General features: G+C 39.2%; 6 protein-coding genes across 8 annotated transcripts in view; 3 read left to right on the top strand and 3 right to left on the bottom strand.

Annotated features, from left to right (window-relative positions):
• Window positions 1-9688, top strand: part of LOC146459193 (VWFA and cache domain-containing protein 1-like) — a 20665-nt gene extending 10977 nt beyond the window's left edge. For both annotated transcript variants that reach the window (XM_085089948.1, XM_085089947.1), the window contains exons 6-14: window positions 482-755; window positions 1287-1483; window positions 1892-1972; window positions 2217-2529; window positions 3532-3720; window positions 4645-4985; window positions 5212-5362; window positions 6896-7122; window positions 8164-9688. In XM_085089948.1, coding sequence (XP_084946074.1) covers window positions 482-755; window positions 1287-1483; window positions 1892-1972; window positions 2217-2529; window positions 3532-3720; window positions 4645-4985; window positions 5212-5362; window positions 6896-7122; window positions 8164-8378 — 1988 coding nt within the window. In that variant the 3' untranslated portion in view covers window positions 8379-9688. The remainder of the gene's footprint in view (window positions 1-481; window positions 756-1286; window positions 1484-1891; window positions 1973-2216; window positions 2530-3531; window positions 3721-4644; window positions 4986-5211; window positions 5363-6895; window positions 7123-8163) is intronic.
• Window positions 9689-11483: 1795 nt separating this feature from the next.
• On the bottom strand, window positions 11484-25914 carry LOC146459192 (VWFA and cache domain-containing protein 1-like). Its single transcript, XM_085089949.1, has 11 exons — window positions 25815-25914; window positions 24850-25123; window positions 24101-24297; window positions 23237-23317; window positions 22813-23131; window positions 21881-22084; window positions 20551-20894; window positions 17629-17776; window positions 16892-17145; window positions 15628-15785; window positions 11484-14574 (listed from the first exon to the last, which is right to left on the bottom strand). Exons 1-11 carry the CDS (start codon window positions 25900-25902, stop codon window positions 13693-13695), a joined length of 2949 nt encoding a protein of 982 aa, XP_084946075.1. The 5' UTR covers window positions 25903-25914; the 3' UTR covers window positions 11484-13692.
• Window positions 25915-32014: 6100 nt separating this feature from the next.
• LOC146459191 (VWFA and cache domain-containing protein 1-like) lies at window positions 32015-49564 on the top strand. Its single transcript, XM_085089946.1, has 14 exons — window positions 32015-32379; window positions 34685-35272; window positions 35738-35885; window positions 37649-37926; window positions 38973-39108; window positions 39596-39869; window positions 40400-40596; window positions 41053-41133; window positions 41378-41690; window positions 42700-42888; window positions 43789-44129; window positions 44356-44506; window positions 46114-46340; window positions 47197-49564. The coding sequence occupies exons 1-14, from the start codon at window positions 32218-32220 to the stop codon at window positions 47424-47426; spliced, it is 3315 nt and encodes a 1104-aa protein (XP_084946072.1). The 5' UTR covers window positions 32015-32217; the 3' UTR covers window positions 47427-49564.
• Window positions 49565-49836: 272 nt separating this feature from the next.
• Window positions 49837-50670, top strand: LOC146459190 (uncharacterized). Its single transcript, XM_085089735.1, has one exon. The coding sequence runs from the start codon at window positions 49939-49941 to the stop codon at window positions 50668-50670; it is 732 nt and encodes a 243-aa protein (XP_084945861.1). The 5' UTR covers window positions 49837-49938.
• A 7494-nt stretch (window positions 50671-58164) lies between these two features.
• Window positions 58165-60382, bottom strand: LOC146459189 (uncharacterized). Of its 2 annotated transcripts, none has more exons than XM_085089763.1 (2): window positions 59728-60382; window positions 58165-58915 (listed from the first exon to the last, which is right to left on the bottom strand). In XM_085089763.1, exons 1-2 carry the CDS (start codon window positions 60213-60215, stop codon window positions 58429-58431), a joined length of 975 nt encoding a protein of 324 aa, XP_084945889.1. In that variant the 5' UTR covers window positions 60216-60382; the 3' UTR covers window positions 58165-58428. The 2 variants fall into 2 exon arrangements, with proteins under 2 accessions (XP_084945889.1, XP_084945890.1); XM_085089764.1 differs by lacking the exon at window positions 58165-58915 and adding an exon at window positions 58922-59129 and having other exon boundaries at window positions 59728-60366.
• A 1827-nt stretch (window positions 60383-62209) lies between these two features.
• Window positions 62210-70798, bottom strand: part of LOC146459188 (VWFA and cache domain-containing protein 1-like) — a gene marked incomplete at its 3' end in the record, with an annotated part of 13830 nt that continues 5241 nt past the window's right edge. The window contains exons 6-15 of the mRNA XM_085089762.1: window positions 70316-70589; window positions 69584-69780; window positions 68719-68799; window positions 68298-68616; window positions 67370-67573; window positions 66761-67104; window positions 65864-66011; window positions 65145-65398; window positions 63885-64042; window positions 62210-62830 (exon numbers count right to left, since the gene is read on the bottom strand). Of these exons, the coding sequence (XP_084945888.1) occupies window positions 62210-62830; window positions 63885-64042; window positions 65145-65398; window positions 65864-66011; window positions 66761-67104; window positions 67370-67573; window positions 68298-68616; window positions 68719-68799; window positions 69584-69780; window positions 70316-70589 (2600 nt within the window). The remainder of the gene's footprint in view (window positions 62831-63884; window positions 64043-65144; window positions 65399-65863; window positions 66012-66760; window positions 67105-67369; window positions 67574-68297; window positions 68617-68718; window positions 68800-69583; window positions 69781-70315; window positions 70590-70798) is intronic.

Genomic DNA, 70798 nt, shown 5'->3' with positions numbered 1-70798 from the left:
ATACAACTAGAAAAAAAATACATCTGGGACTTCTAGAAGTAGTGCAACTATCTTGGTTAACTTTAAGTAATTACGTTCTCTTATAGGCTGAAAACTGTGACTGTTTTTAACAATTATGACCTCAAGAATCTGGTATTTAACGGTTAGACGCCAAGATCAAAGTTTCTTTAGGCTGATATTTGCTCCTCGTCAACTATCCAAGTCGATAAACACCAACACAGCAAGCCTTCTAATTATGAATTGTGACTGATCAAGAGAGAATAAACTAATCGATTCCTCTCTTGGAGTGGACTATTCAACAAAGGAATTACCTAAAAATGGTTTATTTCTGGTTAGCCGATTCGTTGGTGAGTTTAAACATTTTCCATCCGTGCACTCCCAGGGAAGTCTTCAATCTCCTTGGTGCCACGTTTATAAACATAGCAATACTAATTGTTGTTGTTGTTGTTGTTGTTAAAAATACAGCGTTCTATTTTACCAGGGTTGTTGACATCCATAACACTGCCATGTTATCACGGAGGAAACTTTATCGGTGTTGTTGGCACAGATATCAGCATGGCCGATCTCCTCTCTGAGGTTACCTACTTTCAAAAAGGTCAATCGAGTTATGCCTGGATGGCCGATAGCTCCGGACGGACCATGATGCACCCTCTTCTCCCAGCCCCTTCTAACGCTTTTGTGGACCCAATTTTTATGGACATGACAGCTTTGGAACCAGAGACAGGTTTTGATGTGGTATTTCAATCCATCAAAGCGTAAGTATCCAGGAAACGTTTGTTTTTGTAGGAGACAAATTAAAATAAATGATTTTACTTCATACGTAAAATGCGGTAAGTTTGTCAGGAGTATTAGGAAAGATTGGACGAGAGTCGAACCAGTGGCCTTGCGCACGTTTTTCACCATGCAGTCAGATACTCTTACAACTATGCTACAGTGGTGGAACTGATGGAAAGCTATTTTAGGTATTTACTAATTTTTAGTGCACCATTGCTCTAGCACAGTTCACCACGGGTTTCCTTGTTGCCAGAGTCTGGCTGCCAGAGCCTTAGCTTCTTGCGCGGTTTTTCCGTTCCAGTTAAAGTCAGTAAAAAAAAAAGACCTGTGCGCTCAAGAACATAACTTAACAGGTTCTAGACAACTGCAGAACAATTTCCTTGTCTTGTGTGCATGACAAACGCATTAGAAACAAGGAAACTCATTGCATATTTCCATTTAGTTACGTCACATTCATACCTAGATAGAAAAGCTTTTTTCACGCAAGTTTTGTTTGAATTTGATATTATTAGTGGTGGATCAGGACAAACAAACTTTAAATCAAAGCGGTATCTTGCCCGAGGTGGCCAAATCAAGGAGGGAGTTACAGTGCTGGAGCTGCAATCAAATTATACTTGGCGACCGGTTGATAAGACCAACTTTATCGTGGGAATTGTAGTGGCTGAAGGAGATAAGGAGGAAATGCTGTCCAGTTTGACCATTCCATCAGGTATATATCGCAGAACTGACATTTAGCATTGGTAGAATGTGGGATGCAGTGCCCGGTAATCTACGGAAAGATACCTTCTTCATCCTTCAAGGTGGTGATGATGGTCTAAGCAAATCCAGTTTGGGATTTTATCGTGTTAAAATATTTAAAAAAAATTGTAATAGATTTTGTGTGGAATCCTGCATACAAGATAACATAATTGGTGTGCATGCCAACCTTTAATTTTTTATTTTCTTCTTCTTCTTCTTCTTCTTCTTCTTCTTCTTCTTCATCTTCTTCTTCTTCTTCTTCTTCTTCTTCTTCTTCTTCTTCTTCTTCTTCTTCTTCTTCGGCTTTTTCTTGTGTGAGCAATCACTTTGTAGTTATCACGTTTGTTATCATTTCAATTTAATTTACTCTATTGCACAGACTTCAAGTTCTTGTATCATCGTCTGGACTTGGTGAGGCCCGATAAACCCTGTATTCACTTCTCAAGATATGCATCCAAAGGTAAATTATTATGAGTGAAAAAGGGCATATAATCAATGAACTTAAAATGAGCTGGGAAAGCTTCGGCCATATTCAGTAAATGATAGGAATTCGTCAACAAAATCGGGCGATGGATGCGACGTGCCGCGTTTCGTCCAATGAGGGCAGGCGGAGATTAATCGTTGGATACGAGGAAGCAAGCTCCAATTGGCTCCTTACTAAAAGATTCATCTACCTATACTAATACATTAATTCAATATTGTAGATGCAACTGTAGTGAAGTTTGGTGCAGAAGCCTTTATAGACCCATACAAGTATCTTGGGCTGGACGAGACGGTATCCCGTGTAAACGCGTACAAATCCTTCATGACAAATCCGAGCGCGTCCAACCCTGGATTCAAACCCGGCATAAGGGACACCGTGATAGCTAGCAGCATAGTGGAGAACATCTGGTTTCGAGAAAAAGTGGATTACACAAAGTACCTTTCGTGGAGACATTTTGCCTCTTCCAATGGCGTCTTCAGAATAACTCCAGGAGTCTTAATTAACAAATCATACGACCCGACAAAAAGACCATGGTAATGAACATACTTATGTACCTTGCTCTGAAGGGTGTTTTAAAGGTTTTTAAAAATTTCTTGAATCTCTTTCGTATGAAGTTCGAACAAAATTTATTTCCATGACTGAAACATTTAATAATAACCAGCCCCACAGTGCGATCAAGTCTCTCATGACAAGCAACTTAATTCTTTGGCCCAGGTAGAGAAATGTTTTTTTGCCATCGGATTTTTGAATGGGGGAAGACGTTGTACAGCCATTGGCGTAAGCTGTTGAAGCTCCGCTGACAATTTTCCCGAAGCAATCAAAATAAAATTAGATACACTATTTATTTCTCTGTTCGTGAGCGGGCAGCATCCTGAAAATCCTACAATCTGATTGGTTCCGGGAGAGGGTTGAATTTCCTATCCAGCTCTTGAACATGGTTTCAGTAACCAAGAATGCTTACTAGTGAGTGAAGTGCAGAGAGAAGTTGCAATTTGTGTTAAGCGTTCTTTGGAGTCCTGTATTTGAAATTTCTCGCAAAAAACAATTGATTTTGACGAAAGCTACCATAGTGAAAGTGAATTTATTACTAAGGTAAAAGAGACAAAGAAAACGTGAAGGAAGAAATCTTAGTAAGCCTCATCACAACTGACGTACAAAATTTCATTAATAGAATAGAATTTAGCAAAAATAAATAGGTTATTTACCGGACTTGGTCGATCCGTGTAGGAAAATAACCTATATATACAGAGGTGAATCTGCAGTGTTATCGACTTTTGGGCCTTTAATCCTTTAAAGTGCCTTACGTTGATTATATGGAGTTTAAGTGCTTCTAGGGACGACTATAGGTAGTTTTGTTAGATGTTAGTTTTTCTGCTTAAACTTTTGGGAGTCTGTAGTCTGATCGACCTTCAAAGTGCGTTACATGAATTATATAATGTTTGAGTGCTTCTAGGGATGATTTTATTTTACTTTACTTTTTATTTTCTGGTGCTTGAACTTTTATTCAACGTATAACTTGGACTTAATTATTTTAGGTATCACACCGCGGTAAGGAACACGGGATTGGTGGCTCTGTCCACTCCTTATATAGACGCTTTTGGCACAGGTGTTTTAATCACCGCTTCCCAGACGATATACCGCGGTGAACCAACCAATAAACACACTCCTAAAGATCAAGTTATGGGAGTGCTAGGCGGAGACTTTCCTTTGTCCTATTTTCAAAAGTAAGTTTTTTCAGATACGCAATATCCTCTTCCTCTTCTTCTTCTTCTTCTTCTTCTTCTTCTTCTTCTTCTTCTTCTTCTTCTTCTTCTTCTTCTTCTTCTTTATCATCATCATCTTCTTTTTCTTCTTCTCATTGTTGTGGTGGTCGTCATCACCATCATCATCATCATCATCATCATCATCATCATCGTCATCATCATAATTATGAAGATGTTATAGTTGGTGATTTCCCAAGTGCAGAGCAACAAATTGCCAAAGGAAAAAAATGTGCGTCGTCTTACATTCCTCACTAAATCTCAAGTACTTCCCAGGGGATCCTGCATGGGAGAACCCAAAAAAGTCGATTTGCGAATGAGTGCTACAGGTATATCAACTCCTAAAACTTTTTTGCCTTCTTGTGTCACCACCACCACCACCACCACCACAATAATCATCATCATCATTATCATTATTATTATTATTATTATTATTATTATTATTATTATTATCATATTCATTATTATTATTATTATTATTATTATTATTATTATTATTATTATTATTATTATTATCATTATTAAAACGTTTGTCTGCTATATACAGTTAAGAAGCATCACCAGGCGCTAACACAGCGTAACCCGTGGGCTATAAAGTGAATAAAAACTAATAAAAACTAATTATAAAAGAAGAGATCAAGTCAAACTTAAAAGATGTCTTTCTCAAGTAAAAAGGCCCAGTTGGCGACTGAGTCTTCGCGAGTGCTCACGTTGCAACTTTAAACGTGCGAGGAATATTGTTATTGTTATTGCTATTGTCATTGTCATAGTCATTGTTATTGCTATTGTTATTGTTATTGTTATTGCTTTTGTGATAATTATCACTATTATTATTTTGAGAAAGGTAATTAACCTTCATGTTTTTAAAGAGTATTGCCATCCTTTCAGACTCCTAACCGATACATATCCAAAGTGCGAGGACAGCAATTATGAGTGCTTCGTGTTGAATGGAGCGGGGTTCTTCATCATGCACAAGGATTTCCTGGCACCAGATATTACAGCAAAGAACCTAGAATATGTGCACATCACCGCAAAAGAGAGAGATATAGCCGAGGACCTGTTAAAGAAAGGCCATTTGAAGAAAAAGCAGTGCAGAAACTTGGAGAAAATTAACATGGAGAACTTTTACGAACTGAAAATTCCATTCCAAGGCGTTGACACGTTGGCCAATGGACAGAGGTGTAGGCGGTACCAGATTTCTCGCATAGCGGAAAGTAATGCGTTTTTAGGTGAGAATGATCTAGGACTAACAGTCTGTTTATTAGAAGTAAAATATATTAGATAAAAAAGATATACTGTAACTGCCTTTGCGCATGAATGAAAGAATGAATAAGCGAGAGATCATCGTAGTTATGTACGCGACTTAAGAAGTTGCGAATAGAGAATGTGCGTGAAAGTTTTCCAAACAGATGGAGAAGTTGTTCTTCACGCACTTTTTATTCATTTATTTTTCAGGAATCAAAAAAAGGGACAGCTCTTGTCAATCAAAGCCTTGCGTCTTGTGCAACAGCGCATGCGTAAGGAGCGTGCCTGATTTGACCTGCCAGTGTCCTTGTATCTCAAGGCTTGATTTCCATTATTGCAGAAATGAATTTCCATCAAGCAGGTAAGATCTATATTGACATTTAAATGCTTCTTCAATAACTCATTAATGATTTATAAGCCTATTAATTGACCCATCAAATGCTATCATCACTTGCAGTGACTTTATATCGATAAACCTGCACCTTATTAGTATGCGTCATTTCTCAGCTGATAAAACACTTCTTATTAGTGTGTGCTAATTTCCAACGTTCACAAAAACATAATTGTTATGAACTCTCGCTTTCCAGGAATGTTTTTGAAGCCTCACAAAAAACTCTCAGCAAGTGTTTTATCGGGTCTAAAATCATTCGGCTGCACCTTGTGGTTTTAAACCAGATAAAACACTGCTGCTCGTTTTTTTAACATTTCATCACATATCAAAATGTTTAGAAAGGGAAGCCTTTCATCAGATCCGATTCGCTCTGACGAAGGGCCAACGCTCGAAATGTTAGCTCTTTATGGAGACCAAATTACCTTATCAACTCAGTTGATCAAGCCAAACATTCGTTTGACTTCTCCATCGACGTAGCACCACAGTTTCTTTCAAAACTAACCCTCTTATTCAGTGTTAAAATGATATTGTTCAACTAGAATAGGCCATTTTAAAGTTGCTTACTCAGTGACCTGGGCCTATTAATGGTAGCGAGGCTGCCGGTGACCTTGTATTGATACAGACCTCACTGTTCTTATCATGTAAATTGTGCTGTTGTGATGCAAACTAGCCTGCAATTGCATAAGAAAAGTAAAGAGATTTGTATCAAAACAAGGTCACCGGCAGCCTCGCTTCCAGCCATAAGCCAGGTAACACAGTAACAACTGTAAAATGGTCTATTTGAACACCTGCAATCGAAGGCCTCTTCTTGTTATTCTCCATGTTTCGTATTGCATTAGTTTGGAAAATTTCTGTTTAATTCATTAATTTTAAACCTCAAATATCAAAGAGCAAATTCTTCCATCTTGTTGCCTTCCTTTTTTATAAAAGTGCTGTGGAGAAGTTACTAAAATATAAAGAAAATTCACCTTGGGTGATCATATCCTTAATTTTCATTACCTCAGGGGCAGAAAAAGCATTGATATTACAAGGAAAAATTTGATGCTGATCACTGTTAGGGCTCAAAGGGTTAAACATGAAGACATTATATCCTCGGCAACCATTATCGTTATTCTTAAAACCTGGATGTTAGATCAAGTAGTGATATTGAAAGGAGAAATTACACGTTGATCACCCTAGGGCTTGAACATGAACTTAGAGTAGAATCGGTGTCACAGACTTCTTTCTATCATATTTGCCAGAACTGGCTAGCCAAATTGGCCAGTCTGTAAATCGAATGCGTCATTTTGATGGAATGGTGCTGTAAAATCTTGAAAGATAATCTCTTCGAAAATGGTACAAGCTATTTTGAAGAAATTCGAAGGTCTAAGATGAGACTTGGTACAGTCCGTTTACGAACTGACCGCTCTGGCAAGCCAGTCCTGACAGATAGGAAACGCCCCAGAATGGACCATAATGCGGTAGACACGAGAAAGCAATTATTATTTTCTTTTTTCTTGTCAGCGTCTCTATTTGTCCTGTGCCAGCACCTGTCGTCACTTCCGAACAAGCAAATGATCCACCAGTGAAAAGCTTACAGAAGTGCTTTGATCCTCAGTGCGACAAAAAGTTGACTTCAGATTCGTGTGATGGAGTCGTTGGCTGCTATTGGTGTGTGAGGGATAAATACGACGCTCCTCTTGATAAGAAATATTGCGCAGATATCAATTCCTGTTACGGAGGCAAAGAAGGTATGTAGGGACCTCAATAAACTACTTAAGTTACTGTCATCATTTCAGGGGGTGTTTCATTTGTGGCTAGTTTAATCAGAAGCGTTTCCAAATGCTCATTTCTTTCATACACGTTCAGTTCTTTATCATCTTCGAACATAGGAGAAATCAACCTGCTGCCAGATAAAATAACCAGCAAAAACAAAATAACAAAATAACCAGCTCTCAGATGACTTGATAGCTCAACTTGTAGAACAGTGCAGCGGTAACACAGCTAGAGGTCATGGGTTCGAATCCGTTGACTGAGTCTTCAGTTTCGATCTTTTTTCTTTGCCCTACTTTAGAAAGGGGCCTCCTAATAAAGAAGTATTTAAAAAAAAAAATGGGAATTCTCTGCAGATGTTCAAGGAGTTGAGAAACATTCTATTGCAATTTTATTAGTTTGACGATGACCGTCAAAAGTTCATAGGTTTACTGGACCTTTATAGCAGTAACATGCTGTATCAGTAGATTCCTGAGGGTTGTCTGCCTTTATTCGGTTTCATGGTGATAGTTAAAAGAATTTTTTGACATGAAATTTCCCGGCATCATTGTGGCTCTGGATGTAGTAAAAAAACTAAGCCTGGTTCATACTGACACTCTGGCGACATAATCAACGTCGCTTATGTGAAGCAGGCTTCGTTAAAATGTTTAAAGCAACAAAGCATCATCCACGGTGCCACTCAGAAAGATTATAATAATAATAATAATGATGGTTTATTTAAATTACACATAAAAGCATATAAAATGAAATACAATGTGTTTACAATTAATAAGATAATACATTACAATTGTTCGTAGGGACTGGGATTACAAGAAGTCAATATAAAAAGCTATTTACAATTCCATTTACTATAAGATGCTAAGGAAATAATTGATTGCATTATTAATAACGTTGGCTTGTCGGAAGGCGAATTGTTGGTGTGAAAAGTTACTTATTATTTCATCCATAGACTTAAAATGTGAGAACCACTTTTTCAACAGACTAAGCTTTGACGAGGAACCTTGTACTTAAATCTTCAGGTACAACAGCTCCCGGAAGCAAAGCTATTCCGAGCAACACCGATGGTGACGATGATAATGACGGCAATGTAACTGACTCACGGTTGAGTGATATCATCGGATATAGTATTTTTGGGGCGGTGGCTGCTCTCTCTCTCATTTTCACAATTATAAGTTGTTTATGCTGCCCCGGAAATAGGAATAATAATCAATGTACCGTAGGTTTTCTGTTTTAAGGTGCACGGTTTTTACGGGAAAAATCTGTTCTCTCATGGAAAATTGGTACTACAAGGCGCTGTTTACAAAAAATTAGATAGAACTAAAAAAGTAGAAATGATTACAAGAAATTCACATAAAACTAGACGCTACTACAAGATAAATAAATGTACACAATTACAAAAATCAGATAACAAATTAAAAACATCACGATTCATAAGATCGCATAAAAGGAAATGTTTTAAGTATGAATTTTAAAATCATCAATCGAGTTTGCAGATTTAATATAAGGGATGGAGACCGTAAGCGTGGGGTCCACGCGTCCCCATGTGTTGTACCAAATAATCTATTTTTTGACAAAATTGCGCCACCCTTCACGTCATAAGCCCGCGCGGATACACGCAAATTTGCGTGGGGCTACTAACTTATATGGAAAATGGAAGAGAAAGTCTCGTTTGGTTTGGACAAAATTAAATAATTTTTAAATACCTTGAATGTGAAAATAACATTATTTTTTATACCCTGTACATTTTTAAGTTCCTCCGTCTAACCTTATTAAACTAAGGCTGTAAACTGAAGAATTGGGGACAACTTGAGGAAATTCACCTGGCTGAGTAGAAAACATTAAACCGTTTCAGAACAAATATAAAATATTCTCCGCGATGCATGTTCCGTGAAGACCAGAACTCACGCCAATGTGGAGATATGATAATCGTATTTATTGGGATTATAATTCGATTTCTGTTACTCCACATTTAACGCATACATGTAAACTGTCAGTTTAACGTTAATTCATTCAGGTTAGCCCAATATTTCAAAGGTTTAACATTGCTTCGTAACAGGCTAGCTCAATATAAAACATTACTTTCTCAACGGGTTAGCTTGCTAAGTTTTTATAAACGTTTGGCTTTTAACGTTTTAAAAGGCAGTGTCATACACATTTTAAGGCCGGTTTACACATGCGATTTTTGATGCAATTTTTGTCGCAATTTCCACTGCGATTTTTGTCGCTGCCAAGTTGCAACTTCAAATCGCGCGTGTAAACCAGCTGCGATTTCAGTGCGACTCGGGCGCGATTTCAGCGCGACATCGCTGCAATTTTTATGAAACATGGTAATTTTGAGCAGTGGTTGTGCGTTGGAGCATGCGCATTCGTCTGGTAAAAAAAGATTGCGTGTTGTCGTCTTTCCGCCATAAATCGCACTGAAATCGCATTGAAATCGCAGCTGGTTTACACGCACGATTTGAAGTTGCAACTTGGCGGCGACAAAAATCGCAGTGGAAATCGCGACAAAAATTGCATCAAAAATTGCATGTGTAAACCGGCCTTTAGATTACATTAGCCTGCTGCTTAATCTTTTAACTGATTCAACTCGCGCGATCATTACGCGTTTGCTTTTCAAATATAGTACGCGCAACACAGCGCGCGCAAACAGCGCGCGCGTTTACAATGTAAATGTTCATCTGAACAATGTTGATATATATAAACTTAAACGAGAAGTCAGTGGGCTACTGGTTTCAACCATTTATTTCAAATTCGTGGTAAATCCTCGAGGAGACGAGTGTTAAAAGGCCATCATCTCAAACTTTTTCTACGGGCTCACCGGCATAAAAATTCGGCGCTTCCACCAAATTTGTAAACTGTCATTTTACGAGTGTATAATTTTACGTAATACGCCGGCCAAACCAAATCCGAATGTTTCAACTCGGTTTCGGTCACAGTCAAATGCATCCTCCACTGTTTTGTATTCCGGCATCAGTAAATAGGCTTTGTTTATAGCCATGAAACCGGTAGTCTCCCTCGCAGCCGTTTTTAGTGTCGTGAACGGCTGCGAGGGAGACTATAAGAAACCGGCTGCGATTTTACGAATGTGAGAAGGTATATTTTTTTAATTGTATTTTTTTCCTGGTTAGAAAGTTCATCCATGTAGCCACAACTGTTTAGACTTTCTCCAACAGCAAATAGCTGAACTTTAGACATTTTTCGGCCACTGTTTGAACCATATCATACTTGCCAAAGAAACACGGAAAGCAGCTGAGAAAAAATTCTAGAAAGTTAAGTATTGTCTTTTTAAATAAAGTTTTGTTTGTTTTGTTGTTTGTTGTTGTACTTTCGTGTCTGAGTACATATTCGTAAAGTGCACGCAGCGCCACCGTTTTGGCGCGTTTTTGACTTTACTGCCTGAGAGTCATGTGATTGATGCATAGCCTTATCTAAATCTGCGTTATTATGTAAAGTTAAGTTTTTCTGCTTTCCAGCATGTTTGTAATTTACTGTAATTTTTTTCCATTATTAATATGTTCTCGTGCTCGTCTTGTCTCGCCTCGACTAGCTTTGTGGCTATTTGCGGGACAAGCCTATTATGTAATCTGAATTTATAAATAAATTGTTGTTGTTGTTGTTGTTGTTGTTGTTGATCAATATGCCGCTTATTCCAACTTTTCCCGCCTACGTTTAATTGTTACCTTTTCGTTGTGAGTCTAATAGCTTAAATGTAGGCACCGAGGAGATATTCCCTGGCATAATTTTAAAATTTGGACGCCATTTTGAACGCGTAGAAAAATATTTCAATTTTAACCACGCGCGATCCTGGCCATTTACACGCGTTCGTGCACGCGCGTATGGCGCATTTGTTTTTTTGTTTTTTTTTTTTAAATAGATTTTTGGTATAACACATGGGGACAAGCCCAAAAGTCAAAATGGCATCTCGTTACGGTCTCTATCTCTGATTATGGCTCTTGGCTGCGCTAAAGAAAGATAACCGAAAATGAATCCTCCTGAAGAACAACCCGTTCCTGCTCCTCCACCAAGCTTCACGGTGTATAACCTGCCCCCTCAGGGCTATACCGCCCCGTATGGACCTGAGCATGGTATTGCTATGATATGCACCCGACAAGTATCGACATGGCACCACCAAGTTATGACCAGTCAGCCTAGCGCGGTGAGGGTCAGCCTAGCGCGCCACCATATAATCCTTATTACAAGGGAAGTTTTTTGACGCACGTCAAGTGGAATGCAAATCACGTCACTCCTGGGATCGAGTTTTCCCGAGACTACTCCGAGAGGTCTTTGTCATAGTTCATTTCACTAACAATGAAAGCCAGTGATTAAAAATATATTAGGATTAGATATAACCACCATCCACATCTTTATTTATTAATCACTGCTGAATTAAGCTAAGTTGACAATCAATAATGGCAGTGTCGTCAATTTATTTGATTGCAAAGCTTCGACATTTCTCAATTGAATTGAGAACGCGGATAATAGGCCTTATCACGGTTTTCGACGCCGTTTTGACGAGTAGGCAAATAGGCTCGAAATAACAGTGTTTGTATGGAAATCTGATGTCAAATAATTTTTATAAAACATCGTTTCTGACAAATTCATGAATTGGAAACTTTTGGTACTAGGAAAAAAGATTTTAAGAAAAAAATTGGAGGAATGTAGCTGTGCCAGAAAGCGTCCAGTCCTGTTTTGAACTTTCCATACATTTCCTTGTATTTTTTTCCCGCGAGCTATTTTTAGAGCAGTTCGCGGCTGATTCGCTTTACAGACAAATGTATGGAAAATTCAAAACAGGACTGGACGCTTTCTGGCACAGCTACATCCCTCTAAATTTTTTTCTTAAAATCTCTTTTTCAGTACCAAAAGTTTCCAATTCATGAATTTTTCAGAAGCGATGTTTTATGAAAATTATTTGACATCGGATTTCCATACAAACACTATTGCCTCACGCCTGTTTGCCTACTCGTCAAAATGGCGTCGAAAACCGTGATAAGGCCTATTACTATGTGCTAGTTCCCTGAAGGGCAGTGTCACCTATTTTTTGCGTCATTATATTGCAACGATGGAAACGTGAAAATAATGATTCAGTTTTTACAACACTATTAGTGCAAAGAAAATAATATTACAGTCAATTCACGCAACGCGTGACCATGCAGTATTTCTGAGAACTGAACTGAACGTAAGAATTGACCGGCATTTGAGTGGAATGTTAAACATTTCTCTGGAAATCTTCCCGAAAAAGACCCATTAACTGAAAAAAGAGATTCAAAATACATGGGAAACAATTGTCATTCTTGAAATACTTACTGTGATTTAAAGAAAAATTCATAGCTTTTATATACCGTCAATATTTAAAACTAGGGAAATTTCTTCGGGAACACTAAAAACTCGTTGGCGATGTTCAAAACTGACATGTAAATCTCAAAACTCCTTACAAATTTCAAGAATACCAGTCACGCGTGACGTGGATTGACTTAAAGGGTGCATTTCTTTGAGAAAATCTAAATCCGTATTTTTGATCCAAGATCACTCTAATCATGGTATATGAAAGGAACCGACGAATTCACTCTGGGTAAGGATTCGTCGCTTCTTTCGATATGCCATGATCCGAGTGATCTTGGAAAACTTTTAGCATAACAACCAAGCCTGTATTTGGCTAAATAGACTGATATTTTTCAGTAAATGTCCAAGCTTTCATAACTTAGCTGCACTTCTAATCCAAACGAAAGGTGATTTTATGTTCCACTCAGATTAAATAAAAGGACGCTTTAAAATATTACGTGGCAAAAATTCATGGAAAGATCAGTGAAAAGACAGGGTCGGGTCCAAAAATCGCGGTCTGTGTAAAACACAGGTTCCTGCATGGTGTCTTAGGGCCATTGGAATACACCGCCACACTTGAAGTTGGCTCGATGCTTAATTTAACGGCATTGTTCATTCCTTTTAATGTAAATTCAATCGTTTTGAATGTCAAAATACCTTTTTTCTTTTTTGTTTCAGGTAAAGGCAAAACTGAAAAAACTCGAAACGCTATTTACACAGAAAAAAAAAAAAACAGACCGAATACGCCTTCTCCTTTTCTTGGATCTCGCGTAAGCCACAATGTAGTTAAATTGATGCATTTTATCGTCTGCATAATTATACAATAAGATGCCTATCGAGTACGTTTCTTGAGAATGTCAACAATACATTCTGAAGAATGCCAAAAAATACTTATACCGTATATTTTAAACTTTGATTTGTCGAAGAATGGCAGCCCACAATTTTATTTCTGACAAATACGTCTCAGCACGCGCAGTCATTGCTTGTCACTACCAATCTATAACCAGTGTTAACTGGTACACCGTCCATTGGGGTATGTCATCTGCCAACATATTTTTTTAAGATTTCAACACTAGTAATAGCGTCTTTCTACCGTAAGAATACAAACTGGTAGGAATCCGTGAGCGCGCAAATTACAACCTTGTTAGTTGTCTCTGGAACTCCAAGGATGCTTCACAACAATCTCGCGTGTGGCCATTTTACACGTATGCCGAGCTATAATAAACTTAAGGAATACATTTTACGTAAACATCAGAGGCTTCAGATGTAAAACAATCATCAGAAGTCCTGAGTGTTGAAGGATCACTGCATGGCATGGTATACCCATCAGCGTCTTTTCTTGGTTCAAGCAGTGGTGGTGGTACATTGCAGTAAGTTGCTCCGCCTACTCTTTGAGAAACGATTGAAGACGAGGAAGTATCATAATCGGGTTTCCTGTTTGTTTCAAATCTTTCTTGCTCTCGGGGAATTAAAGCTGGTGGTGATGTGGGACTATTTACAAGATATGTCCTTTTCCCTTCCTTTCCAGGGAGTTCTGGTGGTTCTTCTTCAATGGATGGTGTAGTCGAAGGAGTACTGAGTGGTGCTGCGTCATGATGAACTGGGGGCTGTGATGCGTGAAAGCCGGACATTTGCCTAAACTGTGACTGTGACTGCCCACTCTCAGATACTTTTCTTGGCTTGGGTAACGGTGGTTGTCCAACTTCATGGGACAAGTATCGTCTAACAGGGGAATGAGGCACCTTACCGGGTGTTTGGGGCGGGGGTGTATGGTGTTCTTCTCTTCCATTGAAAGAAGTCGGTAGACTAGGTTGTCGTGTAATGACATGTGTACGGCCATTAGATGACCTGCCTTCCTGTAAAGAATTACTTTGCGGCTTTTTGGGGCGAACACGGATCTCTTCATATGGCGATGGCCACTGACGTTCTAGCTCATCAGGATCTTCATAATATTCCTCAGGAATGTACTCCACTGATCGTTCTGGAAGAGGGGCCGGCGGGCGATTGTTTACATCCGTGTTGTTTGGATCGATTATTTGTTCCATGGAAACACTGTTGCCAGTCTTCGCGACGGAAGGAATTCTGTTGCTACGACAGCGTCTTGTTACCTTTGAAAACAGATTGAAACAAAGGTAAAGTTGGAAAGTCAGTTTCAGTAGTGAAAAAGGTCTAAAGAATACTGATAAAAACATTACTACTGTGAGACACGCGTTTCAAGTGATCTCGAATACTGAGATCATAATTTGCCCGCAGGAATTTAGCAAAATACGACTTGCTCGTAATTATTATAGATTTAATGAATGTCAGATATATTTCCACAAATACTGGCGCTCGTAATATAACCACTTCTCAAATACTCCTATCATGACGGAGATATTTGCCATAATCTAGTGGAAAATACTGAGTGATATAAATGTTCTTTTAGTGGTTTTAGTTACTTTTACTTCAATTTTGGCGATTTCCTGAAGTTTTGTGGAAGTCCAGGTTTCCAAAAAGGGCGGATCCAAGATGGCCACTGTTTGGAAATTATGACATAATTACCACTTTAGATGACGTCATCACTCTTGTTGCAGACCTCAAAAGGAAGGATAACTTGCGTACAATTTATACTCGAAGTGCCATTGTTGCCAATATTTTTTTTGGAGGGAGGGGGGGGGGGGTGGAAGATAAAAACAATTCAATTAAAAAGTGTGGAGACTGGTCATCGATGTTTGTCTCTATCTTCTCTTTTAATGCGTGACACTCCAAAAACCGATTCACCTATTCATTGATGTAATTTTAGTGTCACCGTAAAATGATTTAGTAAACTCAAAGGGCCAGTTATTTAAACAGAGTCTAACTTAGGGCGCGGCTTAAGACAATCTGTAGGCCTCCAAATCTGTATAAAAGTTGTTTATTTTAAGTAGATAAATAGTTTTCTGGTCTGAGATGCAAGCTTTCTTGTTATCCGTCGGCAGTAGACAATGTTTAGACATGATTGTTGGCAAAATTGAAAATGGCTTAGAACGTGGTTTTGTCAAACACCGTCTAAACTGCCTTTTAGTAACTGACCCAAAGACTTTAAGCACCCATGATCAAAGTAAAAACATTCTCTTTAACGGACTTTTCTTATTTTTTGACAGGCTCCAGTCAGATTCACAAAAAAATGAAAGTTTGCTCACCATAATAAAGGTGGCCACCATAGCAGCCACAAACACCATGCATCCGACTGTAAAACCTGCAGCAGCTCCAGCCGACAGTTGGCTGAACCAGCTTCTGTCTTTGAGAGGAGACTTTATATTTGGTTCGTTGGTAACACCGCAGTTTAACTGTTCTTTAGCTGTGAAGAAATGTAAACAACAAAGACACTGCACTGAGCCCTGTTCATCCAACAAACCAAAAAAAAAAACAAATATTTTTACTCCACAGATCAAAAACAGCATAGCTGATGTCATTGTGTCATGCTAAAAGAATTCTATCTAAAAGCTAAAAATGACATCTTGAAAATTTAACTATATGAGACTAACTTCAATTAACTTAAAAAAACGCTGCCTACTAATAACGAGGTATTTTTTATTTTAATTTTCTTTTCGAATCTCAGTAGCCCTTGCCAAGATTTGTTTTTTCCGCGTACTCATAAGCCGCGTAAAATATCTCTGTTTTAGCTGCAGGTACCACCGTTTAAGAAATCCGACTTTCTCGGACCATCTCGAGATGCACAGAACGCATGCGCAGTAGCAAAAGAGGTGCCGTCATTTCCTTATCCTTATTACTCTGAATGTTTCATGGAATGGGACCGCGATATTCTTGATCGATTCGTTAAGAATTCAGTTGTTGGCCGAGGCTCAAGGCAGCGCACATCTTTTGTGTAAGATTATAGTTAGAAGCGATTCTGTGAACACGCCCTCAAGGGTGTGCCTACTCTGACAACCGTGTTATTCTCTGGCACTTTCCCCAATCGATAGGTCATCACGGTTTGGAGATAGTCCAGGTATCTATAACTAGTTTTAGAGGTTGCTACCGTCAGATCTTAAAATCATTCACTAATCTTTTTTAAGTCTTTAGTATGCCTGTCCGCTTCCCTGAGAATTTTGTCTATTATTTTATGGTGCACTCGTCATGCTGCATTAAGCAACAGGTTAACCCTCTAATCTTTACTTACACTCTCTCAGCTAAGGCGGTTCTTTTCGGTTTAAGTGCCTTTTACGACAGGCCATGTTCTTCTTCCCTAAAATGTTTTTTTATAGTATTTTATATGACCAGAAAACGTTTACGAGGTTTGAGGTGTACGTATGGGTGGTTATAGGTACCAGAAGGAATTTATGTCCTCCTGAACATCTTATACGGAGAGCGATAAAGGGGGTACAATTGCAATCCTTAAAACCCTCGGCTTCCTGCTGGCACTTTTTCTAATTTGCTTCATTAAACCAAAATAAAACTAGGTACCTTCTTTTCCTCTAAAGCAGACTTGTGAGCTTGCGCAGTAAGGTTTCTTTAATGGCACGTCATCCTTATTATACTGACACCAGTAGCAACTGACAATTCCTTCACATGTCTGTGAGCTGTTTCTCTCGCTGCAGTGAGGATCAAAGCACTTTTCTAAGCCTAACATCCGGTTGTCGCAGATTTTCCCAGAGACTGGCGGGCTAGGACCGCTTGGAATTTCTATTTGAGGTGCTGGAGGTGGACAGATTGGAAGGCTGTACACAACAAAAGCAAACAAGGTAGCGTTAACTATCATATCAGTACAACTAAAGTCGACACCAACTCTCTACAAGGCGAATATTCTTAATATCAGATAGTATGTTTGTACGAAAGACGTCCAATTATGACAAACGAAAAGATTCAGTTGCGGATCTAGACCGTCGGATAGGAAGGCGGCCCGCTCTCAAACGCTGGACTTGTTCCTATTCGTCAAACCAAATATCTCGGCGCTTCGGCCCTACAGACCTCGGTTTTGGTCTAAAACAATTAGAAGGAGGAGGGAGGGGGTGGGTGCGTCCCCCGGTCACTCCCTTAGACTCCTAGTGCAAATTGAACAATTGAGCTAAGGCTTGTTACCTTCACAGTGTTTTTAAATGTTCGTTTGTTTGTTGGTCAACACATAAGATACATCTGGACAGAGAAATGTCCTAAGTAAAATGTCGTGCTACAATTTTATGAAATAATTATTATGAACAAACCTGCTGTTCGGGAATTGACTGCGACAGTAATTGAATCTCAGGGGAGAGGTGCAGGGACACTCACACTTGGGTGACAGATAGGAACACTGGCCATCGGAAGAACAGGAACACGACTCTACTGCACAAAATGAGTCTCGCACAGCGACTCCTGCAAAAATTGTTACAACAAATTTTCAGTTTCCAGAACGTTATGTTATCCTAAACTAGGCTTAAAAGGATACAAATGAATGTTGTACAGCTAGCTTTAAGTACACAAATGAAGGATAAGATAATTAAATCTGTAGCCAAATGTATGCTACTTAAAGTGCTTAAGTGAACTCATGAAATTCCTACTAAGCGTCATCCGTTCGTAAGGAAATGGGAACTCGCAGGAGACAAAGAAAAACTATTACATCTCGGCGGGAACCAAATCCACGACATCTGGATTTGATCGTCCGTTGCTCTACTAGCTGAGCTACCAGACCAGACGGACGAAAATCGTAAATAATAATGATGGTAACTGCAGCAATGTGATTGTGAACGATACAAATGAATGTTGTGCAGCTAGTACTAGGGACACAAATGACAGACCAATTTATGTCCTCATAAATTTAAGTTAATGGGACAACCATGAGAGATTACGTGCTGGTTGTTTGACATGCTTTAAGGTAGGGGGTAGGGTTTCACAGTCCAAAGTTTATCGGGATCACATGCATTAGTAACGCAAACTGTACGCTGAGCCAATCAGAATCGGCTGGTATTTCACTGTCAATCAATCCTCAGACATCGAGCACGAGTTGTGTGTTTATTCATTCCTTCGCTGCGAGCTAGCAAACTGTAGTTGTCTTGTTCTACGACGTGTTTTTTCTACGACGTGTCTTTTAATAACTTTCGCAGCCGTTCAATTTGTTTCTTCGCTCGCTTCTGAGACGGTTTCCCTATCCTGTGAGGCGATCCTGTGAGGCGATTTTAAGTTTCAGGACCGCAAATCATGCCGCTACGAGCACGCCGGTCGACTTCCCGCCCAGACGCTCAACCGAATATCGACCCGACCGTGCTTGGAGCCCTATCCATCGCCGACCTTCGCTCTCTTTGTGTTCAACATGGAATTCCGTCGACAGGAGTCCGAAGGACTCTCGAACGCCGGCTCCGGGAGCTGAACAAACCACCACCAACTCAGGTGCAAAACATCAATGAACACGAACCAGCAACTTCAAACAACGACGAAACGGCGGCACACAGGCAAGAGCGCACTGAGTTTCCAGACGGCCAGATACAGACGATCCAACAATTAATTGCGGACACATTGAAACAATCTGCCAGGGAGATAGCGACCGAAGCGGCTAGGGCCGCTGTGAGTGCTTCGTCGAGCCTCCTTGCCCAAAGGCCCGCTTCGCTTGTGCGTGGCACAGCGCCCGAAACGACAGTTCCCACGAACACTGCTGCGGTTAACTTCGCATCGCCCATCCCAGGGCAGTATATCAAAGACATCCAATGTGAGAACTCCGTCGTTAAGGTGTCGAAGAAATGGAAGCAGACGGCCTCCACCCCTATTACCGATATTGAACAGTGGACCACTGCCTTTACGTCCTATATGAGTGTACTAATCGACAAGTTCCCAACACGATCGCAGGAACTCATGCAATATGTGAGTTTAATTAGATACGCAGCCCGTGTGCACAAAGGGTTAGGATGGGCCATTTACGACTTTAAGTTTCGCCAGAAAGCTAGCGTAAATAAGTCTATTAATTGGTCAGTGGTTGACACTCAGCTTTGGTTAACCATTTTTACTGTGTCACCAGCGATACTCAAAGAAGAGTATCCGCTCTTTTCCAAAGGACCCCAGCGAAATGTGTCTACAACAGGGGACGCGAACAGAGGCACATGCAACTTTTACAGTGCCCACCTTCCCTTCTTTCTGGGGTTTCCCGTCAGCAGTTAGGTGATACCTTTAATTAGTTAATTCATTACTTATTTTAGGGGTCGGGGTTGTTTCGTCTATGGGGAATACACTTTGTGTATTTGTGGGGATGAAGTGCTCCCTTACAGGCACTCTTGGCCCCATAGACTCACAGAATTGATGGGTTACCATGGTAACCATGAGTCTAAGCTCCCTAAGGACTAGGAACCTCTCTCAGGGTATTGTGACCTGCAGCCCTGAGGGGGAGTAGGGACCTTTTCAGGGTATTGTGACCTGCAGCCCTGAAAGGGAGTAAGGACCTCTTTCGGGGTATTGTGACTGCAGCCCCGAAGAGGATTAGGAAAACTCCCTTAGGACTAGGAACCTCTCTCAGGGTATTGTGACCTGCAGCCCTGAGGGGGAGTAGGGACCTTTTCAGGGTATTGTGACCTGCAGCCCTGAAAGGGAGTAAGGACCTCTTTCGGGGTATTGTGACTGCAGCCCCGAAGAGGATTAGGAACCTCTCCCAGGGGTTTGTGACCTGCATCCCCGGAGAGGAGGGGGCTTTGACCCCCCTTACCAAGCCAGATTAGTGATTCAGTTATTGATGGCATCTAGTTCCACTGGCCTGCTATTGGAGTACTTCATTCCCAACCCCTTACCCCACATATCATTGTTGTGTTCTTATTTCTCATGGGTTGGGAGCATTAAGGATCACACAATTAACTCTGCAGTGTACGTTAGAGTGCAGTTCAATGAGCACTTTATCATACACCGCAGATTTAATTCTTGATCTGGTCCATCATTAAGACTTAAAGGGAGTTAACAAAGAAGTAAGACGTGGAAATTCCTTTACATTTTTCAATCCAAGGAGAGAACGATTTGCAAGTGCAAACACGTGATCACCGCTGAACGCGTACAGCTAAGGTACCAACTGAAGCAAGAACTTAATTTCCCTTATTCGATATTGTTATAGTTATATGAAGACAAAACTATCGACCCTCCATGAAAAGTTGAAAATTAACTTATAATAATTGACCAACCTATGTACGCATTAGTTCCAGTGATTTTACTCAGTTGATATTTGCTGCAGATGTCGCCGCTCTGTAGTACGTCAACATGACCACCGGGCAAATCAACTTCATAAAAACTCTGCTTTTGTATCTCTTTAAGGTTACGGCACTCTTTTCTTCTCAAATATCCTTTGCTTATCAGATGCTCAGCAATGTTCTTTTCTTTCTTAGTAATGTGCACATATTCCACATCAGCTGCTTTGGCTGAAGGCAGCAAAAAGTCTTCGTGCATTATAAGAAATCCTGCATTGTCCATAACAAAGCACGAGTAGGTTTGTCTGTCTTTGCACCTTGGATACACTTTGGTGAGCAACCTGTTGAGAAAAGCAAACTTTTTTGATCATTCTTTCCCTACAAGGACTGTAGGGTAGGAGCTAACTACGTTGATTCGGTCGTCTCGTTGTTAATGCAATGCTCAGTCAATTGTCTTTGTACAGACATAAAAAAGGAAAAAAAATGAAATAAAAAGTTAAACAAAAAGTCCCGGGGTAAAAGAAGCCTGGCCTGGTCAATTCTCAACTTAAGTTCTTAATGAGCCACAAGAGTGTAATCAGCTGGCGATCAACTTAGATTTTCTCTACCACAATGTTGACTGTAAAGTTTGTTTAATTCTGGGGCTAAGCCTCTCCTGAAAGATCTAGGACATTTTAGTCATATTGCTGTATTGATAATGTTAATGCAATTTTGAAGCACATTAATTTGGCAGACATTGACTTGACAAATGCGAAAAGATTGGCGAGTGGTCGATTGGTTGCTGTGCTGATGCAGTGGTTGCATCCACCATAGAATACCCACAAAAGATCACCAAGTAAAACCAAAACACTGCATGCAGTCTGAAGGACGATCATTTATTGTAATTAGAGAAACTCTCTTCATGCCCTAGCCTTTCTATATGATCATTGTAGGCCAGTGGGTAAAATTTAATATGAAAATTACATGCTCTAAATTTATTTAGAAAGACGACTCTAGATAAAAGATACTAGCCAAAACGCCTGGCCGGCTTCGACCCTTTTCAGACTGAAAAGTTTAAGGCTAAATATTTCTGGTTTATGAGCATTAAGTTTAAACCCTTTAACAGTGCAAAACTGGATCGATAACGATCTTTAAGTCAGGAACGAGATAACATCAGAGGTGTGGAAATCAGTTTTTAACAAGGAAAAGGAACGCCGTGAGACAAAAGCAGCTTAAGGTCCAGTCCTTGGTTTCTTTCTCTGTCTATTTGCTTCTTCATTCGAGCATTGTGAGAAGAATATGCAAGTTAACCACTCATTAAACAATAGCTAAAAAAATTAATTTTTACCTATAAAAATACGTCAGAGGAAAATCAGCTCCCATGACTCCCAATACGTCATCATTTGTGTGGTGCTGGTGACTTGGTTCCCCGAGGTAAATCGATTTGGCAGCAGTTATCACCACCCCTGATCCATAGCCGTTAGGACCTTCGGCATCCAAATATGGAGTGGTAAGGACGACTAAGCCGCTATTAGCTATAGCAGTATAATACCTAAAAGAAGGCATTTTCACGTTAATATAATTATATGTCTTTGACACAACAGAGGAATAGTTATGGTCTAAAAGGCAGTCGAGGATCGCATGTTGTTGAATGTCTTCATTTTAACAAAAACACGGAATACTTGAAAGATATGTTTAGTTTGCGCTCCAGTCCTTATTCTTTAGGGGGCACTATCATTTCATCTCTTCCCAAAAATCAACAACTACCGAAGGCTTTCACTCTCTTAGCTTTGTAGCAGCTACATGCTGGAACACACTTAACAACAGTGAAAGAACCACCTTAGATCAAAATTACTTCCGTAAACAAATTCTGACCTAAACTGGCTAAAGTATTACTACATAAACATCTAATTAGTAAGATTTGTAACTTTTTGTCGTAAAAAAAATCCGACTGTTCATTTATTATTAACGGTCTGCTCGAAGAAATTAGCAATAAGTGTTACTGCATAAATAAAATAAACGGGTAAATAAACGGCTTGTTATTATTACCGATGATGATGATGATGATGATGATCACTATCACTATTATCAGAAACAATCAGGAGCACATGATCACAAGTCATCACCACCTATTATCATCATCATCGTCATCATCATTATCAACCACAACATTAACCTCATAATCACCATATCAATAACTCATAGCAAAAGCTTGTAAGTCTTTGCAACAGTAACCAAAAAGCAGAAAAGAGTACAACTTAGCAACTATGAGCTACTTACCAAGGCCTTTGTCTTGGATCATAACCCTTCTCTGATTCACTGCCTGGTGCTATTCTGAAAACCCCATTTGCCGTTCCAATGTATCTCCAAACCAAATATTGCGTGAGCTCAGTTTTTTCACGCAACCACAGATCTTCTACTTTCCATGTGGCGATCACTGTGTCACGGATTCCCAGTTTCAATCCAGGATTTCTAACTTCCCCTTTCTGGTCATTCATGTAAGCATTAAACAGATCCACATCGGCCTTTGTCTCGTCCATGCCTATGTATTTGTAGGGATCCTTGAAGGCTCCTGGCGCAAACGAAACTACCGTGGAATCTAAGAAAAAAAAAATCACTTCAGTTAATGATTCACTAATGATAGGCCAAGCGTGCTTTGAAAAAGTACAGATGGACGTGTCCTTGTTCTTTCACATGGTCTCACCTTTTGTAGCTAAAAGACCAAACTGAGAACATGGTTTCTTGGGAGGATCCAAGTCGATTCGATGGTATTTGAACTTGTAGCCTGGTGAAATAAAAGTTATGCAATTTGCAAGATAACAATTAACTGAATCCCAAGTCATGCCAATCCCAAGTTATCATCAACTTGTTTTAAACAGATTGTTTAATCCCCTTTAATCTTGGCTTCAGGTGCCGATTGCTTCTCAAAAATTCCTCTGGGGGAAGTACTCCTCGGAATTATGGTGAGGGTGGAGTGTACGGCTTGGTTCTCCTAACTCTCACTCCATTTCAGCCCAAAAATGTAATTTTTTGGTGCCTTTTTCAGACCTGGCCTCTAACATTTTTACCCATTTTCAGACCTGGTTTCTAGAATCATACCCGTTTCTGGAAAATCAATACCCATTTTCAGACTTCAGACCATAATGGTTAAAATCTATACACTATTTCAGACCAAAACGGCTCATAAAGTCATACCCTTTGGTGCCACCATACCTAGATAGCTTTGACATTGGGGAGTTCTCCCAGGTCAAAATTCAACCCTATATCCTTATCGATGTCGTGAGAGGTGAAAACGGTTAATGCCACCAGCAGGACTGCTGGCAGTTGCCATTGGTAAAACACACATGCAGTGAATACGTCGGATTGCAAACAAATTAGTGAAGCTAGTTATGCTGACTTGTCATAGGAAAGGCTCCTTAGATCTGGATCGAAAATGTAACCCGGAACACCTTGAAGAGGCTAGCACAAAACCCAGTCAGGTGGAAGAGAGACGTTATTCATGACGTGTGCTCCCTAGAAGAACTAAGGGTTGAACTGTTACTCCCACTCAGTTGCTAATAAGACTTACCTTGGGGGATTTGCATAGTGTTAAGCACATCTTTTGCGTGTGAAACTGGCACAACAACACCAAGGGAGAAATCTGTGCCCTCTAAATGAGTCCAAAAGTACGTTGAATTCACAGTTCGAACTCTCACCCCTTCCTTTTCTTTTCCGCCTCTTGGCAAAAATCGCTTTGAAACAAATGTCTTGGATCCAGTTTGTCCACTATGCAGGAAATAAAGAGAAAACAATTTAAGGTATAAAAAACTACTTATTAAGCAATTACTTGTACAATATAGACAATTGCTGATTGTTGTGGAATTTGAACGCCTTATTTTGTACGTCATTTTCTTTGGTGGAGACATGAACCTGTTATAGGCTCCTCGGAAAGACAAGAGTCTATAACTGTAGAGTGAAGAGCAGTTCCATTTCTTAACGTTCTACGCGATGTTTAGCAGGCAAAACTGATAGCTCATTGATACAAAAAACTAAAACCCAAATGATATACCACTTTTCCCAAATATCGAAAGGTATAAATACAGAGTCATGACAGGGCAGTAAATTGAAACAGGGGTTCAACCTCTAGATTTAACCAAAGGTTACGTCCACATTACACAGCAGATGAACACAAAACAGTTCGCGGAAACGATTTCCTTTGAATGGGCACACTGTTCATTTTGCATGAAACAAACGTGGGAGGCAGCTTCATAGACTGAGAGATAAGGTGCATTCGCAGTAAAAAAGTCTGGTAAAATTAAAAAAGACAAACATTCATACATTGTCATGGAATCAAACACATCGTTAAAGTCGGGCCCAGACTCGAGGGCTCGTATGTCCAAATAAACAGGGTCCCCATATGCGCTTGTTGGAGCTGGTAGGAGAGGATGAACTATGGTCCTTCCTGATCTACTGGTCATAAAAGCGTAGGCACTATGTCCTTGATTAAACAAAGAAATGTCGGATGTCAGATCCTCCATGTTGATATCTGTCCCTGTAACACCAATGAACTCTCCTTTATAAAAACAAGGAAGGGTGATCGACACCAGCAATCCTGCAAATGCGAAGGAAAAAAAAACCGCACCAATCATTACTACACTCACCCGGATGATCCTTATTTTAGGTACTTACGTACATGACTCCTGGGTTCAAACCACTGATTTACAACTAACTTTATGTCGATTAAACAAATGTTTGCATATATGGCTTAGTCATGGCAAGGCCCTGTATAGTATACCTTACTTTTTCGTCTAGCACAGTGCATTCTAACGTAAAACATGTACACTTGTCACAGCGTTGTGATTCTCTGTACAGGGGTATAGATGGGTATACAATCATTGAGTGGCCAGTGGACCACCACGTGGAGGGAGTCGTGACAATGCTCCGGCTAGAAATGTTTTTACAGAAACCGGTGTTTGGTACAATAAAACTCATCTGGTTGTGAATCGCTAAACTGTTAAAAAATATCGAGAAACCACTGTGCAGAGGTGAAGTAAGCTTGCAACAAAAATGAAGGCATTAGATGATAACACTTTAATTTGGTATTTCTGCCGGCTAGCTAGGGAAGAAACACCTGCTATAATGTCCGATCAATTAACTTTTAAACTTTTATTCCAATGATATATGGAAATACTTTCCGCTAGATACACTGTTAGGGTACACAGAATGACATTGATTGGTCCTTATCCTATTACAAAGAGGTTAGATCACTGTTCACACTGTGCATTGTGGTTATAGTTCTGTACCTGTCCCGAACGCGCCAACATACGGGACAGAGATTACTGGTCGATCGAGTTGTTTCACGGATGCAAACAGGTTGTAGCACGTGGCCATTTTACTTCTGAGGCTTTTTATCTCGTGAAAAAAAGTGAATATTCCTTTCTGAGGAGAGAAAATTAGAACAATGACATATTTGATCGAGATACAAATCTCCTTTTCGTTTCCAGAGTCCGGGTTGCCTTTACAAGCGGAATGGGGAACGCACGCTACACGACTGAGAGTAAAGAAGTTGACTCGGGGATGAACGCGGGTTAGTACTGCAAGATGTAGTTAACTACAGGACAAATCTGGTGATACACCTGGGGCAACCTAACCTGGAAATACTATGATATAGGCCTACCGGATTAGACTTGGAATAAATAGGTCTCTCAAATGAGGTAGGCAGGATCATTTCTCGAACGATATCAGAGCAGAAGTCTGCATTAGTCATGACCCTCTTATCTCTTCTTCGGCATAGTGTGAATCAAGTATTGACATCTTAGGCCCAAAAGGTGCCCCAATGAGCCACACACTTGAAATCACACTTGAGATCATTGACCCTGCATTGAATGACGCACCACCTGCTTATCCAGGGAGGCCTAATCGGTCGAGCAGCAACCCACCGCCACCTGTCCCAAATACAAGAAGGCCGTCCGCCCAATCAACTCCTCGGGTGAGAAGTCTAACAGATGTCAATCCAATGCAAACACTTCCCCAAAAAAGGAGGCCTTCCGACACTCCAGATCCCCCATTCCACCCATCGTCACAATCGGATGGTTTAGGAAGAGATATTTCCCCCAACCCACCTCGACTCCTTCCTAAAGCAAGAAGACCATCAGAAGGAAATCCTTCTCCACCTGATGGTATTTCTAGTCAACAAACGGCCATCTACAGCAACTTTGCGACATCGCCCATTTCTGAAGCAGGAGAGGGACCCAATGGTGACAATGGAGAGAACGATGACACGGATGAGGATGGTTATATCCAGTGTATCCGATCATATCCCCCACCGAATGATGAACACAAATAATCGTCCAAGTTCAGAACAAACTCCTGCTCTCTTTAGAGAGAACGTGCTAGCAAGTGTCCATGGATAAGTGTTCAGTCGTCAGGAATGCCAACCCATAGAACTCCTCATCATTGTAGTTGCTTTATTATTTTGTCAAAAAGCGAGACTTGTAACTGGCACCCACAAAATTTCAGTACTTATTTATTTATCTTTTAGGCAAGTTTCAGGAAAGTTATGTAAGATTTAACTGATTGATGCTGGAGATATCAATGATTTAAGCAGAGGGGGGCCTTGCCATCCACTGAAAACAGAAGTGTTGTAGAACAAAAGTTATGATAAAAAGCTTCAGCTCCAGTGTTTTACCTAAACGTTTAACCTTTCCTTGTAGTTTAAAGCTAGATCAGTTGAGTCAATTTCGCGTTTCAAAAACTGCGTGTTCGGAACAGAAAATGCGGCCGAAGAAAACTAGTTTTTGCTGATTTCTAGACTTTGTACTTGTCAGAACATAAAGATAAGCGAGGGACAGTACACGGTGTGTATTTAGTCCGTTAGTTTAAACTGTCTTGTACATGTATCATATCGATCTCTTTGGTTTTTGAGACCGCTGGCACCATTTTAGGAGACAGTTAATTAATTCATTTATTCTTCAATACGTTGTTTAAGCTGAGAAATACACGTTTTTAACATATCACGAAGTTCTTTAGAACCTCTTTCGTTTGACCTGTGTACAGTGTGCGGGCTAGGGTCCATTGTCAGTTGTTGTTTTTTCATTGGCCCGTTATTGTTTTTCAGCCAATACCGTGGGTCGCTCTTAAAGAGCTGCATGGTGCCCCTAATTTTAAGGAGATCGTCAAATATTTCTTCTTTAACAAATATATTCCATTTTGCCCTGCTTCGGCTCTACCCTGATGATGCACAGGTGACGTTAAAAAGTGATGAGAACAAAGAAGTACGCTACGAGCCGCAGGTGAGTAGCGTGACGGATGTTCTTACCGCGTTTTGACGTCCCTTGTACGATATCGGAATACAGACCCACGGCCAAATGAAATCTATTTGCCCAGTCAAAAACTTTCAAGCAAACCTTTAGACTACTACACAAACGCAATTGAGACCAACCATTAGAATTTAATCTGAGAGAATTTACAAACAATATTTTCAAAACTAACTTTTTCTCAGAAGGATTTTCTGACCCCAAAATATTACAACATGTCAATCGCTTCACTGCGATTTGTGTTCAATTACTCGCAGGATTTGAATCAGCGAAATATTTGGAGAAATATTTCCACCTTTTAACGTCACACTAAAGGCAAAGTTCTACATAGTACAATTACGAAATCTGTAACGGAATACTACGTAAGTTTTTTTTTTATTTCTCCTTTTTCTATATAGCCCTTGAAAATTTTTTCTCCCCTTTAATTAACTCTCCATATTTATAAGCTTGCGTAGTTACAATTTAACCTTTTAATTTCTTCCCGTCACCATTATCATAATTTCCATCGAGTATACATGTGCATACGTATTTATATCTTCTATGTTTCCTCCCCTCTTGAAATTATATTCATTTCTTCTCTCCCAAATTTTCTTCCACAAGGACCCAGCGCAGAGGATGTCGGGACCTGGTATCTGGTTAGAAACATCTTCACTCAGCGGTTGTGCTTTGTCCCTGAAGACTCACAACTACAAGGAGCAATGGTGCCGATGCATCCTTTTTAATTTCCCGGCCGGAATTTCTTTACTGCTGCAATCTATTATTTCTTGCACTTTTCTTTTCTTTTTTTTATAATCTACCTCTGTCTACCAAAAATTAATTGTTATAATATCAGTTTCATAATTAAGACATATAGAGGGTTTCCTCCTTCCCAAAACTAGCTAACCTTAATCCCTGTACACATTTCCCCCCTCCCCAAAACTAATTAGCCCTAATCGATATACAGGGCTACCCCCTTCCCAAAACTAGCTGACCCTAATCCTTAAACACGTTTTGCCCCTCCCCCAAACTAGTCAATCCCAAACAATAGCTAACCCTTATCCCTATACACATACTTTACCCCTTCCCAAGTCTATTCCGTTAATATGGCTTTCTCCCCTCTACCTACTGAATTTTATCAGTGGAGACTTGGGAACCCAATATATTTGGGATTCCATACCATGGCTCCTGGGATACCCTTGGATGCCACATAGGTTGCTAGAGATACTACTGGAACAAACTTTAATACACGATGTGACTGATTGGAAACAAAGAAAGAGTAACCAATATAACAAGTGAACAGACTAAACAGGTTAGAACAAGATCAGAACCTGTTTGCCCTGTTGCAAAGGCAAGTTAATATTGTAGTACGAGCGTACTGCTGATTCCTTAAGATGCGGGAGGATTTACTTAATCCAAGATAATAGATAACTTCTAAAGGATAATGATAAGTGTGTCGCAATAAACATCTTAAATTCCTGCCAAGAAAAAATGTAAGCGGAATTTATTAGTTTAAGATTTATTAGGCCTAGGGCAAACGTCGAATCTAAGTCGCGTCGAATTTATTAAAATTAGGTTCGACAAAGAGTCGTCTTAATTTGAGCGTGATAGCAAACGTCAAACCTACGTAGACCTTAATTCACAAGTTGCACTTCATGAAACACGGGAATAAGCACGTGTCCCCGTGCTATTCACTCGATGCCCGGCTAGTTATTGCTGACGTGCTAGCGAAATGCCGAAATACAGTGCTCATTGCCCTTTCTTTGGCAATTAATTGCGAAAAATAGAAAGAGAAGACTCAAGCACTGAGCATTTAATGCAAATAGGCAATTTGCATTTCAATCATTTACATTTAGTGTTCCTGAAACACGAAAAACACATTTTTTTATCACGCTGTGCGATGTCAGCAATGATAGTTCGATAGTTCGGTGGTGATAGCTCGCCATTCCTGGCCGCGAAATTGTCTTTGTACAGCGCATGCTCGTCAGGAGGGGAAATAGAGTTTGGCAGATGGGGGAGTCGGTATTTTTGTGACGTTTGCACAGTCCATCACATTTGAATCAATTATTTTGTAATTTGCATGATTTATGAATTGAGTTCAGAGCGTGTTTAGAACGGCGTTTGCTGTAACGCCGAATCACCGTCGCATTATCCGACTTGGCAAGTCGAATTTATGCTGGAGTCGAACCAATTAATTTGAGTCGAACTTAATTGCGGCAAACGTCGCACCATTCATGCGCCTTTTTCAAAATTAATAGGTTCGACGAATTAAGTTCGACTAAGATTCGACGTTTGCCCTAGGCCTTACTTATTTTGAGTAGAAATGTTTTCCACTTCAGTGTCTCACGTACTTCTGTGTGTGTGTGGTTTGTCACGATCTGTTTGTCTTTTAGTGGGCGTTTGACAAGTAAATGACACAGTTCCTCTTCTTTCAGGGCAGAAAAATTGTCGAAGGAAAACATGAAAACACACATTTATACCGTGCTGATTACATAATTAATAGCTTTTAAATCTGGCAAGTGCAATAAAATCCGACCACTAATCTACTGAGCTCATGAACTGAGTGTCGTGACTTTTTCATGTTGAGTGAAGGTGATTACATCTCGTCATCAAACATTATTTTCGTGATCCGAGATAAATCTTGGAAAATTAATCGGCGTGGGATAGAGTAAGGCACAGTTATTGAAGTAGCCGTAAACTTTTAACTGATCCATCTGCTGAACGATCTGAACGTGAGGTCGTGCAAAAGATAAAATTTACAATATAGGACTTGAGAAGCAGGAGCATATATTTATGTAAATTTTAAATTTTGCTCGACTTCACGGCGTAATCATAAATGTTCACAGCACGTGAATAGCAGGGGAATAAACCCGGACAATCAAAATAAAACTCTCGTTCGGAGAAAGCGAATAGCGATTGAAAATTGACCAAGATTCAGCATTTTTATCTAACATCGGTTTCGGTTCTTGAGCCTAAAACTTGCGTGAATGTCGAAAAGAATTCTTACTCTAACCGCTTGTAATTTAACAGAAAAATTTGATATCTCGATTTATGCAAAGTAGGAACTTTAACGTTCATCTGCGCTTTATTTTCACTGTTTTCAAACATAAATAATCTTAAGTTCAATATACATTTAGAATGTTTTGCTATGAGGAATGACCTTTTAAGAGAAAGGACAAAAGTGTCAAGCTTTCTTTTGCTAGAGATATTGGTGAAAAATGCGGGAATAAACAATATCACCCCATGAAAATTGATTCATTATTTGCTTGAAAACGCTCTTACAGATTTTTTTCCTACTCTCGCCTACAAGTTGTCTAGATAAAGTAGTTTAAATCCCTTAAGTTTCGTCATAAAGTTTCTGATTAGATTTCGAGATCTGTTGCTATGGTAATAACTGTTGCTTGGAAACCGATGAGAAAATCACCTTTGATCATTTGTTAAAATGATGATGAGGTATAAAGGAGATCGAAGTTTATCTTGTATGCGAGATTGCAATTTCAAAACTTCCACCCTAAGTCCACAAAATCTGTTGCGAGCCTCCTTATGTTGTTTCAGAACTAAAGTGACAAATGATCGACGTAAATTTTAATTTTGCATTTACGTGACTTCGCCCTTATGTGTGAACCAGGTTTCAAAAATTATTACAGCGGAGATTGTTTAAAATTTTCCTGTGTGCGTTTTACTTCACAAACCCGTGACCGCCGAAGTTCAATGTTGTCAAATAAAAGTCGATTACGTCATGTAAAGAAAATTCCGTGGTTTCTTCTGACTAAATTATTCATCCTGTTACAACGGATTCAACAAATTGTTCTTTAAATGTCCATGATCGTAGAGGCATAGAAAAACTTACTTGCAATTAGACGCAATTTTACTACAGCTCTCATAACTGACTTCACTCGTTAAAGGCTGACCTCAAATAAGTCACAAAATTGTTCTAGCTTCCCTGTAAAATTTGTAAGTTGAACCAGTCTTAAAATTATACCGTACTCTAAAACAATAATAATAGAATATATTTACATATTCAAACTGTATGTGACTTGTAGAGGATGTCAAGCGGCATTTCTTGGTAGTTTTTCTTCCTTGCTAAATTAGATCCGTTTCAGACGTTTTAGCGGAACATAACTTGCGGTGGTCTTATGTTATGCTCCTGGTTATGCATAATTATATGCTCACCACGTTCCCCCAAGTCCGTGATTTAAGGGAACGTTATATGTACGTAATGTAAACAAAATGTGGCCTTCGTCACGTAATTTTACTCTAAAGGAAGACTTCACCTGCGTGCGTCATATGATAAAAAGTCGGGAAATTACTTCCATAACTTTCAATATAAAAATGCAAAGAACGGGATTTTGGCTTACTAGAACACACGTCTCTTGTTAGAAGACGTATCAGAAATTGCACTCGTCTCAAGAAGATGGATTCGTGTATACACCTCACATTTAGATGGGTCATGTTGTCAATGGTTTTGGTGACATTCACTCGGCCGTGCTTTGCGGCAAATTTGCTTGATCCAGGGAAATTCAGCCAAACACTTACTAAACTGGCAACAGACGGCCTTGGTACAGGCAGTTTGCAGGTAACTATAACATTGAATGTATCATGTTACACAAATGCTATTGGTAATCCATCGATCTTTTCTCGAGAAAGCTTTGTAGCCAAGCCTAGTGTCCTGATCTTGGGTCCTTGGTAACCACCCTAATAAAATGACGGACAGTTCACTTTCTTGCTTCCACTAGAAAGCCAGAATTACTAAACCGGTATAGTCCTTTCAATAGACCAGAATATACAGAGACTACAATATAGATGGAAAGTATACTTGTATTGAATTCATGACAATCCGCAACAATCCGTTGAGTCCATTTTAGTCCCTTTTTCGAGGCCCTCTACGCTGCTGTAACCGCGAAATGAAATTTAAGACTTACAAAATGTTAATATTAGTCCTTTTGCCATTAATTGTTTAATAAAGCAACATCACAGAGCGAACAGTTACTCGAAAAATCGAAGCTTGAGCAAGCTTGTTTGATACCCTCCGTTTATTTTTTAGACCCGGTTTGTCGAGTCACGCAACTAAAGAAGCAATGTTTGAAAACATTTTTGAGTACTCCTTCACTGGATTCAATCTGCAGAAAATTCACAGCGCAATACCTGAAATAAATTTGCATCAAAATTAGCATTTCTCAAGAATTGTAATGATGTAATGTTCAGATTTAATTTATGCGGATAAAATCGATCCACTCAGCAGTAATTTATTCAAGTCACGATCTCCAGTTTTCTATAACGATTATACTATAGAATATTTTCACAAGTGTTTCAAAAGGAAAGATGTGCCTCACTACCCTTGCCAAGTAAATGTTCTGATCATGAAATTACGTAACCTTCAAGGGAGCAATTGCTGAAATTTTGTTGCAAACTGTAAATATCGCAATGTGTTCTCGTGACAGTTGATAGGCAGATTGCCAATCCAGGGTCCAAAGTTAAGTTTAGTTGCACGCCAATACGTACAATTATTGGACAGAACCCGGCCCCTAGCCGGTAACAGCGTTTACCTGTCTGATGTTTAATAAGATGTTCTATTTTGTAAGATGGGTTTTTCAGTAAGGTTATGATAATCTATGATAGAGGAGAGCTTGTGTTGGCGTTGCGAAGCTAGGCTATCTACATTTCGGTAACTCTGTGGATACACACAACAACAACAACAATTCATTCAGTATTCCCATATATATATACATGGTATTACCTATTTAATAAATCTGAATTACATTAAATAATTATGTCTAATAATTAAACTAGCATTGATTGTCGATTCAACATTGAATCATAAATATAAGCAGCAATGGTTCTACAAACAAAAGGATCAACGTTATTAAAAAGAAACATGATTTTTGAGATATTGTCAAGATCAGTAAAATTTCGATATTTCTCATTTATTTCATCAAAATATTTCTTACGTGTATCATGATAATGTTCGCAAGAGAATAGAAAATGCGATTCGTCTTCAATTTGATTTGAATTACAGAGATAGCAGGTTGTCAAATTTTCAGGTATCTTGTTGTGTCGGCCAGTTTCAATTCGCAGAAGGGCAGAATCTATTTCACTTTATCATAGAACCCGTAAAAGGTTCCCCTGTTTCCGTAGAGATGCAGAAAACACAGATTTCAACCAATCAGAACGCGCGTTCGCTAAGAAATATTATTAAAATGAAGATAAGAGCGAATCAGGGTTGTGTATTCAGAAGTTTGGTGCGGTTCATACTGAGCACCAGTCTCTGAAAAAAAGGGGGGGGGGGGGTTTCTTGTATTCAAACTATACTTACGACATGTCTTGTTTTAAGATAGCTTCATGGATCCGGCCTATGGCTGTTTTCCTTTTCATCGTTGACAAACACACTTTTAACGTGAGGAAGTTCTTTGCTTGTAAACGCACATTGAGAAATGAACACCAAGATGAAATCCGTGCCCGACAGAAAAGGAAACCTGGGCTTTGTTGTTCGAAAGCCGATTAACGCTTTATTATTCCCGATTATCAGTTAATTTTACCGAAGTTTTCACGTCGCTTGAATGTCTTTAAAAGATAATTTTAAGCTAACGACTGTAGAAAGTCTAACTCAAAACGGAAGCACAAAAATCTTTTTGAAAAATCTGCATTGATTAGTAATTAAAGTCGAATCAAAGTTCACGTTAACCCAGGATAAGCTTAATCGGGCTTTGAACAACTGAATCCTGAAAAGCAGCGTCAGGTTTCGTGTACCTCCTAACCTTTTCACAAATCACACGTTACACTCGTAACTCTTAGTCTAACAGCCGTGTTCAAGTGCTAATATCCCGTAAGAGAGCTGCAAATTAATTAATCCATTTAATATCTATAATGTATTTTCCTTTTAGGAGGCGTTTAACAAGTTACAGTTCACCGAAAGCCTTGTAGATGGCAATCAAGTTATTACCACATTAGCGCACAGTGTCTCGAACAAGTTTAAAGAGAGGTTCCAGGTTGTACAACAACTAAAACAAGCCGTGGAAAAATCTTGGAGTAACCCTCCCTCAAGCGTCCCATTAGAATGCTGCAATGTTAAACAGTCCAGTGGACTAAAATACGACTCAAGATTTCGCTCCAAAGTTGATCTCACGAGTATATGCGTAAAAAAATCCGACAGTGCCTCGTCCAACCCCACATATGTAGCGGATGATGTTATAAACGAAATGAAGAAGATTTCTCCAAATTATCCTGTGATTAAATGGCAATACTTCGCTTCTGAGCAAGGCATACTAGCGAACTTTCCAGCATTTGAAGATAAAGCCAGCTGCGGGTCTTATGATCCTCGATTCCGACCTTTTTACGTAGAAACAGCCACGCCGGAGCCGAAAGATGTCGTGCTGGTCATAGATCACAGTGCATCCATGTCTGGAGAACGCTTAAGAGTAGCCAAACAAGCTGCGAAAACTGTTCTTAGAACAATGAACCCCAGAGACAGGGTAGGTTCTCAGAGGCAATCCCTTCTGACCGGTTTTTAGTTCAGTATGAAAAATAACTTCACGATTACTTTGGATTTTGTTTGCTGTGCTCTGTGATTGGTTAACAAAACTCGCTCCATTTTCTCAACCAATCAACAGTTTGACCAAAACCAATGGACATTAACTTGCAGTCGTTTTCCCTTGCTTAGCGGAATTCTGTTTGATTCCTGATTAGCTCATTACGCAGTTTGCGTCGAATGTGATTCAGGGCAATTTTGGTTCCGCGTCGCTTAATTGAAACCCGCTCTATAACGCCAGTGCTAATCATATATACCAGTTGCGTGAGCCCTGTGTGAAGCGAAGGTATGCCGGCTTTCGTTGCGTATCTTACATCACAAATATAAACTGGCTTAATTCAATGGGTTGAATCGGTTTTGCCAATTAGGTTATTGCTTGTAGTCTTATCGCGTATTTTCTGTCCAACAGATTGGGCTGGTGAAATTTAATGGCGAAGCATCAACACCAGTTGAATACGACGGCGACGGGAGAGGCTGCCACAGTCAACGTTTAGCTGATGCAACACCAGTCAACATCAAATACTTGGAAAATTACGTTGACGGTATTGTTGCTGAAGGTAAGGACAACCACACAGCCGGATCAGCGAACTAGAATTATGACAACAATGAAGATGAACTTAACTGCTTCGGTAGCTTTTTTTGTTTCATTAAAATTTCGGACTTCTTAAACAGAGTAAAATTATGTATGGAACTCTCCGGCTGTACTCGGCATAAGATGAACAGAATGAACATTTGGTTCTAACAACTAGTTTTTAAAGTAATTTGGACGCCCTAAAGAGTTTTTAGCTCTCGTATCTCTTTTCGGTGGCCGACTTACCTTATCAACTGAAATATCCGTTTCCACTCCCCCACCGACGGAGCACCACAGTTACTCTTGATACTAATCTCCTTATGTATAAGCAAAAGTACCACAAAACATCCATTCTGTCAGTCAGTCAGTCAGTCAGTCAATCAGTCACTCCAGTCAGTCAGTCAGTCAGTCAGTCAGTCAGTCAGTCAGTCAGTCAGTCAGTCAGTCAGTCAGTCAGTCAGTCTATCTTTCATAAGATTCATTCATTCATTCATTCATTCATTCATTCATTCATTCATTCATTCATTCAGTCAGTCAGTCAGTCTATCTGTCATAAGATTCATTCATTTATTCGTTCATTCATTCATCCATTCCTTCATTCATTCATTTATTCGTTCATTCCTTCATTCATCCATTCATTCATTCATTCATTCATTCATTCATTCATTCATTCATTCATTCATTCATTCATTCATTCATTCATTCATTCATTCATTCATTCATTCATTCATTCATTCATTCATTCATTCATTCATTCATTCATTCATTCGTTCGTTCGTTCGTTCGTTCATTCATTCATTCATCCCGCCTCGGCCACGCTTGTAAATAGCCAGCTGGTTTGCCTCCTGCCAGTTGGGATTTTTAACATGTTATGTTTGAATTGATTATTATTTGTTTCTCGTTATTTCTGAGTGGAATGCCTGTAAACTAGCTTTGGGTAGCTAAGTGCATATCCACTATAATCAAAGCATTTATATTTTTTTTATATATATTTTATTCATTCATTCATTCATTCATTCATTCATTCATTCATTCATTCATTCATTCATTCATTCATTCATTCATTCATTCATTCATTCATTCATTCATTCATTCATTCATTCATTCATTCATTCATTCATTCGTTCGTTCGTTCGTTCATTCATTCATTCATTCATTCATTCATTTATTCGTTCATTCATTCATCCATTCATTCATTCATTCATCCATCCATCCATCCATCCATTCATTCATTCATTCATTCATTCATTCATTCATTCATTCATTCATTCATTCATTCATTCATTCATTCATTCAGTCAGTCAGTCAGTCATTCATTCATTCATTCATTCTATCTGTCATTCATTCATCAGTCGGTCTGTCAGTCAGTCTGTCACTTGGTCGGTCAGTCAGTCAGTCAGTCAATCGGTCGGTCGGTCGGTCAGTCTGTCGGTCTCTTGGCGTTCGTTTGCTTACATTTTAAGAAGTATTTACAGACAAATTTTAAGGGTGAAAAATAGCCAGAAAACACAACGTTTCGATGTCGCCATGACATCATATCAAGTGACAACATAAGAATTCAAACTGACTTAGTTGTTGTCATCTCACACTATACATATCAAGTCAGTTTGAATTTTTATTTCATTTCTTGAAACGTTGTGTTTTCTCGCTAATTTTTTATCCTTAAATGTCTATCTAAATCTAATCTAATTCGAAGACAGACAAACTACCCAGCTCTTTAGCATAATCTGACTTTTTTCTTTTGTACAGGAGGTACCCACTATTCCAAAGCTTTGATTCGCGCCTTTGATCTTTTCAAGGGCACATCTGTTGGTGGAAGCTTTGCACGAAAAAAGGTCATTCTCTTCCTCACTGATGGTGAACCCTCAGACAACAAGAAGACAATCATACAAACAATTAAAACAAAGAATGCTGAGCTAAACAATTCTGTTGTGATGTTAACTTATGGAATGCTACAGAACTTACCAATCCTCCAAGAAATGGCTGAACAGCAAGGGCAAGGCGTAACTCGTGCGCCAGACGCTACTGTAAGTACTTGCAAATAAATTTGTCACCTCGGTAAAGTTCCGTTTCCATTTTGCGTTTGCTTTGGGTGTGCTTCCCCATACCTTGCTCAGTTGGATGTGTTTTCTCTCTCTCGACGCCTGATATGAATTTGATCTCAGCTCTGAGTTTTGTTGTTTATTTCTGTGTGTTTTGGGATCATCAAGAGTAACTGCTTTTGGTTTAACCACGAAACCAGAAGATCCAGTGGAAACGTGGTAAATCCTATATTTAAACGGTTTTGAGACATTTATATATAGAGAAATAACTAAATAAATAAATAATCGAGTTCGACGTAGAAAAAACGGAATCCTTATGTAGATTGGAGTTGAGATTGTTTGGGACACCAAACGTTTCTTGAATGAATGAATGAATGAATGAATGAATGAATGAATGAATGCATGAATGAATGAATGAATGAATGAATGAATGAATGAATGAATGAATGAATGAATGAATGAATGGATGGATGGATGGATCTTGGGACGCGTATCTGGCATCCCCCGCACCCCGCAGATCTTTTACAGGGGCGGATGACATCATCACCAACCTGGCAAAGAGGAGAGAGCCTGGGATCGAGATCATCGGAAGCACTCCTTAATCTTTGATAATTACTAGTATAATTAATCATCCGACCTATCCCCGAAAGGTGCTTTTCAGAGATTATTAAACAAACAGAAACAAATATTTCAAATACAACATAACATGGTTAAGAATCCTAGCTGGCTATTAACAAGCGCGGCTGAGGAGTTGAACTCAGGGCTACGGAGAAACAACTCTAGATAGTGGTCAGAGCTGGACTTCAACCCGCAACCTCCGAAGTCCGACGCCCTGACCACCCGACCAAGCTACCTCCCAAAACATTTCGATTTGAGTGGACATCGATTGATTGGTATTTCATGTTAAGTTTGCAAGGGGAACCTCGAATTTCTAAACCTTAACCATTTCAGGATGTTTATGGGTGTCGTTTTTTTACCTTCATTTGATAAGCAAGTTATTAACATTTTGTTTGCATTCTGTTTTGTTTAAGGTTGGAAAATTTAGCTATGTTCAGAACACAAATAACTTGCGAAGTGACATGGCAACTTATTACGACTTTTTCTCTTCGAACACAATTCGCAATGAACCGATTATATCTATTCCTTATATTGATGCCTTCGGAACAGGTAAGATACAACTAGAAAAAAAAATACATCTGGGACTTCTAGAAGTAGTGCAACTATCTTGGTTAACTTTAAGTAATTACGTTCTCTTAATGGCTGAAAACTGTGACTGTTTTTAACAATTATGACCTCAAGAATCTGGTATTTAACGGTTAGACGCCAAGATCAAAGTTTCTTTAGGCTGATATTTGCTCCTCGTCAACTATCCAAGTCGATAGACACCAACACAGCAAGCCTTCTAATTATGAATTGTGACTGATCAAGAGAGAATAAACTCATCGATTCCTCTCTTGGAGTGGACTATTCAACAAAGGAATTACCTAAAAATGGTTTATTTCTGGTTAGCTGATTCGTTGGTGAGTTTAAACATTTTCCATCCGTGCACTCCCAGGGAAGTCTTCAATCTCCTTGGTGCCACGTTTATAAACATAGCAATACTAATTGTTGTTGTTGTTGTTGTTGTTAAAAATACAGCGTTCTATTTTACCAGGGTTGTTGACATCCATAACACTGCCATGTTATCACGGAGGAAACTTTATCGGTGTTGTTGGCACAGATATCAGCATGGCCGATCTCCTCTCTGAGGTTACCTACTTTCAAAAAGGTCAATCGAGTTATGCCTGGATGGCCGATAGCTCCGGACGGACCATGATGCACCCTCTTCTCCCAGCCCCTTCTAACGCTTTTGTGGACCCAATTTTTATGGACATTACAGCTTTGGAACCAGAGACAGGTTTTGATGTGGTATTTCAATCCATCAAAGCGTAAGTATCCAGGAAACGTTTGTTTTTGTAGGAGACAAATTTAAATAAATGATTTTACTTCATACGTAAAATGCGGTAAGTTTGTCAGGAGTATAAGGAAAGATTGGACGAGAGTCGAACCAGTGGCCTTGCGCACGTTTTTCACCATGCAGTCAGATACTCTTACAACTATGCTACAGTGGTGGAACTGATGAAAAGCTATTTTAGGCATTTACTAATTTTTAGTGCACCATTGCTCTAGCACAGTTCACCACGGGTTTCCTTGTTGCCAGAGTCTGGCTGCCAGAGCCTTAGCTTCTTGCGCGGTTTTTCCGTTCCAGTTAAAGTCAGTAAAAAAAAAGACCTGTGCGCTCAAGAACATAACTTAACAGGTTCTAGACAACTGCAGAACAATTTCCTTGTCTTGTGTGCATGACAAACGCATTAGAAACAAGGAAACTCATTGCATATTTCCATTTAGTTACGTCACATTCATACCTAGATAGAAAAGTTTTTTTCACGCAAGTTTTGTTTGAATTTGATATTATTAGTGGTGGATCAGGACAAACAAACTTTAAATCAAAGCGGTATCTTGCCCGAGGTGGCCAAATCAAGGAGGGAGTTACAGTGCTGGAGCTGCAATCAAATTATACTTGGCGACCGGTTGATAAGACCAACTTTATCGTGGGAATTGTAGTGGCTGAAGGAGATAAGGAGGAAATGCTGTCCAGTTTGACCATTCCATCAGGTATATATCGCAGAACTGACATTTAGCATTGGTAGAATGTGGGATGCAGTGCCCGGTAATCTACGGAAAGATACCTTCTTCATCCTTCAAGGTGGTGATGATGGTCTAAGCAAATCCAGTTTGGGATTTTATCGTGTTAAAATATTTTAAAAAAATTGTAATAGATTTTGTGTGGAATCCTGCATACAAGATAACATAATTGGCGTGCATGCCAACCTTTAATTTCTTATTTTCTTCTTCTTCTTCTTCTTCTTCTTCTTCTTCTTCTTCTTCTTCTTCTTCTTCTTCTTCTTCTTCTTCTTCTTCTTCTTCTTCTTCTTCGTCTTCGTCTTCTTCTTCTTCTTCTTCTTCTTCTTCTTCTTCTTCTTCTTCTTCTTCGGCTTTTTCTTGTGTGAGCAATCACTTTGTAGTTATCACGTTTGTTATCATTTCAATTTAATTTACTCTATTGCACAGACTTCAAGTTCTTGTATCATCGTCTGGACTTGGTGAGGCCCGATAAACCCTGTATTCACTTCTCAAGATATGCATCCAAAGGTAAATTATTATGAGTGAAAAAGGGCATATAATCAATGAACTTAAAATGAGCTGGGAAAGCTTCGGCCATATTCAGTAAATGATAGGAATTCGTCAACAAAATCGGGCGATGGATGCGACGTGCCGCGTTTCGTCCAATGAGGGCAGGCGGAGATTAATCGTTGGATACGAGGAAGCAAGCTCCAATTGGCTCCTTACTAAAAGATTCATCTACCTATACTAATACATTAATTCAATATTGTAGATGCAACTGTAGTGAAGTTTGGTGCAGAAGCCTTTATAGACCCATACAAGTATCTTGGGCTGGACGAGACGGTATCCCGTGTAAACGCGTACAAATCCTTCATGACAAATCCGAGCGCGTCCAACCCTGGATTCAAACCCGGCATAAGGGATACCGTGATAGCTAGCAGCATAGTGGAGAACATCTGGTTTCGAGAAAAAGTGGATTACACAAAGTACCTTTCGTGGAGACATTTTGCCTCTTCCAATGGCGTCTTCAGAATAACTCCAGGAGTCTTAATTAACAAATCATACGACCCGACAAAAAGACCATGGTAATGAACATACTTATGTACCTTGCTCTGAAGGATGTTTTAAAGGTTTTTAAAAATTTCTTGAATCTCTTTCGTATGAAGTTCGAACAAAATTTATTCCCATGACTGAAACATTTAATAATAACCAGCCCCACAGTGCGATCAAGTCTCTCATGACAAGCAACTTAATTCTTTGGCCCAGGTAGAGAAATGTTTTTTTGCCATCGGATTTTTGAATGGGGGGAGACGTTGTACAGCAATTGGCGTAAGCTGTTGAAGCTCCGCTGACAATTTTCCCAAAGCAATCAAAATAAAATTAGATACACTATTTATTTCTCTGTTCGTGAGCGGGCAACATCCTGAAAATCCTACAATCTGATTGGTTCCGGGAGAGGGTTGAATTTCCTATCTAGCTCTTGAACATGGTTTCAGTAACCAAGAATGCTTACTAGTGAGTGAAGTGCAGAGAGAAGTTGCAATTTGTGTTAAGCGTTTTAGCGTTCTTTGGAGTCCTGTATTTGAAATTTCTCGCAAAAAACAATTGATTTTGACGAAAGCTACCATAGTGAAAGTGAATTTATTACTAAGGTAAAAGAGACAAAGAAAACGTGAAGGAAGAAATCTTAGTAAGCCTCATCACAACTGACGTACAAAATTTCATTAATAGAATAGAATTTAGCAAAAATAAATAGGTTATTTACCGGACTTGGTCGATCCGTGTAGGAAAATAACCTATATATACAGAGGTGAATCTGCAGTGTTATCGACTTTTGGGCCTTTAATCCTTTAAAGTGCCTTACGTTGATTATATGGAGTTTAAGTGCTTCTAGGGACGACTATAGGTAGTTTTGTTAGATGTTAGTTTTTCTGCTTAAACTTTTGGGAGTCTGTAGTCTGATCGACCTTCAAAGTGCGTTACATGAATTATATAATGTTTGAGTGCTTCTAGGGATGATTTTATTTTATTTTACCTTTTATTTCTGGTGCTTGAACTTTTATTCAACGTATAACTTGGACTTTATTATTTTAGGTATCACACCGCGGTAAGGAACACGGGATTGGTGGCTCTGTCCACTCCTTATATAGACGCTTTTGGCACAGGCGTTTTAATCACCGCTTCCCAGACGATATACCGCGGTGAACCAACCAATAAACACACTCCTAAAGATCAAGTTATGGGAGTGCTAGGTGGAGACTTTCCTTTGTCCTATTTTCAAAAGTAAGTTGTCTCAGAAACGGAATCTCTTCTTTTTCTTCTTCTTCTTCTTCTTCTTCTTCTTCTTTTTCTTCTTCTCATTGTTGTGGTGGTCATCATCATCATCATCATCATCATCATCATCATCATCATCATCATCATCATCATCATCGTCATCATCATAATTATGAAGATGTTATAGTTGGTGATTTCCCAAGTGCAGAGCAACAAATTGCCAAAGGAAAAAAATTTGCGTCGTCTTACATTCCTCACTAAATCTCAAGTACTTCCCAGGGGATCCTGCATGGGAGAACCCAAAAGAGTCGATTTGCGAATGAGTGCTACAGGTATATCAACTCCTAAAACTTTTTTGCCTTCTTGTGTCACCACCACCACCACCACCACCACAATAATCATCATCATCATTATCATTATTATTATTATTATTATTATTATTATTATTATTATTATCATTATCATTATCATTATCATTATCATTATTATTATTATTATTATTATTATTATTATTATTATTATTATCATTATTAAAACGTTTGTCTGCTATATACAGTTAAGAAGCATCACCAGGCGCTAACACAGCGTAACCCGTGGGTTATAAAGTGAATAAAAACAAATAAAAACTAATTATAAAAGAAGAGATCAAGTCAAACTTAAAAGATGTCTTTCTCAAGTAAAAAGGCCCAGTTGGCGACTGAGTCTTCGCGAGTGCTCACGTTGCAACTTTAAACGTGCGAGGAATATTGTTATTGTTATCACTATTGTCATTGTCATTGTCATTGTTATTGTCATTGTTATTGCTATTGTTATTGTTATTGTTATTGCTTTTGTGATAATTATCACTATTATTATTTTGAGAAAGGTAATTAACCTTCATGTTTTTAAAGAGTATTGCCATCCTTTCAGACTCCTAACCGATACATATCCAAAGTGCGAGGACAGCAATTATGAGTGCTTCGTGTTGAATGGAGCGGGGTTCTTCATCATGCACAAGGATTTCCTGGCACCAGATATTACAGCAAAGAACCTAGAATATGTGCACATCACCGCAAAAGAGAGAGATATAGCCGAGGACCTCTTAAAGAAAGGCCATTTAAAGAAAAAGCAGTGCAGAAACTTGGAGAAAATTAACATGGAGAACTTTTACGAACTGAAAATTCCATTCCAAGGCGTTGACACGTTGGCCAATGGACAGAGGTGTAGGCGGTACCAGATTTCTCGCATAGCGGAAAGTAATGCGTTTTTAGGTGAGAATGATCTTGGACTAACACTCTGTTTATTGGAAGAAAATTACATTAGATAAAAAAGATATGCTTGAACTGCCTTTGCACATGAATGAAAGAATGAATAAGCGAGAGATCATCGTAGTTATGTACGCGACTTTAGCAGCTGCGAGTAGAAAATGTGCGTGAAAGTTTTCCAAACAGATGGCGAAGTTCTTCGTCACGCACGTTTTATTCATTTATTTTTCAGGAATCAAAAAACGTGACAGCTCTTGTCAATCAAAGCCTTGCGTCTTGTGCAACAAGACATGCGTAAGGAGCGTGCCTGATTTGACCTGCCAGTGTCCTTGTATCTCAAGGCTTGATTTCCATTATTGCAGAAACGAATTTCCATCAAGCAGGTAAGACCTATATTGACATTAAAATGCTTCTTTAATAACTGATTAATGATTTATAAGCCTATTGATCTATCAAATGCTGTAGTCACTTGCAGTGACTTTATATCGATAAACCTGCTCATTATTAGTATGCGTAATTTCTCAGCTGATAAAACACTTCTCATAAGTATGTGCTGTTTTTCTCGTATGCTAATTTCCAACGTTCACAAAAGCATAATTGTTATGAACTCTCGCTTTTCCAGGAATGTTTTTGAAGCCTTACAAAAAACTCTCAGCACGTGTTTTATCGGGTCTAAGACCATTCGGCTGTGACTTGTGGTTTTAAACCAGATAAAACACTGCTGTTCGCTTTTTAAACCTTTCATCACATATCAAAATGTTCAGAAAGGAAAGTATCTAGCCTTAATTCATCAGATCCGATTCGCTCTGACGAAGGGCCAACGCTCGAAATGTTAGCTCTTTATGGTGACTAAATTACCTTATCAACTCAGTTGATCAAGCCAAACATTCGTTCGACTTCTCCATCGACGTAGCACCAAAGTTTCTTTCAAAAATAACCCTCTTATTCAGTGTTAAAATGATATTGTTCAACTAGAATAGGCCATTTTACAGTTGCTTACTCAGTGACCGGGCATATTAATGGTAGTGAGGCTGCCGGTGACCTTGTATTGATACAGACCTCACTGTTTTTATCATGAAATTGTGTTGTTGTGATGCAAACTAGCCTGCATTTGCATAAGAAAAGTAAAGAGATTTGTATCAAAACAAGGTCACCGGCAGCCTCGCTTTCAGCCATAAGCCAGGTAACACAGCAACAACTGTAAAATAGCCTATTTGTACAACCTCGTTCCCAGGGTCTTTCTTCTTCCCGAAGAAGAGAGACCCTGGGAACGAGGTTGCTATTTGTACACCTGTAATCGAAGGCCTCTTCTTGTTATTATCCATGTTTCGTATTGCATTAGTTTGAAAAATTTCTGTTTAACTCATGAATTTTAAACCCCAAATATCAAAGAGCAAATTCTTCCATATTGTTCCCATGTTTTTCTTATTAAAGTTTAAAGTTTAGAAAAATTCACCTTGGGTGATCATATCCTTAATTCTCATGACCTCGGGGGTTGAAGAAGCATTGATATTACAAGGAAAATTTTGATGGGAATCACTGTTAGGGCTTAAAGTGTTAAACATGAAGACATTATATACTTGGTAACCATTATTGTCATTCTTAAAACCTGGATGTTAGATCAAGTGGTGATATTGAAAGGAGAAATTACACGTTGATCACCCTAGGGCTTGAACATGAACTTAGAGTAGAATCGGTGTCATAGACTTCTTTCTATTATATTTGCCAGAACTGGCTAGCCAAATTGGCCAGTCTGTAAATCGAATGCGTCATTTTGATGGAATGGTGCTGTAAAATCTTTAAAGATAATCACTTCGAAAATGGTACAAGCTATTTTGAAGAAATTCGAAGGTCTAAGATGAGACTTGGTACAGTCCGTTTACAAACTGACCGCTCTGGCAAGCCAGTCCTGACAGATAGAAAACGCCCCAGAATGGACCATAATGCGGTAGACACGAGAAAGCAATTATTATTTTCTTTTTCTTGTCAGCGTTTCTATTTGTCCTGTGCCAGCACCTGTCGTCACTTCCGAACAAGCAAACGATCCACCAGTGAAAAGCTTACAGAAGTGCTTTGATCCTCAGTGCGACAAAAAGTTGAATTCAGATTCGTGTGATGGAGTCGTTGGCTGCTATTGGTGTGTGAGGGATAAATACGACGCTCCTCTTGATAAGAAATATTGCGCAGATATCAATTCTTGTTACGGAGGCAAAGAAGGTATGTAGGAACCTCAATAAACTACTTAAGTTACTGTCATCATTTCGAGGGTGTTTCATTTGTGGCTAGTTTAATCAAAAGCTTTTCCAAATGCTCATTTCTATCATACACACTCAGTTCTCCATCATTTACGAATATAGGAGAAATTAACCAGTTGCCAGAAAAAATAACCAGCAAAAACAAAATAACCAGCTCTCAGATGACTTGATAGCTCAACTTGTTAAATACTGCACCGATATTGCAGAGGTCATGGGTTCGAATCACGTTGAAGCCTTTAGTTTCTTTCTTCTTTGCCTTACATTACAAAGGTGCTTCCTAATGCAGAAGTATTTTTTTAAAAAAAATAGGAGTTCCCTGCAGATGTTCATGAAGTTGAGAAACATTCTGCTGCAATTATATTAGTTCGACGATGACCGTCGAAAGTTCATAAGTTGACTGGACTATTATAGCAGTAACATGCTGTAACAGTATATTCCAGAGGGTTTTCTGCCTTTATTCGGTTTCATGGTGATAGTTAAAAGAATATTTTGACAAGAAATTTCCCGGCATCATCGTGGCTCTGGATATGGTGATAAAACTAAGCCTGGTTCATACTGACACTCTAGCGACATAATCAACGTCGCTAATGTGAAGCAGGATTCGTTAAAATGTTAAAACGAACAAATCATCATCCTCGGTGGCACTCAGAAAGATTGCATTATCATGATAAATAACGGTAGCTTGTCGGATGGCTAATTGTTGGTGTAAAAAGTTCCTTATAATTTCATCCATAGACTCAAAACGTGAGAACCACTTTTTCAACAGACTAAGTGTGCTAAGGTAGCTTTGACAAGGAACTTTGTACTTAAATCTTCAGGTACAAGAGCTCCCGGAAGCGAAAACATTCCGAGCGACGCCGATGATGACGACGATAAACACGAAGATGAAAGCGGCCAGTCGGGTGGGCTTGTCACTACCATAATTTTGTCGATGATCCCCTTCTTCCCCTTTCCAATAATTGGAATCGTAGTAGCTCTTTTATCAGTATTTGATCGCTGTGACTACGCCTATTCAAAGCGCAGAGCATTACGAAATCCCGCCTATTGAAACACGTCGCTCGTAAATGCAAATGAGCTTCATTTTGAATGTCAATCACAGCAGTCTTTTGTGTATGGTATTGTTAAGGTGACAATTCGCGGAACGCATCTATTCATTGAAACATAATAGAAAAATAACGCAACACAAAAGAACGAAAGGCGAAGTTTATCAACAGAAGTTGCGTGACTAAACTAAAATAAATAAAAAGTTGCCCTGCGCTATCAAGGAAGTGATTTTAGGTTATACCATGACAAACGACAGTTCCCAATAAGAATGGGCTTTATGTATGCTATCATTGCGATAAAAAAGGAGGAAAACGGATAATCACAGTCTCCAGTGAATCGAAAGTAATTTGCATAATCGAGCGGCACGGCAGAATCAAGCAAATGTAATTTTCAATCAACGAAGCGTGTTTTTACGGCAATATACTGCGATTCCAAGCGAAAATTTTGAATGAAATGATCCTAAATCAACCACTTCGATGTTAGAACTTTAATACGTTCCTTTAAAAGAGCGCTGCTTCCGTTTCCTTACGTAAACTCCTTCTTCTTGTGCAACAAATAACCGAACACTCTTGAGGATTCATGCTGCGAGACAAAAGATACCGCCGGCAGCGGCATGCTTTGTAATGCTCGCAAAGCGTCATGGTACCCCACTTTTATCGGGCGACGTGTTTCAATGGGCGCGATTTCGTAGTTTCAGATTTTTGTTTTTACTAGTATCTGCTTCTTCGAATTTTTTCCGTCGCTGTGCACATGGTTGTGATCAAAGTTTAAGCCTGGACCATACTTACGCTATAGCGACATAACGGCATCACAACATATCAGTAACGACATGAGAAAAGATCAGAATTGAGACCACCTTTAGACTGTTCACAGTCTCCTATATTTCCATGGGATTTTCGACACTCATATGCTTCGATCAAACTCCCACCGTCTTGGTTTATAACGGCGAGCGCAACCTGGGGAGAGTGTCTAAACTACCCATTTTTCTCGCTCCTCCTGCCTTACTCAACATACCCTAACTAGGGCCCCACTCGGTAGATTAAACACTCTCCCCAGGTTGCGCTCGCCGTTACAAATGAAGATGGCGCAGTTCAATCGAAGCAGTATGAGCCTCGTAAATCTCGCGGAAAAACAGGGGACTGTGAACAGTCTAGACTACCGTTTACAGCACTGTATAGAAAAAGTACTTTCATGATCATATGAAAGTAAATTCATTTCATTTAAAGTACTTTTTAAAGTAATTAAGCAATAAGTGAAGAAGTAGAAGGTGGTTATATCTAATCACAATGTATATTTTTAAAACGAAAGCTACTGGAATTAAAAAAAAATATATCAGGATTAGATATAATCACCATCTACATCTTTACTTATTGCTTTACAGCGTATCACTGCTGAGTTACGCTCAGTTGATAATCAATAGTCACAGGGTCGTCAATTTATTTGATTACAAACTTCGACATTTCTCATTTGAATTGAGAACGCGGATAATTGCTATGTGCTAGTTCCCTGAAGGGCAGTGTCCCCAATCTTTAGCGTCATTATGAATACCTAAAAATTGTATTTGCAACGATGGAAACGTGAAAACAATGATTTAGTTTTTACAACACTATTAGTGCAAAGAAACTAATGTTACAGTCAATTCACGCAACGCGTGACCATGCAGTATTTCTGAGAATGAAATGAACATTAGAATTCCTCTTTGTAATGACCGGCATTTGAATGGAATGTTAAACATTTCGCTGGAAATCTTCCCGAAAAAGACCCATTAACTGAAAAAAGAGATTCAAAATACATGGGAAACAATTGTTCTTCTTGAAATACTTACTGTGATTTAAAGAAAAATTCATAGCTTTTATATACCGTCAATCTTTATAACATAGCGCGCGTGCATCCTAATCTAATTCCTATGGGCGTCATCACGGTACATTTCTCAACATACGCACGGCCGTGCGTCCATCCGATGACGTGTGCAAGTCAGATGAGGGAAGCATGCGCGCGCTGTGTTATTAAAAAACTTTTACAGAGAGACAACAGCATACAAAATGTATATTTATAAGATCTTGAAGCTTGATGAAACGTTAAGATTAAACCAATATGAGAAACCATTTTCGCCTTTTTTTTTGTACAGAGAATTTTGTAATTAATCGGGAACAAAACCTGTTTTCCAGGAATCATTTACTTTATTTCCACTATGTTATAAAAGAATTGGTTCATGCCTTTAGCTTTGCGTATATCGAGTTATGGATGCACTTGGAAAGTTTGGAGAGCACTCAAGAAGCTAGAGTTGCTCTCGGCTACGCCTCGAGGAACTCTTACGCTTCTCCCGTGCTCTCCAAACTTCCCGCGTGCATCCATAAGTCGATATACGCACGCTAAGCATGAACCAATTCTTAATTAAAAGTTGAAGAGCCTCGGGGGAATAGCATGGAGTAAGACGTGCCGTGCTGAGCTCCGCAAAAAGTTTTGATTTTAACTCAAACTGTCCAAAATTTTGTTGCCTTTGATTACTATGCTTCATGTCAGGAAGTCGTCTTCGATCTGGAAAAATCTTAGCGCCTGAAGGAAGCAATAAGCAGCAAAACTACTCGGAGAAGAAAGCTGTAAACATTAGCGAGTCGAACATGGCCAGTGCCAAAGTACTCGAAGAACTGAAATCGATGAGACTTGACCTCACAGGTCAAATAACCAAACTTAGTGATGATTTAAAGGACTTCCAAAGAAACACAAACGAAAGGCTGCAAAAAATTGAAAGCGTCATGTTCAAAGTTGACGAAATAGATGGTTTGAAGACCAAGCAACAGCAACTAGAAGACGATGTCGACAACATGAAGGAATCCTTTAACTTTGTGAGCTTCAATGCCGAAGAGGTAGATAATCTTCGTAGAAGCAATGACGATCTTAAAAAAAGGTTGGAACATCTAGAACGGTGTTCTAGAGAATTTAATATTCGAGTGCTTGGTGTTAACGAGGATGAAGGCGAAGACTGTATGTCGATAATTTTGGATTTCATCACCTCTCTTGGCTTCGAAGATGTAGCAGCCGAGGTAGAGAACGCCCACCGCACCGGGAAGAAACGAGACGATAAGCCAAGGCCTATTATCGCGAAGCTTTACAGCAGGCCTTTTAAAAGAAGATTATTACAAGCAGCAAAGAGTGCAGATGGAAAGGAAATACTACAAGGGGTAAGAATTGTAGAAGACTTTACACCTAGTGACTTTGATGCCCGCAAGAAGCATTGCCAACTATGAGAAAGGCGTATGAAGATGGTAAAAAGGTGCGTTTCACTAAGGGAAAACTTTATATTGACGGAAGAGAGGTCCCTGTCGCTTAGTTTGGTTTCCGCTTTGCCAACTTTGTATTTTGTATTTTGTAAAATGGCAGTGTGATGAGACCTTTTTTATTCCACATTTGCGAGCACAGCGCAAAAATCATCTGCGCGATGTCTTCATGTCCGCTGGGATTACTTGTGCAGTGTTGCACAAGAGCGAATTTTGAGCAACACTTTTTCCAAATCAGTTTGCTTATGTACGCTTTATTTTTATTAGCAATTCTTTACAAGTCATATATTTTGTTTTCCTCAAACGTTTCTTGTGTTAGTATTAATTATTTACATCGTTCGATTATTTTAATTGTGTGGCTATCAGTAATTAACCGGTATATAAAGATCCATCTTCTACTAAATTTAGACTATTTCACATGTCTTATCATCACAAATGGTGAGCGGTAAATTCATTTCTTTAAATACGAGAGGCATGGGCAACTATCGTAAACGACGAACTATATTTACTTGGCTCAGAAAACAAAAACCCGATGTTGTTTTCCTTCAAGAAACACATTCTACCCAAGGGAATGAAGTTTCTTGGCAAAGAGAATGAGGTGCGACGCTGATCTGCTCTCATGGGGCTAATAATGCAAGAGGTGTCGCAATTTTAATCAGGAATAATTTTGATTGTGTCATTAAGGAATCGGTTATTGATGCAAATGGTAGATTTATAATATTAAAAGTACTCCTGAGCGGAGAACCCGCTCTTTTAGTTAATATATACGGCCCTAATCGAGACAAGGAACTGGTTGCCTTTTACCACACAGTCCTGCAAACCATTGTAAATAAAAACCTTGATGATATCGAAAACATTATCATGGGAGGAGATTTTAATTGTCCTTTAAATCCAGTTATTGACAAAAGAGGTGGCAATCAAATCCCAAGGAAATCTGTGATTAACACAATTGAGCTGCTACAGTCCGAGCTGGATTTGCATGACATTTGGCGAGTAAAGAATCCAACAAAACGCAGCTATACCTGGAATCAATCCAATCCTTTAATATTTTCAAGGTTGGACTATTGGCTTATTTCAAATTCTTTATCTGATAATATTTGCCATGTTGATATGATTTCAGCCATAAAAACTGATCACTCCGCAATAGTGATAGAATTGCAGGATGTTGAAGATCGGGTAAAAGGTCCTGGATTTTGGAAATTAAATTGCTCCCTTCTGAATGATAAAGAATACGTTAATGAATTAAATCTTCTCTTACCAACTTGGTTACGGCAAGGAAATCGAGAGTTAAGTGATCCGCGATTTGTATGGGACTGGGTTAAATATAATGTTAAGAAATACTCTAGATTGTATTCGATGAACAAATGTAAACAACGACATTTAGAGGAACAACATTTAAACAGACAATTTCAAGAGGCTACAGCAGCATATCAAAACTGCCCCAGTCAAGAAAACTTATCAGTTTTAAATGTCTTGAAAGAAAAAATGGAACATCTGTATGAAAAAAAGGTGGAAGGTATAATAATCAGATCGCGCGCACGATGGCATGAACATGGGGAAAAGAATTCAAAATACTTTTTAAATTTAGAAAAACGAAATCACGTTAGGAAGCATATTCGGAAGCTTCACCTGAGTGGAGTCATCTCAACAGACCCTTTCGAGATATTAGATGCGGAGCGCGCTTTTTATGAAAATCTTTATAAATCTAGACGAGATGGTTCCGAAGGAAATAAGCCTAATTTTCACCTTGAAGACTTACCTATACCAACACTCTCTAATGATTCTTCTTATCTTGGTGAAGGATTAATAAGCAAAGAGGAATGTAAAAAAGTTTTAGATTCCCTTCCGTTAAACAAGGTACCCGGAAATGATGGTCTACCAGTTGAATTTTATAAGACCTTTTGGGATCTTGTAGGCGATCCTTTAGTTAAAAGTTTTAATGAATCTTTTGTTAAAGGAACAATGAGCCCGTCACAAAGACAGGCGATTATTACACTTATCGAGAAAAAAGACCAAGATCGCTGTGATCTAAAAAACTGGAGGCCAATTTCCCTATTGAACGTTGATGCAAAGATAGCTTCAAAAGTTATCGCTGAAAGAATGAAGCGTCTTTTACCTGGGTTAATTCATAATAATCAATCAGGATATATCCCAGGCAGAAATATTAGTGAAAATATACGTTCAATTTTGGATATAATGGAATATACGAAAGTTAAGAAACTACCCGGTCTTTTATTATTTATTGACTTCGAAAAAGCTTTTGACAGTCTAGAATGGGATTTTCTTGTTGTCAAAGTTACAGGATTAAAGAACTCTAACTTTTTAGTATGGACCAGTGTTCTGTCGCACTTTGTAATAATCATCGCACTTTGTAATACCTGTCGCACTTTGTAATAAAACTGTCACACTTTGTAATACCTGTCGCACTTTGTAATAACACTTGTCACACTTTGTAATAAAATAGCTGTCGCACTTTGTAATAACAAGTTGTCGCACTTTGTAATAAATGAAGCTGTCACACTTTGTAATAACAAGTTGTCGCGCTTTGTAATAAGCTTTTAAATTACTTTTTAATACGATGTTTGGTGGAAAATAAGTGAATTAACTAATCACCTAGGGTACAAATACGTTCTTCTTTTATATTTTACTTTGCACACTAAACTGAGGGGATGAAAAAGAAAAAAATCCTTCTCCTCCACGATTCTCGCAACTGTTAATTGTCTAGATCTTGACTACGATGTATCGTGACTTTCTCATCACGAGTAAGGACTTTTAAAAATCGGTTTTGTTAAGCCGCTCCATTGACTCGGTACTAGTCTAATTTACCGTGCAAATGACCCTATTGCATGTTTAATTTGTAAATGATAGCTTAATTCAGGTGTTCAAAAAGGTATTTATCAACGGGTCTTAAGATCTTAAATAAAGATTCGAATTTGAAATATAATGGCATCTCCTGCGGATGAAAATAAAAAAGTCTTGTCTCCGTGGGGTTGTAGAGAGGAAGAAACTGGAAAGCAACCTGTGATGATGCTCAGCTGGCTCAGGAGAGAAGGAGAGATTTGGTGTTCTCTTGCAAATCCCGGGCAAAACGTTTTTCTCTGCTCCCAACCAAGTGGTTAAAGACATGCTAGTCTAACTACTATGCATGACCCACACCTCAAAGTGACTTCATCGATCTAGGGCAGGAGGCATTTGTACATCTCACACAATGGTTTCGACTAATGCTCGAAGAGAAAGGCTGTCACATTGCATCCATTCCACCCCAGTGGATCTTTTTGAAGGTTCTGGTTAATACTCAGTTCAAGGGGTAAGCATACCCAGATCTGTGGACCACCCTTCTAACAAAGAAACCCGACAAAGATGATCTCGAAGATGGACTCCACTTGGTAGAAATCGTATTGGTTCTTCATATCGCCGCTGCTCAGCTTGGAAAGGGCATAATCAGACCAAAACAGATTCAAGAATGATTCACATTCCTCCCTTGGTGAAGAAACCCTTGCAGATCTCATGGGAATTTCACTGAAGGGTTCATCAGTTCTGGATTTTGATCCAGAGGCAGCAGTGAGAAAATGAGTTTCTTCGTCAAAAAGGCACGAGGACCATTCCTCCAAGCTTGAGGATATAATGCATCAGATATTCAGTATATAGATAGAATCTATCCGGTCTTTTCTTTCTTGGCCCACCCCTCGCTGCAACTCCCATCTACTAATACCTCGTCACACACCAAGCGAAGAACGATACAACTATAAATTCGATTATTTACCGTGCTTGCATCTACTGCGCAGAGCTATCGGCCATTTATACTGCGTTGCGTGTATATTTCGAAGAACCGTGGTATTTGTCTTGTAATGGTGTCCAAGGTATCCCGACTTTTAGCCACGATTGTAGTACCTATTTAAAATCTTGTGACTACCCTCCCAAAAAAAACCTCATATAGAACAAGTAGCGAGTCACTTGAAGCCTCCGTTTCCCTTGCTTACCCTTGGACTCAACCCTCTCGCTCATCTTTTTATTTTTACCTGGAGTTATTTCCCCTCTGTTCAGTTATTACACTCCATCGTTGCTAAACAAGTTATGTGATCTCCAAAATAACAATTGGGAGAAGCGTGGAGTAGAACGCGTTCGTCCCCTCAGTTAAGTATGCAGAGTAAAATATCAAGGAAGAACGTATTTGTGCCCTGGGGGATTAGTTAAGTCATATATTTTCTACCAAATATCCTATTCAAAGGAAATTTGAAAGCTTATTACAAAGTGCGACAACTTGTTATTACAAAGTGCGACAGCTTCATTTATTACAAAGTGCGACAACTTGTTATTACAAAGTGCGACAGCTATTTTATTACAAAGTGTGACAAGTGTTATTACAAAGTGCGACAGGTATTACAAAGTGTGACAGTTTTATTACAAAGTGCGACAGGTATTACAAAGTGCGATGATTATTACAAAGTGCGACAGAACAACCGGTCTAAGGCAATCAGTTCCATTGAAACTGCGCTTTCACATGCCCGACGTAGAAAATATCTTTGATTTAGAAAATTTTAAGTGCCGTGACTATTATCACTATCTTATAAAGCAAAAATACGAAAAACCAAATAAATGGGCTAAGTTGAGAGAGGAATTCGATCTAGAGGATAAGCAACTTTCGGAGGCATTTGTGATGCCACTGAGAGCCGCAAATGAACCTTATCTACGTTCCTTTCAATATAAAGTATTAAATTCAATTCTATACACAAATGAATTACTTTGTAAGATAGGCTATGCTTCTAACCCCAACTGCTCCTTCTGTCATCACACTATAGAGACGATATCTCATATTTTCTTTGATTGTTCTTTCTCGACCTCCTTTTGGAATGAAGTTTGTGACAAAATTTTAAATAAACTAAACAGTTGCGTAGGCCTCTCTTTAAAATCTTTAAAATATTGTGAGATTATTTTAGGGTTCTTAGAGGAGTAGCCTGCGAACGCAGACGTATTTCCGGCTGTCGCTTCACTCCGCCGTAAAATAACGTCTGCGAAAACGAGCCGAGAAAAAATTTCCGTGACGTCAAAGCTTTTGTCTTGTTCTTAGCCAATAAAATTCCCTGATAGAATTTGACACTCGCGTACCCGCGCGATGCAGAGTGAGAGACGCGGGAACCCGGCGATTTAGAACTGGCATTTGCTATGAGCTCGGGCGAAACACCCGTAAAAGATTTCTACGTCTGAGGTTTGTTTTCTATGCAAAGTAAAAGTTTCCAGTGAAGAGAAGATAAAAGTGTTTGGAAAAAGTTCTCTGGAAATTCACAAATTAATACTGCGTTCAACTGAAGTCGATCTGACTGCTTACGTTGGAAGCTTTGCCGCTGCAAATGTTATAATCGTCTGCTTCGCTACAAGAGGGCTTTGGACAAAGTAGCAGATTTCGAGAAGAAATCAAACAAGATTTTAAAAATGATGGCCCGTTCCGTGTAAAACGACTCGCTAACGAGCTAGGACAGACGCCAGAGGCGAAAAAGAGTCTGCTTTGAAGGTGCGAATGTAAATAATCGCTCGCAATTAAATGTCACGTTCGATCCGAGCTTTGGTGCTTCTTCTTTTGAAAGCTCTTATCCGCCTCCTGTTGTCACTTTTGGTGCTGTTAGCCCTATTGCCCCAGTAGCTTTGCTTTCATCACGTCGTTTTCTCGTTCCAAACGGCTTGCTTGAAAATGCTTCTGGAGGAGTAACATCGGGCTTCACTGACCGAGTGTTGACCTCCACGCCGAAGTGCACACAAAGATTTCAATAAACAAACATGATGCAGTTGATGATATATTCGTTTAACCCTTTAAACCCTACGATCAAGATTTGAATTCTCACTTGTTGCCCCCATTCATTTCCTACAGAAGAGGAGGGGAGAGGTTGTTTAAATATCCAGCAAATTCATCTTACAAGTGTGAACCATGTTTTACAAAGCATTCATGCTGATCACTCATAGGGCTTAAAGGGTTACAACAGGCTCTACGTGTGGTATAAAATGACAAAATAAATAATTGTAAGTTGAAACCCTTTCATAGAATGGTATGTCACAAGCAGTCAAGATGCAAATCTAGCTACACTGTATTTTAATGGTCTCTTGTAATCAACTAGTCTCCTTCAGAGCCGTTATTTAAGGTCGTCACGCAACGCTCCTCCAAATACGCGTTTTAAACGCTTTTAATACGCGTTAAAACTAGCGGGGAGGAGCGTTGCGTGACGACCCTAATAACGGCTGCGAAGGAGACTAGTAATCAACATGAGAACCCCTTAAATGCAATGCATAGGTGGTGAAAAATTGACATTGAATGTGATGGCTTTCTCAGAAATGTGCATATTTGTCAAGAACCACTCACAAAAGTTCTGATTAACATTTGGCAGGAATACACTTCAGGAAACAAGGTGGATTATTTCAAAACAACTAAAATTTAACAGTGGAAATTTAAAGAACAATAATCCAGTTTTCCTTTAACAAAGGAGATCTAAAAAGTTGTGGGAAAAATATCACTGGAAGAGTGTTAACACAAGAACATTGTTTACAAATTTGTTTCAGATAAATTATGGGAGTAATATATTACATGATGTAGCAAGATTCTCAGCAAATATACAAAACCTGTTTAATTAAAGGCATGTTTATAGCACAGTTATTGGATTGTTTCTATGGAAATAACACATGTCAGAAGTATCAAAAACTGTGTTCAGCCACATACGCTAAGCCAAAACCAATATTAAGTAACTGTAATCTCAACTACCAGCATGCAAATGTTCTTGTTAGAGTAATCTATTGTGTAGTTCCAGAAAATGTCCATACTCCCCCCACAGAAGGGATTGGAAATTCCGGAGGGGTGGGGGTTCTCAAAGGCCCAAATATGTAAGTAAATGTATGAAGCTTGACTGGAATTTCCAGAGAGGTGAGGGAGGGGGGGGGGGGGGGGGTCTAAGGAAAAATCCATCCCATGGGAAAGGTATGGATAATTTTTGGAACTACACATTCTATTGCAGCTGCAAATGAAAAAATGCTTTTAAATGTTGTGTGAAACCACATTTCAAACATTAACCAGGGGTCATACAGAACTTTTAATTTCAGAATATTTTCAGAATAACTTCAAGCATATTGCATTCTTTTCACACTTTTTAAGGGCTGTAAATGCAATAAGTGCCAAAAGCAATTGTTGCAACTAATTAAAAATTGGTTCATGCTTAGCGTGCGTATATCGAGTTATGGATGCACGCGGGAAAGTTTGGAGAGCACGAAAGAGGCGTAAGAGTTGCGGGAGGTGTAGCCGAGAGCAACTCTAGCTTCTTGAGTGCTCTCCAAACTTCCCAAGTGCATCCTTAACTCGATATATGCACAGCTAAAAGCATGAAGCAATTCTTTTATAACATAGTTAAAATAAAGTAAAGATTTGGAAAACAGGTTTTGTTTCCTGATTAATTACAAAATTCTCTGTAAAAAGAAGAAAAGTGAAAGTGATTTCTCAAATCGGTTTAATCTAAACGTTTCATTAAACTTTGAGAAGCTCTTATGAATATACATTTTTTATGGTGTTGTCTCTCAGTAAAACATTTTTCATAACATAGTGCACGCATGCTTCCCCTACATGCATCTGACTTGCACATGTCATCCAATAGACGCATGGCTGTGCGTATGTTGAGAAATGTACCATGATGACGCCAATAGAAATTAGATTAGGATGCACGCACGCTATGTTATAGAACGTGAATAGGTCCGTGATCACTCTGGAAGGATGCAAGGGTGTGGTCCTTGTTTGACTGTGGGGTGCAAAAGTGTAGCATTTCTAGCAATTAGCAACACAGCCTTTGGATCTCTTTCTTCTGAGCTATAGATTTTGTCCCCAAGGAGGGTCTTCAGTGTTGAGTACACAACGGCACATTGTTTGATAGTTTGCGTGTAAATGATGGTTCTGGTTGCTGCTGAGCCACAGTCCTTCAACTCATCGGCCATCCAGGAGAAATACTCTGCAAGGCTAGCATTTTTCCCCATGTATTGTACAACATAGGCTATGTTTTCTTTGTTTGGGTTTTCATGAACAATGTGGGAACCATCCATTAGCAGCACTTTAAATATTGCGCCCCTGGTATCCTTTGTGGCCGTGGCAGTAAATGCAATGAATGGGGTTCTTGGAAGAAGGGACCGGAACTCGTGCAAATGCGAAAACCAAACTCGAAAAGCTGCATGTTTGTTCATTTTTGACTTTCCCCTAGAATGGAAAATATACTTGTATAAACATGTAAGCTTAAACGAAATATTAGCCAGCTAGAACATTCAGTTTTTCCAGTGATCTCTCCCTTGTGTCTGTGGTAGCTGTCACTGTAAGGGCAACGAAAGGAACTTCCAAAAGCAGGGACCTGAACTCATTAAGTCTTGAAAACCACACTCTGAAGGCTGCATGTTTATTTGATTTTGATGTACCCCTACAAAAATATGAAAACCACATAAGTTGGACTCCTTTGGGTACTGGATGCAAATGAAGCACATTGTTGAACCATTGCTTGTGTATTTGGTCCAATATTGTTTCTATTATTTTTCGCCATCTGTGTCCGGTACACCAAGTAAGAGCCATTATATAGTTGTGTGTTGTAGACATTGGCATAAAAATAATAAACTGCAACAGGGTAGAGGCCAGGAATATATAAAGCATAAATACATTCGCATGACCCTTCCCATAAATCACGGTGAAAATAACAATTTCAACAAATAAACGAATGTACTGCATGCATCACCTTCTGAATTTAAAGGAGATGTCATGTTATCAAAATAATTTGCATGCACTCAACAACAATTTCATTTCATTGTCTGAAATTGACATAATATTAATTCAAAAAAAGTACGAGGAAAAACAACCACGTAAAGCTTGACCTAGATATACTTAAGAAGCGTGATTTCAGGTAAACAACAAAACAAAAGAAAATCTCGATCTGAGACATTCTGAAAGATGCTCATTTCACAATTGTTCATTTCGTTCCATTTGGAGGAGGCAATAAGTCAAGTAAAAGTCCCTGTATAACTTACCAATGGGATATTATATGAGCTTCATCAATAGCCACAGCTCGTACGGACTTCTTGTAACTGTCGCTTGAGACCATTTTACGCCACCTTTCATCGCCCAACCATGTTTCTGGCGATCCGTAAACAATAGAATACTGGCCATTTTCCACTGCTTTCCTCTGCGATTCAGTGATTATATCGCTCAGACAAATAGCACTTATTCCAAGCGAGGTTAATCGACTTACTTGGTCTTTCATTAGGCTAACTAATGGCGAAACTACGATTACTATATTTCTCTCACGTGCTGGCTCCAGCGAAGCAAACACTTCGGGTAATCCCTGAAATATCATTGACTTTCCAAATCCAGTAGGTAAATTCACGAAAACATCCTTATTATCCAGAACGATGCATCTTATGGCCTCTTCTTGTTGTTGATTGAGGTTCTGTATTCCAAATCTTTCACAAACTTTTCTGAACGCCAACTGCACACAAGACTCAACATCGTCCGCCATTTTTTTTACACGCGTACTCGTGTGCCTCACGCTAGACACGCGTGTTTAGTTCTGGACTTTTCTGAACCAAATTGTGATTGGTTCAAAAAGAATGACGTCATGGAAATCGTTTGTGGGCTCGTTTTCGCAGACGTTATTTTTCGGCGGAGTGAAGCGACAGCCGGAAATACGTCTGCGTTCGCAGGCTATTAGAGGAGGAGATGGATCTGCAAAACTGTATACTTATTTTAGGAAAAACGTATCTGTGGACTTGCCGGTGTAAAGAAACGAAACCATCTTTTAGCCACTTTAAGAGAATTTTATTAAATAAATATCAAACTGAAAGGCACATTTCTCTTAAATCGAATAAGACCAATTCGTTTAGGAAAAAATGGAGAATGTTTGAGGAAACGATTCTTTAAAGATCAAGTCCACAGTTATGTTAAAGTACGTATTATATGTAAACTGTAACTGTGTAACTGTGGAAATAACAGGAAAAAAAATGAAATGTAAGAAGTTGCCTGGCACTAATTGCGGTGTTGTAAAACTATTATTATTAACTATTGTTAGCTATTATTACTATTAACTATTATATATTTGTATTGTATGTATGGCAATGTAATGGATTGTATTGTCAATAAATAAATAAATAAAAAAAAAAGTCAAGAGAAAAAAAAAATTCTTAATTAAAAGTTAAACTAGGGAAATTTCTGCGGGAACACTAAAAACTCGTCGGCGATGTTCAAAACTGACATGTAAATCTCAAAACTCCGTTCAAATTTCAAGAATACCAGTCACGCGTGACGTGGATTGACTTAAAGGGTGCATTTCTTTGAGAAAATCTAAATCCGTATTTTTGATCCAAGATCACTCTAATCATGGTATATGAAAGGAACCGACGAATTCACTCTGGGTAAGAATTCGTCGCTTCTTTCGATATGCCATGATCCGAGTGATCTTGGAAAACTTTTAGCATAACAACCAAGCCTGTATTTGGCTAAATAGACTGATATTTTTCAGTAAATGTCCAAGCTTTCATAACTTAGCTGCACTTCTAATCCAAACGAAAGGTGATTTTATGTTCCACTCAGATTAAATAAAAGGACGCTTTAAAATATTACGTGGCAAAAATTCATGGAAAGATCAGTGAAAAGACAGGGTCGGGTCCAAAAATCGCGGTCTGTGTAAAACACAGGTTCCTGCATGGTGTCTTAGGGCCATTGGAATACACCGCCACACTTGAAGTTGGCTCGATGCTTAATTTAACGGCATTGTTCATTCCTTTTAATGTAAATTCAATCGTTTTGAATGTCAAAATACCTTTTTTCTTTTTTGTTTCAGGTAAAGGCAAAACTGAAAAAACTCGAAACGCTATTTACACAGAAAAAAAAAAAAACAGACCGAATATGCCTTCTCCTTTTCTTGGATCTCGCGTAAGCCACAATGTAGTTAAATTGATGCATTTTATCGTCTGCATAATTATACAATAAGATGCCTATCGAGTACGTTTCTTGAGAATGTCAACAATACATTCTGAAGAATGCCAAAAAATACTTATACCGTATATTTTAAACTTTGATTTGTCGAAGAATGGCAGCCCACAATTTTATTTCTGACAAATACGTCTTAGCACGCGCAGTCATTGCTTGTTACTACCGTCTATTGGGGTATGTCATCTGCCAATGTATTTTTTAAGATTTCAACACTAGTAATAGCGTCTTTCTACCGTAAGAATACAAACTGGTAGGAATCCGTGAGCGCGCAAATTACAACCTTGTTAGCTGTCTCTGGAACTCCCAGGATGCTTCACAACAATCTCGCGTGTGGCCATTTTACACGTATGCCGAGCTATAACAAACTTAAGGAATACATTTTACGTAAACAGGAGAGTCTTCAGGTGTAAAGCAATCATCAGGAGTCCTGAGTGTTGAAGAATCACTGCATGGCACGGTATACCCATCATCGTCTTTTCTTGCTTCGGGCAGTGGTGGTGGTACATTGATGTAAGTAATTGAAGTTGGTGGTGATGTGGGACTATTTACAAGATATGTCCTTTTCCCTTCCTTTCCAGGGAGTTCTGGTGGTTCTTCTTCAATGGATGGTGTAGTCGAAGGAGTACTGAGTGGTGCTGCGTCATGATGAACTGGGGGCTGTGGTGCGTGAAAGCCGGACATTTGCCCAAACTGTGACTGTGACTGCCCACTCTCAGATACTTTTCTTGGCTTGGGTAACGGTGGTTGTCCAACTTCATGGGGCAAGTATCGTCTAACAGGGGAATGAGGCACCTTACCGGGTGTTTGGGGCGGGGGTGTATGGTGTTCTTCTCTTCCATTGAAAGAACTCGGTAGACTAGGTTGTCGTGTAATGACATGTGTACGGCCATTAGATGACCTGCCTTCCTGTAAAGAATTACTTTGCGGCTTTTTGGGGCGAACACGGATCTCTTCATATGGCGATGGCCACTGACGTTCTAGCTCTTCAGGATCTTCATAATATTCCTCAGGAATGTACTCCACTGATCGTTCTGGAAGAGGGGCCGGCGGGCGATTGTTTGGATCGATTATTTGTTCCATGGAAACACTGTTGCCAGTCTTCGCGACGGAAGGAATTCTGTTGCTACGACAGCGTCTTGTTACCTTTGAAAACAGATTGAAACGAAGGTAAAGTTGGAAAGTCAGTTTCAGTAGTGAAAAAAGTCTAAAGAATACTGATAAAAACATTATTACTGTGAGACACGCGTTTCAAGTGATCTCGAATACTGAGATCATAATTTGCCCGCAGGAATTTAGCAAAATACGACTTGCTCGTAATTATTATAGATTTAATGAATGTCAGATATATTTCCACAAATACTGGCGCTCGTAATATAACCACTTCTCAAATACTCCTATCATGACGGAGATATTTGCCATAATCTAGTGGAAAATACTGAGTGATATAAATGTTCTTTTAGTGGTTTTAGTTACTTTTACTTCAATTTTGGCGATTTCCTGAAGTTTTGGGGAAGTCCAGGTTTCCAAAAAGGGCGGATCCAAGATGGCCACTGTTTGGAAATTATGACATAATTACCACTTTAGATGACGTCATCACTCTTGTTGCAGACCTCAAAAGGAAGGATAACTTGCGTACAATTTATACTCGAAGTGCCATTGTTGCCAATATTTTTTTTGGAGGGAGGGGGGGGGGGGGTGGAAGATAAAAACAATTCAATTAAAAAGTGTGGAGACTGGTCATCGATGTTTGTCTCTATCTTCTCTTTTAATGCGTGACACTCCAAAAACCGATTCACCTATTCATTGATGTAATTTTAGTGTCACCGTAAAATGATTTAGTAAACTCAAAGGGCCAGTTATTTAAACAGAGTCTAACTTAGGGCGCGGCTTAAGACAATCAGTAGGCCTCCAAATCTGTATAAAAGTTGTTTATTTTAAGTAGATAAATAGTTTTCTGGTCTGAGATGCAAGCTTTCTTGTTATCCGTCGGCAGTAGACAATGTTTAGACATGATTGTTGGCAAAATTGAAAATGGCTTAGAACGTGATTTTGTCAAACACCGTCTAAACTGCCTTTTAGTAACTGACCCAAAGACTTTAAGCACCCATGATCAAAGTAAAAACATTCTCTTTAACGGACTTTTCTTATTTTTTGACTGGCTCCAGTCAGATTCACAAAAAAATGAAAGTTTGCTCACCATAATAAAGGTGGCCACCATAGCAGCCACAAACACCATGCATCCGACTGTAAAACCTGCAGCAGCTCCAGCCGACAGTTGGCTGAACCAGCTTCTGTCTTTGAGAGGAGACTTTATATTTGGTTCGTTGGTAACACCGCAGTTTAACTGTTCTTTAGCTGTGAAGAAATGTAAACAACAAAGACACTGCACTGAGCCCTGTTCATCCAACAAACCAAAAAAAACCAAATATTTTTACTCCACAGATCAAAAACAGCATAGCTGATGTCATTGTGTCATGCTAAAAGAATTCTATCTAAAAGCTAAAAATGACATCTTGAAAATTTAACTATATGAGACTAACTTCAATTAAGTTAAAAAAACGCTGCCTACTAATAACGAGGTATTTTTTATTTTAATTTTCCTATCGGATCTCAGTAGCCCTCGCCAAGATTTGTTTTTTCCGCGTACTTATAAACCGCGCAAAATATCTCTGTTTTAGCTGCAGGTACCACCGTTTAAGAAATCCGACTTTCTCGGACCACTTCGAGATGCACAGAACGCATGCGCAGTAGCAAAAGAGGTGCCGTCATTTCCTTATCCTTATTACTCTGAATGTTTCAGAAAATGGGACCGCGATATTCTTGATCGATTTGTTAAGAATTCAGTTGTTGGCCGAGGCTCAAGGCAGCGCACATCTTTTGTGTAGGATTATAGCTAGAAACGATTCTGTGAACACGCCCTCAAGGGTGTGCCTACTCTGACAACCGTGTTATTCTCTGGCACTTTCCCCAATCGATAGGTCATCACGGTCTGGAGATAGTTCAGGTATCTATAGCCAGTTTTAGACGCTGCTACCGTCAGATCTTAAAATCATTCACTAATCTTTTTCAAGTCTTTAGTATGCCTGTCCGCTTCCCTGGGAATTTTGTCTATTATTTTATGGTGCACTCGTCATACTGCATTAAGCGACAGATTAACCCCTGATCTTTACTTACACCCTCTCAGCTAAGGCGATTCTTTTCGGTTTAAGTGCCTTTTACGACATGCCATGTTCTTCTTCCCTAAAATGTTTTTTATAGTATTTTATATGACCAGAAAACGTTTACGAGGTTTGATGGGTACGTATGGATGGTTATAGGTACCAGAAGGAATTTGTATCCTCCTGAACATCTTATACGGAGAGCGATCAAGGGGGTAGAATAGCAATCCTTAAAACCCTCGGCTTCCTGCTGGCACTTTTTTTAATTCGCTTTATTTAACCAGAACAAAACTAGGTACCTTCTTTTCCTCTAAAGCAGACTTGTGAGCTTGCGCAGTAAGGTTTCTTTAATGGCACGTCATCCTTATTATACTGACACCAGTAGCAACTGACAATTCCTTCACACGTCTGTGAGCTGTTTCTCTCGCTGCAGTGAGGATCAAAGCACTTTTCTAAGCCTAACATCCGGTTGTCGCAGATTTTCCCAGAGACTGGCGGGCTAGGACCGCTTGGAATTACTATTTGAGGTGCTGGAGGTGGACAGATTGGAAGACTGTACACAACAAAAGCAAACAAGGTAGCGTTAACTATCATATACAACTAAAGTCGACACCAACTCTCTACAAGGCGAATATTCTTGATATCAGATAGTATGATTGTACGAAAGACGTCCAGGTTGTAAAATTATGACAAAATCCGAAAAGATTCAGTTGCGGATCTAGACCGTCGGATAGGTGGGCGGCCCGCTCTCATCGTCAAACGAAATATCTCGGCGCTTCGGCCCTACAGACCTCGGTTTTGGTCTAAAATGATTAGCAGGAGGAGGGAGGGGTGGGTGCGTCCCCCGGTCACTCCCGTAGACCCCCTAGTGCAAATTGAACAATTGAGCTAAGGTTTGTTACCTTCACAGTGTTTTTCGATGTTCGTTTGTTTGTTGGCCAACACTCAAGATAGACAGAGAAATGTTGTAAATAAAATGTTGTAATAAAATTTTATCAAATAATTATTATGAACAAACCTGCTGTTCGGGAATTGACTGCGACAATAATTGAATCTCAGGGGAGAGGTGCAGGGACACTCACACTTGGGTGACAGATAGGAACACTGGCCATCGGAAGAACAGGAACACGACTCTACGGCACAAAATGAGTCTCGCACAGCGACTCCTGCAAAAATTGTTACAACAAATTTTCAGTTTCCAGAACGTTATGTTATCCTAAACTAGGCTTAAAAGGAAAGAAATAAATGTTGTACAGCTAGCTTTAAGTACACAAATGAGGGATAAGATAATTAAATCTGTAGCCAAATGTATGCTACTTAAAGTGCTTAAGTGAACTCATGAAATTCCTACTAAGCGTCATCCGTTCGTAAGGAAAGGGGAACTCGCAGGAGACAAAGAAAAACTATTAAATCTCGGCGGGAACCAAATCCACGACATCTGGATTTGATCGTCCGTTGCTCTACTAGCTGAGCTACGAGACCAGACGGAAGCAAATCGTAAATAATAATGGTGGTAACTGCAGCAATGTGATTGTGAACGATACAAATGAATGTTGTGCAGCTAGTACTAGGGACACAAATGATGGATCACACAATTAACTCTGCAGTGTACGTTAGAGTGCAGTTCAATGAGCACTTTATCATACACCGCAGATTTAATTCTTGATCTGGTCCATCATTAAGACTTAAAGGGAGTTAACAAAGAAGTAAGACGTGGAAATTCCTTTACATTCTTCAATCCAAGGAGAGAACGATTTGCAAGTGCAGACACGTGATCACCGCTGAACGCGTACAGCTAAGGTACCAACTGAAGCAAGAACTTAATTTCCCTTATTCGATATTGTTATAGTTATATGAAGACAAAACTATCGACCCTCCATGAAAAGTTGAAATTAACTTATAATAATTGACCAACCTATGTACGCATTAGTTCCAGTGATTTTACTCAGTTGATATTTGCTGCAGATGTCGCCGCTCTGTAGTACGTCGACATGACCACCGGGCAAATCAACTTCATAAAAACTCTGCTTTTGTATCTCTTTAAGGTTACGGCACTCTTTTCTTCTCAAATATCCTTTGCTTATCAGATGCTCAGCAATGTTCTTTTCTTTCTTAGTAATGTGCACATATTCCACATCAGCTGCTTTGGCTGAAGGCAGCAAAAAGTCTTCGTGCATTATAAGAAATCCTGCATTGTCCATTACAAAGCACGAATAGGTTTGTCTGTCTTTGCACCTTGGATACACTTTGGTGAGCAACCTGTTGAGAAAAGCAAACTTTTCTGATCATTCTTTCTCTTCAATGACTGTAGGGTAGGATCTGACCACGTTTAATCGGTGGTCTCGTTGTTAATGCAATGCTCACTCAATTGTCTTTGTAAAAACATAACGCCGTGAGACAAAAGCAGCTTAAGGTCCAGTCCTTGGTTTCTTTCTCTGTCTATTTGCTTCTTCATTGGAGCATTGTGAGAAGAATCTGCGAGTTAACCACTCATTCAACAATAGCAAAAAAAATTATTTTTTACCTATAAAAATACGTCAGAGGAAAATCAGCTCCCATGACTCCCAATACGTCATCATTTGTGTGGTGCTGGTGACTTGGTTCCCCGAGGTAAATCGATTTGGCAGCAGTTATCACCACTCCTGATCCATAGCCGTTAGGACCTTCAGCATCCAAATATGGAGTGGTAAGGACAACTAAGCCGCTATTAGCTATAGCAGTATAATACCTAAAAGAAGGCATTTTCACGTTAATACAATTATATGTCTTTGACACAACAGAGGAATAGTTATGGTCTAAAAGGCAGTCGAGGATCGCATGTTGTTGAATGTCTTCATTTTAACAAAAACACGGAATACTTGAAAGATATGTTTAGTTTGCGCTCCAGTCCTTATTCTTTAGGGGGCACTATAATTTCAGCTCTTCCCAAAAATCAACAACTACCGAAGGCTTTCACTCTCTTAGCTTTGTAGCAGCTACATGCTGGAGCACACTCACCAACAGTGAAAGAACCACCTTAGATCAAAATTACTTCCGTAAACAAATTCTGACCTAAACTGGCTAAAGTATTACTACACAAACATCTAATTAGAAAGATTTCTAACTTTTTGTCGTAAAAAAATTCTACTGTTCATTTATTATTAACGGTCTGCTCGAAGAAATTAGCAATAAGTGTTACCGCATAAATAAAATAAACGGGTAAATAAACGGCTTGTTATTATTATCGATGATGATGATGATGATGATCACTATCACTATTATCAGCAACAATCAGGAGCACATGATCACAAGTCATCACCACCTATTATCATCATCACCGTCATCATCATTATTAACGACAACATTAACCTCATAATCACCTTATCAATAACTCATAGCAAAAGCTTGTAAGTCTTTGCAACAGTAACCAAAAAGCAGAAAAGAGTACAACTTAGCAACTATGAGCTACTTACCAGGGCCTTTGTCTTGGATCATAACCCTTCTCTGATTCACTGCCTGGTGCTATTCTGAAAACCCCATTTGCCGTCCCAATGTATCTCCAAACCAAATATTGCGTGAACTCAGTTTTTTCACGCAACCACAGATCTTCTACTTTCCATGTGGCGATCACTGTGTCACGGATTCCCAGTTTCAATCCAGGATTTCTAACTTCCCCTTTCTGGTCATTCATGTAAGCATTAAACAGATCCACATCGGCCTTTGTCTCGTCCGTGCCTATGTATTTGTAGGGATCCTTGAAGGCTCCTGGCGCAAACGAAACTACCGTGGAATCTAAGAAAAAAATCACTTCAGTTAATGATTCACTGATGATAGGCCAAGCGTGCTTTGAAAAAGTACAGATGGACGTGTTCTTGTTCTTTCACATGGTCTCACCTTTTGTAGCTAAAAGTCCAAACTGAGAACATGGTTTCTTGGGAGGATCCAAGTCGATTCGATGGTATTTGAACTTGTAGCCTGGTGAAATAAAAGTTATGCAATTTGCAAGATAACAATTAACTGAATCCCAAGTTATGCCAATCCCAAGTTATCATCAACTTGTTTTAAACAGATTGTTATGATCCCCTTTAATGTTGGCTTCAGGTGCCGATTGCTTCTCAAAAATTCTTCTGGGGGAAGTACTCCTCGGAATTATGGTGAGGGTGGAGTGTGCGGCTTGGTTCTCCTAACTCTCACTCCATTTCAGCCCCAAAATGTAATTTTTTGGTGCCTTTTTCAGACCTGGCCTCTAACATTTTTACCCATTTTCAGACCTGGTTTCTAGAATCATACCCGTTTCTGGAAAATCAATACCCATTTTCAGACTTCAGACCATAATGGTTGAAATCTATACACTATTTTCGACCAAAACGGCTCATAAAGTCATACCCCTTGGTGCCACCATACCTAGATAGCTTTGACATTGGGGAGTTCTCCCAGGTCAAAATTCAACCCTATATCCTTATCGATGTCGTGAGAGGTGAAAACAGTTAATACCACCAACAGGACTGCTGGCAGTTGCCATTGGTAAAACACACATGCAGTGAATACGTCGGATTGCAAACAAATTAGTGGAGCTAGTTATGCTGACTTGTCATAGGAAAGGCTCCTTAGATCTGGATCGAAAATGTAACCCGGAACACCTTGAAGAGGCTAGCACAAAACCCAGTCAGGTGGAAGAGAGACGTTATTCATGGCGTGTGCTCCCTAGAAGAACTAAGGGTTGAACTGTTACTCCCACTCAGTTGCTAATAAGACTTACCTTCGGGGATTTGCATAGTGTTAAGCACATCTTTTGCGTGTGAAACTGGCACAACAACACCAAGGGAAAAATCAGTGCCCTCTAAATGAGTCCAAAAGTACGTTGAATTCACAGTTCGAACTCTCACTCCCTCCTTCTCTTTTCCACCTCTTGGCAAAAATCGCTTTGAAACAAATGTCTTGGATCCAGTTTGTCCACTGTGCAGGAAATAAAGAGAAAACAGTTCAGGTATAAAAAACTACTATTAAGCAATTACTTGTATAATATACACAATTGCCGATTGTTGTGGAATTTGAACGCCTTATTTTGTATGTCATTTTCCTTTGGTGGAGACATGAACCTGTTATAGGCGCCTCGGGAAGACAAGAGTCTATAACTGGAGAGCGAAGAGCAGTTCCATTTCTTAACGTTCTACGCGATGTTTAGGAGGAAGAACGGATAGCTCATTGATACTAAAAACTAAAACCCAAAGGATATGCCACTTTTCCCAATTATCGGAATATATAAATACAGAGTCATGACAGGAGAGTTAGATTTAACCAAAGGTTACGTCCACATTACGCAGCACATGAACACAAAACAGTTCACGGAACGATTTCCTTTGAATGGGCACACTTAAAGAAGCTAATCATTTTGCATGAAAAAACGTGGGAGGTAACTTCATAGACTGAGAGATAAGCTGCATTCGCAGTAAAAAGCCCGGTAAAATTAAAAAAAGACAAACATTCATACATTGTCATGGAATCAAACACATCGTTAAACTCGGGCTCAGACTCCAGGGCTCTTATGTCCAAATAAACAGGGTCCCCATATGCGCTTGTTGGAGCTGGTAGGAGAGGATGAACTATGGTCCTTCCTGATCTACTGGTCATAAAAGCGTAGGCACTATGTCCTTGATTAAACAAAGAAATGTCAGATGTAAGATCCTCCATGTTGATATCTGTCCCTGTGACACCAATGAACTCTCCTTTATAAAAACAAGGAAGGGTGATCGACACCAGCAATCCTGCAAATGCAAAAAAAAAAAAAAAAACGCGCACCAATCATTACTACACTCACCCGGATGATCCTTATTTTAGGTACTTACGACATGAATCCTGGGTTCAAACCACTGATTTACAACTAAATTTATGTCGATTAAACAAATGGTTGCATATATGGCTTAGTCATGGCAAGGCTCTGTATAGTATATCTTACTTTAATTTTCGTCAAGCA

Source organism: Pavona decussata, unplaced genomic scaffold (genome assembly GCF_977016875.1).
Source record: "Pavona decussata unplaced genomic scaffold, jaPavDecu1.1 SCAFFOLD_223, whole genome shotgun sequence".
NCBI lineage: Eukaryota > Metazoa > Cnidaria > Anthozoa > Scleractinia > Agariciidae > Pavona > Pavona decussata.
This window is presented reverse-complemented; position numbering and strand designations above follow the sequence as displayed.

Excerpts from the sequence above, each read along its gene's own strand:
- LOC146459192 (XM_085089949.1), bottom strand. The coding sequence starts at position 25,902 with ATGGCCACGTGCTACAACCTGTTTGCATCCGTGAAACAACTCGATCGA. Across the intron at positions 20,895-21,880 it reads CCTCTGACGTATTTTTATAG|GTTGCTCACCAAAGTGTATC; the intron begins GTAAAAATTAAT and ends TTTTCTCAACAG. Across the intron at positions 17,777-20,550 it reads TGGAACTAATGCGTACATAG|GAGTCGCTGTGCGAGACTCA; the intron begins GTTGGTCAATTA and ends CAATTTTTGCAG.
- LOC146459191 (XM_085089946.1), top strand. The coding sequence starts at position 32,218 with ATGGATTCGTGTATACACCTCACATTTAGATGGGTCATGTTGTCAATG. Across the intron at positions 32,380-34,684 it reads TTGGTACAGGCAGTTTGCAG|GAGGCGTTTAACAAGTTACA; the intron begins GTAACTATAACA and ends TTTTCCTTTTAG. Across the intron at positions 44,130-44,355 it reads GGAAAGTAATGCGTTTTTAG|GAATCAAAAAACGTGACAGC; the intron begins GTGAGAATGATC and ends TTTATTTTTCAG.
- LOC146459190 (XM_085089735.1), top strand. The coding sequence starts at position 49,939 with ATGTCAGGAAGTCGTCTTCGATCTGGAAAAATCTTAGCGCCTGAAGGA.
- LOC146459189 (XM_085089763.1), bottom strand. The coding sequence starts at position 60,215 with ATGGCGGACGATGTTGAGTCTTGTGTGCAGTTGGCGTTCAGAAAAGTT. Across the intron at positions 58,916-59,727 it reads GCTCATATAATATCCCATTG|GGGAAAGTCAAAAATGAACA; the intron begins GTAAGTTATACA and ends TTTCCATTCTAG.